This window comes from Centruroides vittatus, unplaced genomic scaffold (assembly GCF_030686945.1).
Source record: "Centruroides vittatus isolate TY-2023 unplaced genomic scaffold, ASM3068694v2 contig_3146, whole genome shotgun sequence".
Classification (NCBI taxonomy): Eukaryota; Metazoa; Arthropoda; class Arachnida; order Scorpiones; family Buthidae; genus Centruroides; species Centruroides vittatus.
Genome location: NW_027122026.1, coordinates 13295 through 82339, shown reverse-complemented (window position 1 = coordinate 82339; position 69045 = coordinate 13295). Strand labels below are relative to the sequence as shown.

The following is a 69045-nucleotide window of genomic DNA, read 5'->3' as shown; positions in this document are numbered from 1 at the left end:
GCTTGTAAACCTCCCGTTAGGAGATCGAGAATAGAACCATTTCAAAAGCTCGTTTACGATTGGCGACGTGTTCAAATTTTTACGACCGCATTCGAATGTAACTGTTCTTGAGAAAGGTTATTAAAAATAACCGAAAACGTTCGAATATTAGCAATAAACGGCTGTGTTTAAAAAGTATACTAGAGTCTATAGTGCAAATCTACGCAGTCTTTGAAGAGTATACAATTATTTAATAAACAGTGATCGTGAAAAACGGAATTTAATCTGTGGTACTTTAAGTCAGCAATGTGTGATGTACAGTACATGAATTTTATGTCGTTGGTGAAGCCTCTTTTGATCTCATTGTCGAGAAAAGTGTGTTCTGAATCTCATTAATCAAAGTGGTATAATAGTAAAACTTAAGGTCGGTTGTATTTTTATGAATATGTAAACGGAATTTCATCATTTGAAACAATGGACAGGAGAAGTTCAAAATTTTTTAAGTGTGGCTAACCCAATATAATATATTGGGTTAGCCACACTTCCTGTCCTCCCTCTAGTCACGGGACTAACATATACAATCAAGTTTTGGATAAATTTAATTATCTGGCGGATTAAATACAAGAGAAAACGTTAATTTTTATGAATCAATTATATTACGTCACATATTTATACTAAAATTGTTTAATTTTCTTTTTTGTAGGATCGCTGGACATCGATATCGTCGTCGACTACTTAAATAAGTCGTCGCCTATCGTAACAGGAATCGAAGGAAGGATCAATTTCGTCGACCCTTACGCTCCTTGCAACGGAGCCGCACTGTCCACCATAAATAATAATTCCTTATGCATTTATGCTTTCTTGACTTTTTCGATTTTACTGTTTCCCGGTGTACACAAAAATCTTCCTGTGATTGCCACTATTTAGTATCTCTAGAATCATAAAGCAATATAATAAAAATTATTTTTCTCTAAATTATAAATAAATTTTCAAGATATACAAAGATAATTAATTGTATCCACACTGGAAGAAATCGCTAGTACATTTATATAGATAATGCCAATCTGAAATTTGCTGCATGACATGATTTTACATGATCTAAAGCATAACATAGATACCGTAGTATATAATTATCATGCTATAAATAACCTAGTACATAATTACAATATTAAATTTATGATGTACTTATATAAAAGTACAGGATAATCAAAAAATCACTGCATTTATATTATAAACCATACAACGTAATTGGGTAGGACATTTTGATAGCCTTGTATCATAGTTATGCAATTAGACATAATTAAATTTCTATCATGGCTGATGTGAACATTACATTAACATCTTTGATGTAATCTGAAAAAATTATGTTTGCATTTTTAGTATTTTTATTACAAGTTTATTAAAGAAAAATTCTTAACGCCAGAATGTCAGGCGTCATATTCTTAGTTTATACAACTTATTGTATATAGAAACTTAAATATTTTATATTCATTTCGATTCTACACGAAACTATGCTTCTTTAGTAATAAAGGTTTAAGTTAATTGAACATTCCATTTCATTACGGCAAAATTATTTTATCATTACATTCAAAAGGAATTAACAAATTTCATGTAAAAGGGGAGAAATTATAGAGTTTGCAATGGACAGAATGTATTGAAAACCAAAGGAATATTAAATTACAAACTGTTTAGTTGTTACTAGATTTTGATTTTCTGTACTTTTTGATACGAAAAAGCATGTCTTAGATTGATTTTCGTTACTTCGTGTACTTTGAAAACATTGTAATTTTTGTGCTAACGCGAATTTATTGTGGTTATATTTGTTTTATAATGTATCATTGAATTAAATAAAAAAAGCAACAACTTATTCTATTTTGTCTTTTTAAAATCGGCAATTTATAAAAAAAACCGGGCATATAGATTTTACAACTATACAGTAAGTATAGTTATATACAGTATTATATAGTTAGCATATACAGTAAGTAGCTTAACCCGTAGGTTCCAGAAGAAATAAGTACGAAACGCCTATACAACCAGGTACTGTATTATCTTTTTAATAAAAGTGAAGAAAGTTAAATAAAAACTTGGCACAACAATTTGTTTTGCGTTTTTTGTTCTTTCCACATTCATTATACTCTATACGTACAGTACATTGTACATCACATGTTTCATGCATCCATGTTTGCTCGTCGCATATCGAATCGGGTTTACTTGTCTCGATTTTGTAACTTAATTATATGATAAACAAGTGGGATTTTTTATTTTGGGCACTTAAATTTAGTAAGCATCTAGAATTAGTAAATTTTATTAAGTTTATAATAAAATATTACAGAAAGACTACGCTTTTTCTCTTAAATCCGACAGGTATCACAAGGGGCGAAAATCAAGGATAATCCCTAGATATTTAAAAGTTTTTCGATTTAATGGTCCTTCTATTCACTTTTATATGGGATACACGTAAGTATAAATTTGATTGGCCCGATTTGTTGAATCTATCCTCTTCGTTTTCCGAAGATTGAATTGTAATTCTTGTGCCTCAACTGAAGATTTCTCTGAGTATTGCATTTCTTTGTGCCGTTGAACGACCCTCCGAAATTTTGATTTAAAAAAAGGTTAAAGGTAATATTCCACAGAAGTGGTCCACAGACCGACCCTTGGTAATTTGATTGGAAGCATGGTGCTGGCCGCAGTGTAAAAGTGGCCTTCTTATTTCTTAAGTAATTCTGTAACAAGTTGAAAATGTTGGAGAGACTGTTGATTTTTCTCAATTGATCTATGATGAGCGAACACCAGGCACTGTCAAAGGCCTTTGATATGTCAAGACTGACCCCGAGCACATACTTGTAGTTTTCTAGTATATGCGTAACTGTACTAACGGCCAGGAAAATGGCATTCTTGGCCGAACGCTGTGGCCTGAAGCCAACTGGATATCATTAAAGAGTTTGTTGTGTTCCACAACCAGGAAAATCTGGTATTGATCGATCAACCTTTCCAATATTTTCCCCAAGAGGGTAGGAGGGAGATTGATCTCGTACAGTGGCGTAGCGTGGGTGTCAGCCGCCCGGGGCGGAGGAAAATTTCGCCGTCCCCGTATTTAGGTATTTTTACAAGATATTATTATTTATTGTGAAAAAATGCCGCCCCCTAAAAGTGCCGCCCCTGCCGGCCCCACTATGCTACGCCACTGATCTCGTATCATATTGAGACTCAGGTTTGGGCATTGGAACAATCTTCGCTACCTTCCAGGCCTCAGGAAAGAGTCCGTGATGCAGCCATGCATTGTACATGTCACTACGTTTTTGTGAGATCATGTACCAGATCTGCATGGCAATTTCATTTGTAATGCCATCTGGGCTTGGGGCCTTATTCCTCACTAATAATGATTTTCCTTGCAACAATAATAATATGCCTCCTTTCCCTGGGCCTGGGGCCCCTGGGAAAGGAGGCATATTATTAGTGTTGCAAGGGGCATTAGCACCAGTACTGACTTGCCTTTGCCAGTCAGTGTCAAGATCTTGTATGTCATCGGGGCAGAAGAAGGTTAATTGATTATTCAAGGTCCGCAAGAAGTCGGTGGGAGCATTGTCATCTTTGGTATTAGAAGTTAAAAGTTTTGTTTAAAGAAGTTTATTGGTGCACATTTTAGTAATAAAACCCGAAGGGTTATTCGAAAGTTTTGAGCAGAATCTTCACCAGCTGAGTAATTTTGACGATTTTATCTCTTGTTTGTATATTTTTTTATTGGTAAGATAGGCATTTTTGTGAAGATTTCGTGTATGGTCATCCTCACAACGTTGATAAGTCTTTCTTGGACGATTATTTGTTTTACGTAAACTGCAGGACACAGGAGTCTACCACGGGACACTTCTTTTACTACTTGGTTTCTTGGGTATGAATTCGTTGCATCATTAATAATATTAATATTGTGGTCAATTTCAAACTTTTCCATTGTTGAGTCCTCAATGAAGCAATCCATCAGATAAGTCACAAGGAACTCGTTCATGCCTATCAATCATCCGGCTACTTCATTGTGGACTTGGTAAAACACATAACGGGCTTGCTAAAAGAGATCCCCTGAGTGCCTACAAGGCGAAAAAAGTTTAACAAAAGGTCACGAGTGATTGTCAAATATATTCGCGTTTGTCCGGTATGGCCTTGGAGTTGTAATTTGGGCAGACTTATTTAATGTGTAAAAAGTGCAAAGTTTATAAATTAACCTTTAATTTCAACGTTTCAATTAAAATTTTAAACGGTTAATTCGCTAATTCATCGTTCACATCCGCAGCCCTAAAATAAACAAATGCAGATTTTCTTAAAAGAGAAAATATTCTTGAATAGGATATTACGCAAACCATTGATTTCTGGTTTGTATTGTAGACACGTGTCAAAACAGCATCGGTGACCTTCAATAGTAAAATAGGAAATCTACAACATCGATCTCTTAAAAGCGGCTGATTTTATTTTAAATTTATCCAAGGTTCCACAAATTTGCAGTTGACTCAATTGTCTTGTACAAAGCGAAAGAGAAGATAAATAATACTTAGAATACTCACTTAGATCAGAATATTTAAATCTTAAAAAGAAAATAACCGGATTTTAAGGCATTGGCGTAATACGTTCACTAATCGAAAGATAAAAGTGCATCGGTGATGCAATTTCAGTGACGAGACTGCAATACAACACAGATAAAGTGTTTGCGTAATATCATATTTAAAAGTGTTTTCTATTTTAAGAAAACCTGCATTTGGTTTCTTTAGAAAAAGATGTATTAGAGGCGAAAAACTGAATTTGAATCCAAATCTAAAATTTTCAGTAATTGCATTCCGCCGTTCGATAGCTAAAACTAAACCATGTATCCAGGTTACTCGAAGCAAAGTTTGTGCGTTGTGTGTTTTTTACAACCAGTGCTCGTCACATTACAGATATTTGGAATTAAGATTACATTCTGCAATTGTACGAAGCCAGCCAAAAAATGGAAATATCTGTCGAAGCTATATTTTCTGTACCAAACTGCTATAGAGATATTTATGTGGACTAACTTAGTATTTGCAACTCAAGAGATAACAGACAATTTGGTGTGTGTCGGATTGGTTCAAATGTTCCCTAAGAATCAAATACTTATAAAATTTATTTTAGTAACGTTTGGTATTTTTACAGTATTTCAATTCAGTTTGTTTAAAAGAAAAAGATTTTATTTTCCTAGAAATAACAGTGGATACGAAGGAGAGGAAGAAATGACACATGTCATTCATATATTTTTTATTTGTGGCCTCACAGTTTTATTTTTTTCAATAATTTCAGTAGTTACTGTAATTGACTTGTTTTTGTATCCTACTTTGAAAAAAATAACTCATTCAGAGTTTGAGATGGCTTTTTGTAACCTGAACGTCACATTAATGTGCATTTATGTAATTGGACAATTAGACTGTTTTATACTTGTTATAGGAGCATTGGCCATGATTATCTCGAAAAGATTCATGTATTTATCTGATGTGGTCGATAAATTGGGAAAAGAAGAAAATCTTTTAAATACTAAAATCGAAACCTTGATCGAAACTCATTGGGATTTATGGACTTATGTACAAGAAATGAATCTAGTATGTGAAGCATACTTTCCAGCCGCATATTGTTTCGGAGTGTATGAAACGAGTTTTGTCTTCTGCGCAGTGTTTTTCTTTGATCTTGATGATGTAATGCGTCTTGCGTTTTCTATTTTTTTGATAATTTTCGTGGTCTTATTTACGATTTTGAGTTTCCAACTTTCACGGTTTTCATCTTTGGTAAGTTAAACTTAAACCTGCAATTTCTTATTAGCTAGATTTAGAAACATTCTTCAAAATAAAATTGAAACTTTCATGAATTAAAATGGGATCTCCATAACCCATTTATGAACAACAAAGTAATAATTTATCCTAATTTCTTTAGAGAATAAACGACTGAAAAGACGAAATGATTTCCGAAATAAATCATTTTTCTATTCGTCTTTAAGATATAGTTTGTGGAATAATCTTTACATGAAGAGTTTTTACATTTTAAGCCAACTGTAAAGGTTATTTTAACAAACAAATATTTTTTAGTTATATTTAAGTATATATTTTTGTCATTTGTATTGACTTCTTTTGTTTATTTGCATTATAGTCGTTAGTTACGGGCGTTATTTTCGGGGAGAATATCAATGGTATTGTGAAATTTCCTAACAAAAAGAAAGTTAAGAAGTGCTTAATTTTTTAGAATTAAGAATAATTATTAACAGTATGTTTTATACGTACGTTTGTTCAATACACCATTATATTTAACATTTTGTCACAAGTGAATACAGTCAAACCTGTTTTTATGAGGGGGATAGGGACCGCATTAAAAAAAAACGCATAAAAAATCTCACGAAACTTCACGAATGGCTCTAAATAATAGTTTTCGCAACACAATTAAAAAAATATTTTTTTTATGCGGTCAACAGGGACCGCATAAAAAAAGTCTCACATAGAAAATAACTCAAAACCGTACGAAATAGAATTTATTGACAACAGATGTCAGCACTTGACTGCATCGTCTGGTCTATCGTCTGTTTTACATATTTTTGTCCAGGTGGTGTTTTGTTGACTTAAAAAGTAAATTATCTCATTTTTCGCATATTCATGCAATAATATTACTATAATAAGTGCATTTATGCTATAATAAGTTTATTTAGCTATAATAAGTCAACGTGAGACATGACGAATCGCACGAGACTAGTCGCCAACTATACCGCACAAATTAAAAATTCGCATTAAAAAAATCGCACAAATAAAAATCGCACATAAAAAAAGCGCATAAAAACAGGTTTGACTGTACTTGGATTTACAAATTTCTTTGAAATATCAGACGAATTATTATCTAAATCTACTTTTTCTCAGATAACGATTTGCAATTTGTTTAATATTTTTATTATTATCTTTAATGAATTTTCTCGCTCATTTCTTAAAACGTAACACCACATTTCCGAGTAAGTCTCTTGGCATAGTCCAACGAGCTAGAATATTCCACATAAAGTGGATTAGTCAAGAGTCTATAAACTAGGTCATGACACTAATGTTCTTTATCATGGCTACTAGATAAACTGGTTAGAAAGCCGAGCAGAATCTTCTGCCTAGAGTTTCTTTTGCTCACTAGGAACGCTGCTGTTAGGATTCAGTGAAAAGTGGGTGGGGTGTATACAAAACGTTTATACAACTGATGATGTAACTCGACTTTTAAATATAAATTAAGACTTTTCCGAATATAATTATATTCAGAGAAAGAAACTTTTGGGGCTTTTTCTAAATTGTAATGTTTGTATCCCAATAAATAACAAAAAGTTACGTTTAAAACGACATGAAATTGCACAATTAATTTTTGTTTTTTACATAAAACATTATTTAAACGCCTCAAAATTATTTATCTAACGAAAATAAATTGCCATCACGACTTCTGTGTTTATCTACCGGGACACAGTGGTGTCATCCTGACTTGACATCGAAGATGTGCCGACTCTCAGGTCACATAATTCGGATCCAATAATCGTAGTGAAAAAAAGTGTTTCCTGTTCTAATCTGGAACGAAACGTAAAAAAAGTGGATAAATTAATTTAATAACTTATATTTTGTTATGAAATTGCAGGTTCTACTTACGAACATTTCAAATAGAGTTTCGTTTTTGTCAAAAACAAATCTCTCATATAAGTTACGTTTTAAATTTGCATTACACCTATCACTGCAACAAAATAAACAAGTTGGAGTACATCTATGCAATCAGCAAAAAATAAAACTTACCTTTATCACTGAAGCCGTCTTGCTTTGCCATTTATATTATTAAAATTTTTAAAAGCAAAATATGAAAACTAACCTGCAGGTAGAGTAGAGCGATAATCCTTAATTTTTCAGATCATACAATACAAAAGCCATTAGGTCTTCAATAGAGAGCGTGTTAATCACGTTCCACCTTTCAAATGCAAAAGTTGTAGTTAAACTTCCGAGTAAATAACACTAATAACTGGTCACGGCTGAACCCAACATTAACTCTGGGTACAGTTAGACCCCAAAATAGACTTGTCCCTAGCAATTTTATACACACATGTTATTTAATAATGTTGGTTTGGAAACTGCTAGGATGGGAACACACTACTGAAGTACTGAAAAGATATTTCCATAGATTCCTAATTCTGATAAGCTCCAAATAGATTTTTATATAACTTACTTTTCAGGTGGCCTAACGTCATAACCTTATGCCACCTGAAAATACACTGTACACCTCTAACAACTGAGGTTTAATTTCGCAGTTGTTTAATTCATAATGAATCTCAACAACTGCTTCCGACCTCCGAAATCCCTAACGAGCCAGTTGCAAAAATATGAAAATCTATCAACTTTGTAACTGTTTTTACGTTCACTCTTCTCTAAAGACTGATTTGGAAATATGCGACTAAACATATGCTGCCAGGCAGAGCATACCGATGCTTGCAGTAGGTAGGCCTGTGACCAGAGTGAATCTCTGAACAGGAAGCCATAAGCCGAGAGAATGGATGCCTGATTTGGGTAAATGTTAAGGAACTAACGTACAAAAATTCAATCACGCAGTAAACAATGGATTTTAATACATCACTTTTCAGTTTGATAACACTTTTGCGTTGATTTAATTGATGTTAAAGTATTACAGACTTTAGTACTGACCATGGTTACGATAAACTCGTGATTTAACTTTATAGTAAAATTCACTTTTAATTTCAGTACTTTGTATCTCACAAATCTGGTTTTTAATGTGAATAAATTCGTACAGACTTTTCTTGTCTGTTTCTTTTACGAAGTGAAAACTAATTTATCTGCAATATCTGGTAGAACTTGGTCTAAGATTTTGCCATTAAATTCTCACTTTTGTCAAAAGTTTGTATTCACCAAAAAAATCGTAATTATATTAGCGCCCTCAAAATTTTCTTCGGAAGCTGTTTGTATCTAATCTATCTTGCAGTGCTGTCCAAACCCCACTGGTAAACGTTGCTAATATTCTTCAAATTACATTTATCGCCTAGAAAAACTTTTTAATACATCTGTTAGAGTGATAAAAAGACGTTAGGTCCACTAAAGCTCGAAGTTTGATATCAGTTTTAGCTTTTGTAATAGTGGTAGCAGCATCCGATGGATAACGGAATTTCTTTGCTTTCTTAATGCCGTGGTAGGATGAAAAATAATAACACTTTTTTCTATAGCAATATGTCATAACATTATATATTACGATTTAGTTAACTTCGTGGAGGTAATTAAAGCCAGAGTTTCTTCGGTAGAATATATATTGCGTTATACTCAGGGTCGATTATATGCTTTTTTTCTATCTCGTCGTTGGTTTTGCAGATTGCATAATACTTTTTATTATGTTATCTGCTTTCCTTTTTTCAGATAACCTTTTGTCCTCCTAGTTCTTTATTATTTAGTTTAGCCTACAAACAAATAAATATCTCAAAATCCAAACATTACAAAAGGCAACACAGTATCTTTTTAAAAATCTTTCAACTGCTGTTTTCAAACATATTTCCACGACATTCTCTTGTTTCTGTGCCATATATCTTGATAGCGCAAAAACAAGAAAGTACTCGTAATTGTCATGGAAATATGTTGGAAAACAGCAATTGCTGGACTTAGTTGCATGAATGTACTTATGAGAATCGGGAAAGTACAAGAGACAACTATGAATTTTATCAAAGTTTATATATATTTAATTCAATTTTAGTAACATAATACCTGACTTTAATAAAAATATAAAAATTTAAGAGTAATTGCTCTTAATCTTTGTTAAGAGATTTAATAAATTAATTAGTTTGATGTAGTTTGATGGGATACGCGACACATTGGTGATCGGCTAAGATAAGATGCTTTTCGGGAAAATAAAATCTGATGTTGAATGAGAATCCGGTATCCTTATCTTCATAGGTGACAATGATCTTCCAAAGTTTTTAGAATTTTCGACTCAGACTATCTTGACACGTCGAGAATTGCAACAAATTCCGGGTTTTGTTTTTGTATGTAAAGCTATTAGTGTATATGTGTGTAGGGGGGAGGAAGAACTTTGTTCACGTATTTTAAAGCTTAATAACTCCCGTATTTTTTTCGAAAATTTCTGAAATGTTGCAGGGAGGCTTGTGTATTAGGGGAATTCATGCCACTAAATCTTGATGGATAAAGATCGAGCAGTGAAAGATATAGTGGTGTATCGTATCTCGAGTAGGATCGGACATAATTTTATTTGTTATAAATATTTACAATTTTTATAAAATTAATCCTTACCTTCAAAATTAAGCTTTTGCCATTTTATAATAATTAAGTATATAAAAAGTTTTTAAATAAAATATCATAACAAATGGTGCCACACGCAGTATTACACGTTATTGCCGGGAAAGTTAATCAACTATTTGCTGGATTTCTTTCTCTTATTTCCAGATTTTGGGATTTTCTATCTTTCTCAATTCGAAGGTCATCTTCTATTTCTTGTGGTCCTTTATTACTTGTGCAATAATTATAAAATAAATCGCTGTCATCGTAATCTCCAGAAAATCTGCCAATAATATCATCATCTTTTGCTCCCTCATTGAATTTATGAAGTCATTCCAAAATACGTTTATCATCCGACATTATGTTTTTGTTTCGAGTGTAAGAATTGTTGGTTAATGTTACCCTAGGTTCCGAGATGGCGACGGGGGAAATTTTTCCCTACGTTGGAGACTGCGACGGGGAAAAAATTTTTCCCTCGATTCAAGATGGCCTCGTTTCCGGCCGCCATCTTGAATTTCTCTGCAGACTCCGCGGACGTTAACCGAAATAACCAAAAAAAAAAAAAAAAAATTTTTTTACCCACTTTTCGATGGTGGTTGCCTACTTCTTCCTACCTTGTTTTTTCCTTTCCGATCCATTCTTTTTTCGGTTTTGCCAGCTCGGATACTTTCCTTTTCTTTTGGTGCGGCTCTTTTCTTCCCTGTTCTTTTCGATTCGGCTGCTCTTTTATTGGTCGATTGGCGTTTCCCTCTGTTCGATTTATTACTACTTGGCCATATAAACGACAGAATGCAACCCCAAGAAATGTGGCCAAATTTACTTTTAAATGTTCCTTCAAAGGCAGAAGTCTTCGTTCCGCACTTACTACATCGCAAGAAACAGCTTTCTCTATTACTCCGATGATATAATTTGCATTTAGAATCGCACGGAATGCAAACGGACTCGGTCGGCTGTATGCCTAATTTTACAGCAAATTTCGGAAAGTTCAATGCGTTATCGATACGGGGAGGCAAACCTAGCTCCAAAAAGTCGTCTTCCATTAACTTGTAGAAATCACGGGTGGTGCAACTCGACCGAAATTCGTCGTTGAAACTCAAATCGGCAAAACTACTCATTATCGAATAATTGGCAATAAACTAAACGCGAGGAGGTGGCGAGGAAAAAAAAATGAAATATCGTAACCAGAAAAATAAACAGCAATTATTCCAATACGCAATTCGTCGCAACACTGCAGTAAACGATTCCAACTGGAAACTAGTCGATTTGCATAAAATTGCATTGAAATGAACAGAAATCACGTCACAGATCGAGCATTTGCAAATTCGTTCGTAACACCACTACGAATTTCCCGCCGATATTACTCTCGCACGACGTCACGAAAAGGCTCCCTCTACCGTCGCAAATTTACACACGACCGTCGCCGTTTCGAGGTTACAGGATACTCGGCAACGCCGAACTCAGGGTTGAAACCGAACGGGGAAAAATTCTCAACGGCGTCGACGTCACGACTCTAGGGAAAAAATTTTTCCCCGCCGCAGTCGCCAAGATAGGGAAAAATTCCCACCGCCGCCATCTCGGAACCTAAGGTAACATAAACCGAATTGTTATATATAACTAATTAACTGGTAACTAAAGTCAAACAGCTAGAAACGTTGAGCATGTATAAAATGTACTTACTAGCTTATATTGTCAATAAAACACCGAGAATTGCTAACAGGTGTTTTTTACAAATATATATTAGAGACTATGTGAAGGACACAGTGTGTACATATCTGGCAACAGCAAGGTTTTCTGGAAAGCAAAGTTTTTAAGTACAATGGAACCTCGGTATAAGTCTGCTTTAGAATACGTCCTGTTTGGACGAAACAAATTTTGCTCGGTATACGATTTTTTGTTCGGTATACTACTTAATTCAATTATATTCGCCATCTATGAACAAAGTAGCACTATCGGTGTACTAGACCAGACTAGATGTTCGCGGTGCTACGGTTTATAACTTTGTTAAATTTCTTATAATTTTAATTTGTGAGTAAAATTTTATTATTTTTATCAATCATGAATTGCAAAAAGGCAAATGAAAAGCAACAGAAAATTTAAAAAATGATTAAAATCACAATGGAACTGAAAAAAGAGATTGTTGAGAAATATGAAGGTGGCATGGGTGTTCGAGATTTAGCTGTTGCATACCGTATTCCGAGAACGACGATATCGACAGTCGTGAAAAATAAAGACATTATTAAATCTGCTAACGTTGCGTAAGGGGTTTAATCAATTTCTAAACAGATTATTAGTATTAGTATTTAAGGAGAGTTTGATTTGATTTGATTTTGATTTAATGATTTAAATAATGTAATACAATATACTGTTATAACTTTAAAAATCTATAATAAAATTTATTTTTTTACTAATGTGATCAAACAGTGTTTAAATTATTTTACAACCGCATAAATATATCATATCAAGAGGGGTTTTTTTACATGAGAACGGATTAATCATTTTTACATTACTTCTTATGAGAAAGGTTGGTTTGATATACGTCCTGTTTGGTATAAGTACAAACATCAGGAACGGATTAAGGTCGTATACCGAGGTTTCACTGTACTACATAAAAATCGGATCGGGTGAGTAAATTTTACTCATGGTTAAAGCTAGTGTTAAAGTTGTGAGTACATTGAACTTATATGTACAGTATTTTTAATATAATATAAAATTGCAATCGATTCATAAACTTAAATACTGAATACAAGAGTTTATATATAAATGAAACAATCGTCATTAATATTATTAATTTCAATTTTTCTAGCTTTACGGAAAATTCATCGAAATCCATAAATTGTGTTCTGCTGATTTACCGTTAGAAACCAAATTGAAGGTAATGCAAATAAATTCGAATTCTTTCGACTGGCTTATTAATTTAATATATTAAAAATCCGTTTTATTTCTTTTAAAAGATGCTGAATTTCATGAAAAGATACGGTAAAACTCCATTTGGAGTAAGCATCGGCGGATTCTTTTATGTTAAAAAGAACTTCTTCATTCGAGTAAGTTCATTCAATACATTCTCTAACTCTTTATTAAACTTCATGTTTCGAATATAATTTATAACTAATTACATCTATGCAAATATATTTATAAGTTATTCTTAAAAATGATTAAATACAGAAATCTTAACACAATAATTTTTAAATATTTTTTTAAGGGTCTGAGTGCGATATATTCAGCGCTGTCTGTCTTGACTGAACTTTTAATCGCAAAGAAGCCGTCTTCTTGTAAAATTAAGATTGCAGACTTAATACAATAACGTAATTTTGTCTCGCAGGCTGACTGACACACTGACGTGAAAGCTTGAATGTAAGCATACTTAATACAGGAAAACGAAATACTGCATTCAGTGTCGTCCAGTGTATACTTACGAAACATCTGAAATATCAGAAAGCCAACGTCTAACGAAACGTTAAAATTTAACTCTCGACTCTTTCGCAGCTTAATACATTTTGTCGGCATTTAATTTAAGCGTTACCTGCTTAATTTTTTAAATTATATAATATAAGTTTTCTATTACTTTGTTCTGATTAAATTTAGATTCGTCTGCCAGAAATAACGCGGTCTCAAAATAAAGACGAAGGGATTACGAGTAATTCGGAAGATCACTTGATTTTTTATAATATTAAAGCTGTAAAATAAATTGATGTCCAAAAAAGTATTTAATTTCTTGTTTAAACTACAAATTTTTTCTAATCATAAGTATTAGAAGAACTACGCATTTCCTATACACATCATGGAAAATATACACGAAACATCTCTTTTGTATCATTTTGAGTTCAGAATATTTCAGCTTCTTTAACTTTTCTTTGACATTATCAGTTTCTTGTGTAAAAATATCAACAAAGAAAGCATTTGCTCTTTCTCCATGAAACACTATAAGCTTGTATACATCTCTGTGGATTGGGTAATTTATCAGCGGTTTATTTATGTCTTAGTATGGACCTACTGCAAATCTTTGTAAAAATGACACATTTCTTTTGTTCGTCCATTATGTTTATTTTGTCGCATAAATTATTTACTGCATTTTTAAAATCTGAATTTAGATTATGAGAGTCGTTTGCAAAAAATTCCAACGAAGAATTTAAAAATTTAAAGCCTGGATTGTTTGGAAACATTGATATTTGTACTTCGATTGTTTGTTCTATTGATGAGAACTGATAGTCTTCAGTATCAGAGCGTGTCATTTTCATTTTTAATTACATAAAGATGTGACGGTTAATATCACTTGACAAAGAATCTCAAATTACGAAGTAAAGTTATTTACTATACTTTGAATGTATAATAATCATAAACTTACTATTTAGGAATGAATATATTCTACTGGCTGCTTGATAAGTACAAGAAAATTTTAACGTAAATTGAATGTTAGGTCGAGGTTCATCTCTGAAAACGAACCAATTGTTTTGAAATTTATCGCCGAACCCCGTGTAAAAACGTAAATTTTTTGGTTCGTAGATTATACAGTTTATTACGTAAAGAGGGATTTTCTGTTTAAACAAATCAGAATATTAACAGATGTAGATTTATTTAGATGATAAAGTAATTAATTAATGTGTTCTACTTTAATTGAATATCTTAGTGAAGCTCTTCCCCAAACTCCGTTTCTTTGGGTTGGTTGGCCGTATGTATCACATTCAATATAGTTGATCCAGGTTCGATGGAAAGCACACCACCACACTCAAGATAGTCCGTAATGTACAGTTTATTTACAAAAATATATACACTATATCAGTTAGAAAACACATTAAACACAAAGCGTAATATAATTTGACTTACGGGAACGATCAGGTTCTTGAGAGGCCTTGGTCAGCCTACGGAGTGGCTCTACTGTCTCAACACTCACCGGTCCCTGAGATGTTTACCAGAGATATACTGTACGCTCTCTTTCTCTTTCCTTACGCTCAGCGGGTTTTCCAGGTGCTTGAGACTTCCGTGTTCCAGTTTCGAGCCTTTCTCTCCTCCCTCCCCCGTTGGCTTCGCATTTTAAAGTGTTTTGGACGGAAATTCTGATCAATCACAAACCTTTCTTGCGCAAACAGCTTTTACCCAGGTCCGCTTTTATCGAATGAGAGTGAAGCTTACATTTACGTCCGCCGATATTCCGACCCACTTCATTACGTCCAGTTCACCGTCGGGCAAGTGGTCTATCAGCGGACCACACCTGAATCCGATTAGCGATGTCGGCGTTTCTTTTGTTCTCTCTTTGTTTGCAACCTTGTTTACAATAGTTTACAATCTTAATACAGTATAACTTTGCATTATTATATTCAAGTTAATACAAAGACTCTGCAATTCGTTTTAATTTTCAACTAGCTTTTCTACAAATAAACATACGCAAAATCTCTTCAGTTAAGAAAATTTTGTTAAAAAGTTGTTAGCGTAATGTTAGAATGTTACTTCAATATCCATGTGCAAACGTTGAGATTTTGACACTAGGAAATTCAATACTCAATTATAGAAGTTTTTTTTAAACATTTTCAAAATGTGCAACATTATTACAACTATATACAACGAAATTAAACAAATAATATTAATGTATTAGCATGTAGAACAACAAATATGCTGTGGAATTAATTACATGGAAGGCAAAGATGAATTACTGGTACTCATCGTACAGACTTACACGACATAGATTAGAAAAATGTTTTCGCCAGTATAGTACATTCAAGGTTGTTACACAGATTACACTTAAAGAAAACGTTCTGGCAGTTATTATGTAACTGGAAATCACGATGCAACACTAGAAAACAACACTATATTTCAGAATGTACAGTAAAACAATTTAAATAAACGTAACACTTAGAATTTTCAGAAGGTAGTTCTTTAAAGCCATTGGTCTTGTCTTTAATTAAACCTATTATTCAATAAATTAAAAATAAAACGAAGCGATGTAATACATATTAAACCGCATGTACTACACTTAGACGATCTGCATCTTCTCAAGCACAGCTACATTGCCTAACAATAGTTACTCCACTGATATTGAAGTGACATTTACTCAAGACAAATGCGAAACACCTCGCATAGAAAAAAGAATTTTCAAGAACGAGACTGCACTCAAAGAAAGACGGCATTGATCCATAGAAGGCTTCAAAATTTAGTTATTTAGGATTCAAATGCAAAAACCTCACGCGCAGACACAAACAAAATTAAATACGTTTCCTAAGTTTCAGTATTAAATTTTCTAATGTGGATTCCGTAAGTTATAAATTATTTTTGTCAATCGATTTTAGAATTTTGGACGTTCGCAGCAGTTATATAAGCATTGCATTTACTCAACAAAATAATGTTAGAATAATTACCCTTGAGATCGTTGTTACTCTGTTATTCATCACCTTTTCGATGATATCTCTCCATTGTCTACATACTTGGCTGCATATATCTAATTTTCTATCGTCTAGGTATTGAAATATATAAAACATTATTATTTCTAGTAATTCTATGATTAAAATGGAGCTATGTTGCGATGTTCGACCTATTTCTGTTGTTTTTTTCAAGCGTCATCTGCATTTTTGGTCATTTTCTGTGAAAAAAAAGTAATTTATTAACTCTTGGTATTATTTATCTCAACTTTAGTGAATCTTGTCAACTTTACAGTGGTCTCAGTGAAGGACTCATAAACCACTTTTGAGTGTAGACCTCGTTTCTATAGTGATACAAATTAAGAATAGATTACAAATAAAATAAAAGCTCATAAAATAGTTAATAGTACATATTTTATTAAACATAAATCAGAAGAAATTTGTCTTTTAACTTTCAAATAGACCGCTATTAATCGACTGGCCCTTTGTGAATCTTTAATTAACTGCTTTGGTTTTTTTTCTGAATGCTTAATAGTTAAATCGAAGATAAAAAATCCAGCAACGAGTTTGTTAACTTTCTCGGCAATGTTTGATAGCGCCATTTGCTACGATATTTTATTTTGAAACTTTTTATATTTTTAATTACAGTAGAGCATCGATTATCCGACTGAATTGGGGACTGGGGTTGGTCGGATAACAGAAAAAACGGATAACCTTCCGGTTATCCGTTTTTTCTGTTTTCCGAGTATTTTCTGTTACCCGAGTATGGAAAAATACATTAGTATAGTATATTAGTATATCCCACGTAATTAGTATATTAGTATATCGCTATTAACCTGCTTCGCGTTGAATTTTCATCGATGTTAAGCCTAACAAAATTTTTTAAAAATAATAATCGTCGCTATTGTATCGTTAAAACTTATTTCTTTATTTTGCACAAAATAAATACAGTACTGTACTGTATATTGAAAAATATAAAACAAAATAAAAAATATAGCCTATATTCGGGTTACATATTTTACATAAAGTAGGCCTATACATTAGAAAAAGAAGTCCAAAATTTTCTTTTGCTTCACAGCTGACACTCGTTTTTTTTGCCGCTAAATCTCGCACACGTTTTAAAAACAGCAATTGGATAGCGTCGTTTAATAAAATTAAGCCTCGTTTAAATACTGGCCTCCCTCTAATGATTGAGTCAGTGTTGCCAGCTAAAACACGCAAAAATTTAACAAAAATAATGTTAAAGTAGCCAAGACGTAGCCAAATATTGTAGCGCCACATCACTAGCGGACATTTGAATTTGCCGACTAGAACGCGGTCGGTTAACCGATGTGACGGTTGATCGGGGGTCGGATAATCGATGCTCTACTGTATTATAAAATAGCCAGAAACTTGATTTTGAGGCTAGGTTTTATAAAAAATTGTAAATGCTAACGAGTAAAATCAGCATTAAGCCCGACCCTACTGGAAATAAACACGACCCTCTTTACTTCCCCATATACTCGACCTTTAACCACCAAAATTTAATAGCATCAGTCCGCTTAATATACAAACCTCCTTCGAAGACAGTGAAAAAAATCGAAGCCCTCCACACACTATGAGCAGTCAATACTTACCTAACATTTCATGTATGCAGAAAAAAACACCATTTTTTTATTTCTCAATGTTTCAGGATCTGGTAAGTTCAAAAATGTAACAATCTGGGGGATCATTTTTTGACCGATCATCACACTTTTCCTCTTATATATAACAGCCCGAATAATAAATATAATCAAATAAACAGACTTACAGCCAACCGTTCTGTCCATGACTATTGCAACTATTAATATCGTAAAATAATACCGTAAAACCGCTGTATAATTTTACATTATTTTGTACAAAGTTCTAAATGTACAATAACTAGATAACTACATAATTTTTGTAACAGAATCATGTATATTATAGTAAACAAGCCCTATAATGGACTAATCTAGCAAAAGGAGTATCAGTTAATGCGAAAAGTTCGTTAAATGGAACGTGTTTTATGAACATACCTGTCATTCGAGCGTAAGGACTAACAGTAGCGATCACTGATGGGTTAACCCATCACTGGTGATACTGTGGTTTACCGCAAATACCAATCACCTTGGTGCGTACTTGCGGTTTTATGTTCGAATACGCAACGTAGACACAATATTCTGTTTCTTGAATACCGAAGGGGCTGTCCATAAATTACGTAAGGGCGATTTCGGCCATTTTAGACCCCCACCTACCCCTGTGTAAGATACCGTAATATTTTCTTTGATCCCCTCCCCTTCCCTATCTTACGTAATACGTATTTACGCATGATTTTATAGAAAGATTTTAACAAAAAAAATTTTTTTATGAAACCCTAAAAACCTTAGGTCCAAAATATATAATTATTAATTAGTTAATTGATATGTACTATTATTTATAAAAGACTTTATGTGAACAAATTTAAAAATATAAAAATTTAATGAATTCGAATGAACAATTTATTTTAAGAATTTTTTTTAATTATTAGCAATCTTATTATTATTATTATTATTATTATCATTAATCAACGTCATAATATTCATTTTTATATTAATTTATAATTTTCACAAAAGGACGCAAAAAACTTTGACTGATCGACTAGCTAGTGCACGTGTAAACAGAAACGTCAAACAAAATAAAACAATAGAAAATACAGAAACCACATTCCGTTGCCATATTTACATCTTGGCTAAGGTCAAGAAAATAAACTACATGCTAATAAAATGTGCTAGGTGCACCTGGGGACTAAATCATAAAGCTTGTAAAATTCTATATAATGGGGCAATACAACTAATGCTACTTTACGCAACCTCTAGATGGGGTCATGTAACTAGCAAAAATTCAGTAAAGTAAATTACTCTTTCTCCAAAGACAGTTTTCCATCAGAATTTCAAAGTGCTGCAGAACTGTTTCTTCTAATGCCCCTCTTATACTAGCAGAGCTCTTTCCTTTGCCACTATGTATTGCAGAAAAGGTTCTAAACTACTACATCAGAACTAGGAACATCAAGGCTCAACAACGGTCTCTGCTCTTATGTACGGCTGTTCAAATGCTACCACATTGCAATTACCCTACTATCTCTGATCATCACCCTGTAAACAAGGTTATTTGGGGTCATCTGCTTCTTCCATGGATAACCATGCAGACATCTACACAAATGGGTCCTAAAGTCCCCTTCACGTCGGCTCAAGTATCTGTATCCAAACTGACATATTTTGTCTAAAATATGTTAGAATGTACAGATACCCCCACACACCTCCATCTATCAAGCTGACGAAGATGCTGTCTACCAAGCTGTTCAGTGGGCCACTTCATTACCAAACAAAACTCTGTCTATCAACATTTACAGTGATTCTCAGTCTGTCCTAAGAGCTCTATTAAATCCCAATTGCAATAGCAATAAAATCTCATATGTCCAGCATCAAGTTAAAAGTCATGTAAATAAGATAACTTTTATATTTGTTTCTGGACATACTAGGAAATGAAAAAGCCGACTTTGATGCTAAGTCACCTGGACACAGACTTGGACTACACTCGCATCTCTCTCTCACGCAGTAGCCTTAAAAATTATGTTCATGACAACACTATGCAAAAGCGGAATCAACAATGGTTGAGCAGTAAAACTGGTAGACTAACAAGACTTTATTTTCCTAGTATTGAATGCAGGTTCTCATCACCACTTAGAGATTTAACGTTTGCTACTGCTCAACTATTTACTGAGCATGTATAACCGGGTAGAAACTGCCTCTTGCTTTTGCTCTACAGAAAACCTAGACACCGTCGACCATATGATCTCTCATTGTCCAATTTACGATCAAAATAGATTTATTCCGAAATTAGAAATCTTTACGCGTAGTTTTAGGTGGCCATGTCCACTCGATAAGCCACTGTTTGATTCTTTTTATAATTATGTTCAAAGAATATGAAAGAAAATACTATTTATAATTTTTAATTTCTAATTTTACATTTTGTTTTTCACTAAAAGCCGAATACTAATTTTATGTTTACTTTGTATCATGTATTTTGGTTTATGTATTCTTAGTGTTATACACCCATATTAGTGGTGCACTTATTTTAATAAAAAACAAGAGAGAGAAACCACCACACGGCCTTTCTCCCATGATAGAAAATGTGTAAAGCGTAAATCTGCTAGTGTTATTATTCTATCACGTCACACGAGACAACGAGTGTTCTTAATAGAAACCGCCAAATTGAAGACAAATTCAAAACTCCATCACTCAACGAGATCAAAAAATAAAAATAAGAATATTACGTAAGACGAGATCTATTACCCCTACCCTGAGTAAGAAATCGTAAGAAATCCTTGACCCCCACCCACCCCAAAATTCCTTACGTAATTTATAGACTGCCTCTAAATACGCCAAACATATGCTAAATTCTTGGGCTATGTAAAGGCTATAATTAAATAATAGAAATTAATTAATGACTAGAGATAGGCAGTTATGCTGCCATCTCGTATTAAATTTAATAATTATAAATAAATAATTTTTAATTTAGACATTTCTAAAACTTAATTTGGAATTAGACATTAAATTGAATACGAGATGGCGGCATAACTGCCTACCTCTACTCAAATTAATTAATTTCCATTATTTAATTATAGCCTTTACATAGCACAAGAATTTGGGGTATCGTTTGGAATGTTTATTATATAACGGGCTATGGTTGTTGATGTTTATACGTACTATGTGTGAACACATGTTAGGAAAAATATTTGATTATGAGCGACACTATGATGTTAGCGAAACGAGTTCTAAACACAGACTGATGAAGCATCCGCACAATCCTGGAATTTCTCTTTCCTCGTCACTCGTTATGTGAAACGTTGCTCGTTAAGCGAACAATTTTTACAATATGTTTTGCTCGTTATGCAAATTACTCGTTAATCGAGGTTCTATTGTATTACTGTTTGAATACGACATTGAAATCAAGATTAGCTATACTTGTATTGATGAAATTTGATTTATTTTTGTTTTTTATACTTATAATTAATATTTCGAATTTAAATTTTAAAATAAACATTTTAAATTTAAATGTACCGTTCCATGTAAAAATTCAATTCAGAGCAGAGACGGCAGTCTAGGTAGACGTCATAGAGTGGTTTACGAATTACACAGTGTCTGTTAGGCCAGGAACACACATGCGTAAAATTCAGCGTAAAATCCAGCTAAAACAGAAAACGTAAAAAATTTTCTGAAATTTAGCTGAAACAGAGCTGAAAATAGAGTAGAGCATGTCTTTACTTTTTACGCCGTAAAATTTTCATGCCAAAATTCCTCCAATAAAGAGAAGTCTTTTCTATGACGTCAAAGTAGACACGTGCTTTTTATTCTAACAATGGCGGCAATGAGGGTTAACCCTACAATTGTGACGGTCTCGAAAAATCGAAAAATAAATAAAATAGAGAAGTTTATTGAATCCGTTCGACCACATCAGTGTCATGTATAAAGACACTGTATTTAAACAACGTTTATGGATGGCTATAGGTGCAAAATTTCAAATAACAGGTAGGTCTAGTAGAATCGATATATAGGCCTAGTATTTAAATCACACGTTCTTTATTTGAATTCGGAATATAAGTCTATTAATTTAAATTTTCTATATTATAGCAGAGGAAATAGAGAAAAAATGGAAGGTACAAAGGGATAGATAGCCTGTATGAGAGGAAAAAATTAATAAAATTAGCACTGTTAGTGGCAGTGACGTTTCCTACTCGGCCAGAAATTTTACGTATGTGTGTTCTGGCATAAAAGCGTAAAACAGAAACTGAACTGAAAGCTGATTTCTGATTCAGTTTTCTGCCAAACAATTTTACGCATGTGTGTTCCTGGCCTTAGGCAGAATGGGTATTACCAGCTTAAAAACTAATGCCAGAAAGAGTACTGCAGCACTTATTTAAACGCTTGAATTACTAACGATAGCGATGTCTCTGAATATGATATACAGTCGAACCTCACTACAACGATATTTTGGAGACCAGGAAAATAGTCGTGTTTGGCCAAGAACACACATGCGTGAAATTGTGTGGCAGAAAACTGAATCAGAAATCAGCTTTCAGTTCAGTTTGTTTTACGCTTTTATGCCAGAACACACATACGTAAAAATTCTGGCTGAATAGGAAACATCACCGCCACCAACAGTGCGAATTTTATTTTTTCCGTATATATTTGATGATTATATTTTAGTTCCAAATATCTCTAATGATACGAGGATCGGCCGTAGAAAACACACAACGCACAAACTGCGCTTCAGGTAACCCATATACATAGTTTGGTTTCAACTAGCGAATGGCGAAATGCAAATAGTGAAAATTTTAGATTTGGATTCAAATTCAGTTTTTCGCCTCTAATACAACATCTTCTTCTAAAGAAACCAAATGCAAATTTTAATAAAATAGAAAACACTTTTAAATACGATATTACTCAAACACTTGATTTGTGTTGTATTGCAGTCACGCCGCATAAATTGTATCAGCGATGTAATTTCATCTTTCGATTAGTAAATGTATTACACCAATGACTAAAAATTATGCTATTTTCTTTTTAAGATTTAAATAGTCTGATGTAACTAAGTATTCTAATTATTCTATTATTAATCTTCTATTTCGCTTGTTACAAGAAAATTGAGTCAACCGGAAACTTGTAGAAGCTTGGATAAAATTTAAATAAAATCTGATGCTTTTAAGACATTAATGTTGTACTCAGTTCGGCCCAATGAAGTGTGCACCTGTCTATTATCGAAAAGCGCCGCCGTAAATATCACTTGCATTTTCACGTCACGCCACCTGTTATAAAAGAGTTATGAGATGGACCGTTCCGATCTTTGACGAATTCGGGATGAGGCAGTTGGTCAAGAGGGGCATTTAAGACGTCGATATTGTACTGTACATTTTCTCTTATACTATTGAAGGCCACCAATGCGGGTTTTGACACGTGACTGCAATACAATGAGAAATCAATTGTTTGTGTAATATCCTATTCAAATATCTTTTCTCTTTTATGAAAATCTGCATTTGTTTATCTTACGGCTGCGGCTTTTATTTTAATCTATACTAACGATGAATTAGTGAATTAACAGTTTAAAATTTTAATTCAAATAAAGTTTGTATTTTCTTCGATTAAATCACGATTTGTTTACATCTTATAACTTTGCTAATGACAAATGCAAAAAATAATAATAATAAATTTGTAAAACGGCTAAAGTAAAGTTTAAATTAAAAAGGAATTTATTCACTTTGCATTTTTTACGCGTTAAATTACTCTGCCTAAACTACATTCCCGTGGCCGTACCTTACGCGAACATATTTGATAATCATTCATAACCTTTTAAACTTTTTTCGCCTTGTAGGCACTCAAAAGTCCTCGTTTAGGAAGCCCGTCATGTGTTCAACCAAGACCACAATGAAGTAGCCGGGTGACGCCGTACGGGGTCCGATGTATCCGATGAATCACCACCCGAAAAATTCTTTCGGCTTTTTCGACCAGTTCAGATTCAATAATGGGCCCCTGTAACAACAGGTTGACAACTTGACCGCTCGGCCATCCAGCCATCGTTACTCGTAACTGTAGAAATGGGTCATGTTTTCGGGCGTATTAAATACACAAAATACTTCTGGCCTACTTGACAATACTTGTGATCAGTTTGGTTCGCCAATAAGAAACTGTGAACACCGTTTGTTAATACGCTCGAAAAGATGGCCTACTTCTATCAGTTACGAGTGATGACGGCTGGATAGCCAAGCGGTCAAGTTGGCAATCTACCGTTCTGGGGACTCTGGACTCGAATCTGAACTGCACGAAAATGCCACATGAATTTTTCGGCTGGTGGTCGGTCCGAATAAATATGTTTGACTTCATTAAACATCACCCGGTCACTTCATTGTGGACTTGGCCGAAGCCATAAGAGGCTTTCTAAAAGAGGTCCTCAGAGTGCACACAGAGTGGAAAAAGTTCTAAAAAACGTTATGAGTGATTATCAAATATGATTGCGTGTGCCTGGTATGGCAACGGAAATGTAGTTTTGACAAACTAATTTAATGTGCAAATTATATAAATTACCCTTTAATTTAAACTTTTCTTTAGCCCTTTTACAAATTTAAGATTATTACTTGTTGTATTCATCATTGGTAATATTATAAGACCTAAATAAATCGTGATTTCATTGAACAAAATATAAACTTTATTTTAATTAAAATATTAAACGGTTAATTCACTAATTCATTATTAATATAGCCCAAAATAAAAGCAGCAGCCGTAAAGTAAACAAATGCAGATTTCCATAAAAGAGAAAAGATATTTGAATTCGATATTACGCAAACAATTGATTTCAGTTTGTATCGCAGTCACGTGTCAAAACCGCATCGGTGGCCTTCAGTAGCATAAGAGGAAATGTACAATATCGATATTTTAAAAGCATCTGATTTTATTTTACCTTTATCCAAGGTTCCACAAATTTGCAGTTGACTCAGTTATCTTGTACCAAGCGAAAGAGAAGATAAACGATAATTAGAATAATCACTTAGATCAAAATATTTAAATTTTAAAAAGAAATTAACAGGATTTTAAGGCATTGGCTTAATACGTTTACTACGCAATTTTAGTCGGGTGACTGCAATACAACACAAATCAAGTGTTTGCGTAATATCGTATTTAAAAGTGTTTTCTATTTTAAGAAAACCTGCATTTAGTTTATGTAAAGAAATATGTTTCATTAGAGACGCAGAACTGGAAATCTAAAATTTTTAGTATTTACATTCCTCTTTTCGATAGCTAAAAGTAAAACATGTATCCAAGTAAGCAGAAGCACAGTTTGTGCATTGTTTGCTTTCTACGACCAGTTCTCTGGTCGTTAGAAATATTTGGGATTAAAATGATGTATTGCGATTGTCACGAGCCTACCAAAAAATGGAAATATCTTTCGAAATTATATTCTTTGTACCAAACTGCTATAGAGATATTTATGTGGACTAATGTAGTACTTATTACTCAAGAGATAACGGACAATTTGGTGTGTGTCGGATGGATTCGAATGTTCCCTAACAATCAAATACTTATAAAATTTATTTTAGTAACAATTGGTATTTTTACACTAGTTCAATTCAGTTTGTTTAAAAGGAAAAGACTTTACTTACCTAGAAATAACAGTGGATATGAAAGAGAAGAAAAAGAAATGACACATATCATTCAGATATTTTTTATCTGTGGCCTCACAGTATTATTTTTTTCAATAATTCCAGTCATTACTGTAGTTGATTTGTTTCTTTATCCGACTTTGAAGAAAACAACTGACTCAGAGTTTGAGCTGGCATTCTGTAACCTGAACGTCACATTAATGTGCATTTATGTAATTGGACAATTAGATTGCTGTATACTTGTTATAGGTGCAGGTGCACTCATGCTCTCGAAAAGATTCGTGTATTTATCTGATGTAGTCGATAAATTGAGAAAAGAAGAAAATCTTCTAGTAACTAAAGTCGAAACCTTGATCGAAACTCATTGGGATTTATGGTCCTATGTACAAGAAGTAAACCAAGTTTGTGAAGTATATCTTCCAGCCGTATATTGTTTCGGAGTGTATGAGACAAGTTTCATCTTCTGCGCAGTGTTTTTCTTTGATCTTAATTATATAATGCGTCTTGTATTTTCTATTTTTTTGATAATTTTCGTAGTTTCATTTATAATGACAACTTTTCAACTTTCACGGTTCTCATCTTTGGTAAGTTAAACTTAAACCTATTATTTCTTATTAACTATATTTACAAACATTCTTTAAAACATAAAATTGAAACTTTCCTGATTTAAAACGGGATGTTCATAAACTGTTTACCAACAATAAAGTAATATTTTATTTAAAAGCGTTAATATGATAAACGACTCAAAAGATAAAATGTTCTGCAACGTATTTAAATACTTTCTTTGTTTCACTATTTTAAATACACCGATAATCTTCACATGAAAACTTTTTACATTTTTAGCCAAATCGTAAAGGTCATATTAACAAATTTATATATTTTTCGTTCTTAAATATATATTTTTGTCACTTCTAGTAATGTTCTTTTCGCGTTATTTGGATGTTAGTCGTTTGTTATGAGCGTTATTTTCGAAGAGGTTATCAATAATATTGTGATATTTCCTAAAAACAAAGAAAGGAAAATTAATTAAGAAGCGCTTAGTTTTCTGAAAAAAGAATAATGTTTAACTATATGTTTTATACGTACGCTTGTTTAATAGACAATGATAACATTTTCTGACCAATGAATACTGAGTTTTAATAATATCAGAAAAACTACTGTATAAATCTGTTTTCTTTCAGATAATGATCTGAAATTTGTTTGATATTTCTATTGTTATTTTTTATGAATTTTAAATGCATGTTTTCAGTTTACAAATTACATATTATAACAAATGTATTCTCTTTAATCAGTAACATAATGTTGTTATACAATCTCAGAATACCAAAACTTTACCATAAACAGTCTGTAGACTTGTATTCATCTGAGAATCATGCATTAATGTTGTAATTTAAACAAGCTTAATTAAAGTTTTTAATGTTGCGTATTGCAAACATTATAGAATAAGTGTTTAATATTAACGCAGTTTATATAATGGATTTTTGTTCTTATCTAACAATATAAAATATAATATAAAATCTCTATTAGTAATCAAAACTGTATTTTTTACTTTCACTAAAACTGTTACTTCAGAAAATGCAACATGTTTACTTCAAAAACAGTTTTTGCAGCAAATAGGATCATTTGTACCAACATATGAATTTACAAAAGCAATAACAATTATAAAATATATACTGAATTTCAACTAAATTATTCATATTGAATATATTCAAGCAATTTTGTATGGCTGTTGTTCCTGATAGAAGAAAACATCAAGTAAGAGGAAAATAATCTTCAGTAGTCTACTGAGCAAAAAATCATTATTTATTAAAACATTTTTAAATTTCATTAAACTTCTCATACAGCGGAAATGTACACAGATGATTAATATATAATAATTATTATAAATATTTAATTAAAATAATTAATGATATCAATTTTTCTAGCTGTACGGAAAATTCATCGAAATCAATAAATTGTGTTCTGCTGATTTACCGTTAGAAACCAAAATGAAGGTAATGCAAATAAATTCAAATTTTTTCGATTGGCCTATAAAAGTGTTACATTAAAAAGCCGTTTTATTTCTTTTAAAAGATGTTGAATTTCATGAAAAGATATGGTAAAACTCCATTTGGAATAACCATCGGTGGATTCTTTTACGTTAAAAAGAATTTTTTCATTCGAGTAAGTTCTTTTAGTATATTCTCTAACTCTTTATCTAGACATGTACATACATCGTTACTACATTTATGCGAACCTACTTATAAGTTGTTTTTAAAAATCATTAAATACAGAAATATCTTTATACAGTATATTCAAAATAATTTTTAATTGTTATTTTACAGTGTACGAGTGCCATATATTCAGCGCTGTCTGTCCTGACTGAACTTTTAATTGCAAAGAAGCCATCTTCTTGTAAAATTAACATTGCAGACTTAATGCAATAACGTAATTTTGTCTCACAGACTGACTGACACACCGACGTAAAAGCTTGAATGTAAGCAGACTTAATACAGAAAAATGAAATATTGCATTCGAAAAAGCACGTCCAGTGTAGACTTATGAGAACATCTGAAATATCAGAAAGCCAACGTCTAACGAAACGTCAAAATTTAACTCACGACTCTTTCGCAGCTTAATACATTGTTTCGACATGTAATTTAAGCGTTACCTGCGTAATTTTTTTTTAATTTTATAATTTTAGTTATTTATTGCTTTGTTCTGATTAAATTTTGATTCGTCTGCCAGAAATAACGCAGTTTCAGAATAAAGACGATGGAATTACGAGTAATCCGGAAGTTCAATCAATTTTTTTTAATATTAAAGCTGTAAAAGAAATTGATGTTCAGGAAAGTATTTAGTGTTTTTGTTTAAACTACAAATTTTTTTCTAATCATAAGTATTAGAAGAATTATGCATTTCCTATACACATCATAAAAAATATACACGAAATATCTCTTCTGTACTATTTTGAGTCCAGAATATTTCAGCTTCTTTAACTTTTCTTTGACATTATCGGTTTCGTTTGTAAAAATATCAACAAAGAAAGCATTTGCTCTTTCTCTATGAAATACTGTAAGCTTGTATACATCTCTGTGGATTGAGTAATTTATTAGCGTGTAGGGCAGAGGGCCACACCGCGGTTTTGCGCGCGCTGACCGACCTTGGCTCTCGGACGCTGTCAAGGAGAGACGTTTTTCTTTTTGTTCCGTTCCGACCTAACCTGCTGTAAATATCTCTTAATAGTTAATGATACTACTGTATATATCTAGCAAATGTGACGAATAAAGTAAGATACTTCGCGAGGATCAGTGTCTCTACTAATCCTCACAGACGAGCAAAGGACGCGCCGTCGAGATCGAAGCGATCATCATCCAAGGTAGGACCAAACTCGAACCAATTCTACCGAAACGCGCCGACGAATTTTAGTCACATCGCTAAAAGCGGTTTATTTATGTCATAGTATGGACATGCTGCAAATCTTTGTAAAAATGACACATTTGTTTTGTTCGTCCGTTATGTTCATTTTGTCGCATAAAATATTTACTGCGTTTCACAAATCTGAGTCTAGATTATGAGAGTCGTTTGTAAAAAATTCCAACGAACAATTAAAAAAACTAAAACTTGGAATGTTTGGAAACATAGATATTTGTACTTCGATTGTTTGTTCTATTGATGAGAACTGATAGTGTTCAGTATCAGGGTGTGTGTTATTTTCATCTGTCATAAAGTTGTAATTAAAAATATAAAAGTAATTTAATAAGATCTTATAAGAGCCAAAAAGGTTATGCACTCGTTGCTGAATTTTTTTATATAGCGATTATAGCGATCTTCTTTTTCCATTTTTGTCGAAAAAATGGCCGTACATACTTTATTCTACATAAATAAACGTATTATACCTTTAAAATTTATTATGCGTGTTAAAGAAGTTTTAGAACCAAGGTAAGTATTGACTGCTTATACAGAACAATAGCGCATGCTATAAGCAGTCAATACTTATTTTTAGGTAACGGGAATTCGCATACAGTCGCTGCGCTTCAATCAGGGAGGTAGTTATTGTCTAAGAAAAGCTAGGAAAGATTAGGACAAAAATCTGGGAATATTTAAAATTTTACATAGAAACTTGACCCTAGCATTTACGAGTGTCAATGCGCTTAAGTCAAATTATTATTATTTTACTTTCGCCTTAACAACGAAGGTGAACAGTAACTAGGAAGTACCGGTACAAGTTCATTTTATTCATTCTGAAATAAATTTTTTTTCTGATTTATCTGTTTAATGAATGAATTTTTCTTGATTTATCTTTCTAATGAATTATTCCTTATGCAATTCTATTCAGTACTTTCGTACCAAGAGCACCTGTCTCTCGGTGGCTTTATTACTACTATGTTGTCTCTTATAAGTAAATAATATTATTCTAAAAAACTTTAAGTTAAAAACCAAGTAGAAAACTACTCTTTAAAATCCGACTTCGAGTGAGTTAAAAAACAAATAAACAGAAACGAAAAGATGCTATACTTTTTTCATAATTTTATTGGTTCTATATCACCAATAAAATTATGAAAAAAGTATAGCATCTTTTCGTTTCTGTTTATTTGTTTTTTAACTCACTCGAAGTCGGATTTTAAAGAGTAGTTTTCTACTTGGTTTTTAACTTAAAGTTTTTTAGAATTGAAAATTTTACCGATCCCATTGGCTTTTTAAATTATTTAAATAATATTATTATTTTTATTGTTTTTTATTTATACCGGCAGATGCTTCCTGATTTAATTTAATTAAAGTTGTTTTATTCTGTTATTTTCTTCTAATTTTGCAATTTTTATGTTGATTGTAATAAATAACAAGTGTTTTGTATTTGTGAGAGATTGTTTTTTTCTCCCTGCATCATGGAGTGTATTTAGTATGATTAAATAAAAATGTCGTACTTTATATTATTTGTGTATACAAAAAGATCCAGCTAGCGAAATTGGCGCTGTTCGCTGTAGCTGCATAATTTCGAACTAATGCTTAGTGAGGGATTTTCATTAGTGTTTGGAAAGTCATGAAAAGTAGAAAATTTGACAAAACTCCTCAAAAAGTCAGGGAATTTGCCTGCTTGGCTACTTTGTTGATTTTTTTGCTCACAATAAGGTGGACCAAGTGTATCCATCTGCAGGCTGCAAAAAGTAATGTTGTATAATGCTTCTTACGAAATGCACAATATTTTCAGGACCAAAACTTTCCCCAAAAGTAAACATTATTATAGTTTGGAAAATTCAATTTAAATCACACATTTAAGTAAGTAGACCTATCATACAATTTGCCGTGCAACGCTAGACTAATAAGTTAACAAATATTTTAGATTAAAATTAAAAGAATGCTTTAAGTACATGTTTTCATCATCATATGATAGCATATACAATTATAAACTTGATGCAATATGTTGATTAATAAAAATAAAATTGAATTCAGTGCTATGATTATTTTTTATTTTTAGCCCAGGCAGTAATTAATGGACATTTGGCATTTTCTCTGTTGTTTATTTTGTATTTTTGTGACACTTGAAAAAGGCCAAATGTCTTTTGAAATTAAAGAATAATAAATAATGGCTTTTTATTTCTTCAAAGCCACATACAGTTATGGTTGTAGATTAATAACAGAATAAACTATTTTTTATTTAATAAAACATTTTAATTATTCAAGAATTATAAAAATTTATGTAACTGTTAATTCGAAAAAATAACTAATTAAGAAGTCGAAAATCCAATAGCATATCTGCATAGTAAGTCATATACTGTTTTATTTTGTCAATGTACTGTACTGTGAAGGTCGGAATTTACAAAGTTGGTCAGGGGACATCATGGAATTTAAAACAAAAATTCGAGTAGGAACCCTATATGTATGTAGCACTTTCTTTCCGTCTTGTCTCCTACTCTTGTAACTTCGCTTGTGCTTAGTCCAATAAAGACACTTAATTGCTTACTAAACTTACATTTTATTGTGACACTAGACATTACAATTAACGACATAAACGTGGAACAAATTTAATGAATTTGAATCGTCTCATCTTAGTGGAGGAGAAAAAAGTCCCGTTTGGACTCGTCTTCCATCTTTTCCCGGCCTTTTCTTTCAACCGTCGTACTCTCAAGTCTCGTCTCGTCTCGTATTGTCGGAAGATTGCGCCCCCTGGGGTTCCGCTCTCCACATGTATGAAACTCAAAAAGTCAAATTTAATATTTTATAAAAAAGTTTAAATATACATACTTGATAGACTATTTTAAAACAAGGAAGGTGTCTCATGTAAGAGCCAAAAACTATATTTGAAATATTCTAACTGTCAGAAATATTTATGTGGTGAACATAGGAAAATAATGTGTTCAACTGTCAGTAGATGTGTTTACTATTTATTAGACCAGTTATCTGATGTTTTCCGCACTTATTAAAAACAAAAATTAACGAAAACTAAATAAAGAAACCTACTAATACCGCTGTATATTTTTTACATTATTTTGTAAAAAGTTCTAAATCTACAATAAGTAAATAACTACGTTATTTTTGTAATAAAATCGTGTATACAGTATTACAGAAACAATCCTTATAACGGACTAATCTGGTGAAAGGAGTATCAATTATTGCTGAAAGTTAGTTAAATGGAATGTGTTTTAAATACATATTTCTCATTCGATCGTAAGAACTAACTGTAGCGATCACCGATTTGATAATCAGAAAACTTGAATTACACTTTAATAGACATTAAGAAATTCGTCTATTTTTACGATGGTCTTATCTATGGCGGTAATGTAAAGGTGATCTCAAATTTTTCATAGAGAGACAGAAGCGAAATTGGCACGGTAGCTTGTTTATAAGGGCATGGATGCTATTACATTTTGGTGATGAAAGGTCGATGTGGTGAGGCGATGAAGGAAGATCATATTTTACATCTGGTGTGGGATCGGACTTAATAAAGATGTTACACTTTATTAGCATTCACAATTACATTTAAAACTAAGCAATTTTTTATTCGATAATAATTTAAAATTTAGAATGATTTTATAACAAACTCTGATAAAAGATGGTGCCATATAATTTATTAAGTAATTAAAAATATTAAAAGTTCTTTTCTAAATCAGATCCTATAATAGCCGGAAAAGTTATGCAACTCATTGCTGGAATTTTTTATAGCCATCTTCTTTTTCTATTTCTCTCGAAGAATTGACTATACATAACTATATTTGAAATATTTTTTATCCTATATAACTAAACGTATTATATTGTGAAAAATTATGTACAGTAAGACCCCGCTTAACGCTGCCCCGCTTAACGCTGCCCCGCTTAACGCTGTTTCGGTATTACGCGGTAGTATTGGAATTACCCGAGATCGCACGCAGTGTTGGGATCAAGGCGTAACATCAAATTTTAAAGATTATTATCTGCAGCGGACATTCCGACATCTGATTGATAAAACAGATGGAGCAGATAAACAATCCATTAAAGATTTTTGGAAAAACTATAATATCATGGATGCTGTAGAAAACGTCAATCTTTCCTGAAATGAGGTGACCGAGAAATGTTTTGAAAGGAGTATGGAAGAATGTATGCCCGGAGCTAAGCAAGGATGTTGACACAAGAGAATCCATTGTTCATATCGACGAAATTTTCAAGCTAGCTAATGAAACAGGGTTGGATAATATAAATGTTCAGGATATTGAAAAATTATTTTAAGTTACAACTGGAGAAAGTTTTTCCAACGACGATCTTAAAGAATTAGTAGAACAACAGGTGCATGAAGATGTCAAACGACGTTAGACGTTCCTTCACAAAGAAACAAAAGATGTCAAATGAGGAAGAACCTTTTACATTACAAACATAACTTCTTTACTCGAACTTTTTTTTTATTTTCACGAATGTTTTATGAATAAATTTCGATATTAGCAATAAATAAGTCTTTAATTAATTAATGTAATAAAAAAGTTTTTAACAATAAATGTTACAAAATAAAACAAAAAAAAAAAAAAAAAAACTGAAATTTTCTTATTCTCCGTTCTGTTTCACGTATCGTATCCCCCTTATTTACATGTTAAGATGACCCCATTTAAAGTTGTTTCGTCTAGCGCTCTGTCATCTAGGAACGCATCCCTCGCGTTAGGCGGGGTCTTACTGTATGTATGTTAACTCCTTAGGTTTCATTTGCCGGTAAAAAGTAACTTTTTATACATATTTTACACTTCATTATTATTATTTTGGAGGTTGTATGACGTATCAAGTTACTTAAAAATAAAAAAATAATTATATCATTCGATTTTAAAATTTATTTTATATCTTAAAAATAATTATATCCCGGGATTCGGGGAAACAGTTCACTTTTTTCCCGGAATCCCGGGACAAGCAAAAGACAGGGAAATGAAAAACCAGTGCAAAGTATGTATAAAAAATTACTTCAAAATTATAAATAACTGTATGTGGCTTTGAAGAAATAAAAAGCCATTATTTATTATTCTTTAATTTCAAAAGACATTTGGCCTTTTTCAAGTGCCACAAAAATACAAAATAAACAACAGAGAAAATGCCAAATGTCCATTAATTACTGCCTGGGCTAAAAATAAAAAATAATCATAGCACTGAATTCAATTTTATTTTTATTAATCAACATATTGCATCAAGTTTATAATTGTATATGCTATCATATGATGATGAAAACATGTACTTAAAGCATTCTTTTAATTTTAATCTAAAATATTTGTTAACTTATTAGTCTAGCGTTGCACGGCAAATTGTATGATAGGTCTACTTACTTAAATGTGTGATTTAAATTGAATTTTCCAAACTATAATAATGTTTACTTTTGGGGAAAGTTTTGGTCCTGAAAATATTGTGCATTTCGTAAGAAGCATTATACAACATTACTTTTTGCAGCCTGCAGATGGATACACTTGGTCCACCTTATTGTGAGCAAAAAAATCAACAAAGTAGCCAAGCAGGCAAATTCCCTGACTTTTTGAGGAGTTTTGTTTAATTTCCTACTTTTCATGACTTTCCAAACACTGAAGAAAATCTCTCATTTTCCAGGCGCATAGGAACCCTGTATATAACAATATTACAAATGTAATTTGTTAAAATAAAACGTTAATGTTACCTATGGTTCCAAAATGGCGGCTCTTCTCTGATACAAGGAAACAGAAGAAAGAAAATAGTCGGGACGCACGTTCTAACCTAATCTAACCTATTCTAATAATTTGGTTAGTAATAATTATGGTAATTTATTAGAATAGTTTAGGTAAGGTTAGAACGTGCGTCCCACTGTTTCCTTTCTTCTGTTTTCTTGAATCAGAGACGAGCCGCCATTTTGGAACCATAAGTAACATTACCCATATAGAATGTACTCATACAAGAAAACAAAAAATACAAGATTGTATAACTAATTTAGATCTACGTTTTTTTAAATATGTATAGTTTCATATAAAGTGATGCACTTAAAATATATTTTACTTCTCCATCAAGAAATATGCTATTCTGTTTCGTTTTTCTATGGCAGCTGCACGAATTTGTGTTTTCAGGAAAATCATCATCATCATTACATTTATCAAGTAAAACGTCTTCTGAAATACTTTTTCCTTTTTCGTAATGCATAAATTATGCAAAATGCATGCAGTCATAACCAGTTTAGACATGGCTGTGATATTTTCCATGTCTAAAATATTTAAGTCTGCAAAAACGTCCTTTCAAAAGTTTCATCGTTTGTTTTACAACTACGCTGACAGAACTGTCTTTTATTATAAGCTTTTTGTTTTATTGTCAGACTACCATAATCCGTTAATGGTACCAGTAAAAAAGTATTTGAAGGATATGCAGAATCACCTGATAAATAATAATTGGTTCCTAAATATTCTGTTTGTTCCTGCAGTAATGAATTGCATATTGGACATGGTTTTCACACCCGAGAGTCATTGGAACTACCAGACAATCCAATAAAAGCATCAATTATCTGCATTTCTGCATCACAAATTATCTGTAATAAAGTGGAATGTCTTCCTTTTTTGTTAAAATAACTTTGGCTATCTTTTATAGATGCCTTTATAAATATGTGTTCCATCAACACATCCAATTACATTTGGCAATGGAATCTTCCGTAATTGCTCGAACTTGTGTACAGTGTTGTCCAAATTGTTTGATGACCACTTAATAAAATTACTCAACATGGAACATTTTCTTACAGAAATTCATAAAACCTCTATAAGCATGATTTTTGTTTAAACCAAATCTATCAGAAATGTTTCTGAAAGACTCTTGATTGGGAAGTGTCCGTACACTTAACAAAATTTCCTTTTTTGTTTTTTTTTTTTTTGTGGAAATACAAGGACGACTCCTTCTTGTATTTATTACTTTAACGTTATATATAACTTCCTACAAATAAATTACTTCCTACAAAAATAAACACATAGAGTCTATGTGTTTATTTTTGTATGTCTAATAAAACTTATCGTCTATGTCATAGACGATAAGTTTTATTTAATGAACAAGAAAAAATAACAGGCAGAAACATGTAATTAATATTATAGTGCATACAGTAGATTAACTTAATTTACGAATGTTAACTAATCAATGTACAGTATCATTGTACTATGTTGACAAAAAATATATATATTATTAACTAATTTCCGAAACTTCAATGTAATTATAATTCGATTAACTTAACCGGTACAAGCTTTTTTTCCCAACTCCGTACCCCCGGCTAGTTCCTTACACATGTGAACATATAAAATTGAAAATTCATAAAAGTTAATAATAGAAATATCAAACAAATTTCAGTTCATTATCTGAAAGAAAACAGATTTAGCGATTTGTCTGATATTTGTAAAACTCAGTATTCATTTGTCAGAAAATGTTATAATTGTCTATTAAACAAGCGTACGTATAAAACATATAGTTATACATTATTTTTCTTTTCAGAAAACTAAACACTTCTTAATTAATTTTCTTTTCTTTGTTTTTCAAAAATGTCACAATATTATTGATATCCTCTTCGAAAATAACGCTCGTATCAAACGACTAACATCCAAATAACGCGAAAATAACATTACTAGAAATGACAATAATATATATCTAAGAACTAAAAATATAACTAAAAAATATATAAATTTGTTAATATGACCTTCACGATCTTGCTAAAAATGTAAAAAGTTTTCATGTGAAGATTGTTTCACTATTTTAAATACACCGACAAAAACAGTATTTAAATACAATGCAAAACATTTCATATTTTGAGAAGTTTATCATCTTAACGCTTTTAAAATAAATTATTACTTTATTGTTCGTAATAAGTTTATGAACATCCCATTATAAATCAGGAAAGTTTCAATTTTATGTTTTAAAGAATGCTTATAAATATAGTTAATAAGAAATAATAGGTTTAAGTCAGTGGCGTGCCGTGACATTTGATGATAGGGAAGCTGTGTTTCTGTAAGAAGCCGACTTCCAGGGGCAATCAGTTAATTGCGCGTCAGTGATGGCCTAGGGTCCATTCGTACGTGCGTGGTGGCGGAAGAGACGTGCCTGACAAAAACCGACAAAAAAGAAACATAAAATAAACATATACTATGTACAAAATAGTTTGCTTTAGGACAAGCAGCCGTTCGGACATCCTGGGCGTCGATGTGGTTCTTCGATTGTCGATCGAAGGTGGCCCCGGGACAGTGGCATTGATAAGTCTGTAGGGCACGGGGAGACTTCATCTGTTGGCGTCGGGAACACTGTCTAAGTCCGAAGTGACACGGGTTACAGGTTGGCACAATAAACGAGAAATTGTATTTTTTTTTTTTTTTTTTTTTTTTTTTTTTGCGCATTTACATACGGCGTTTTGGTTATTCAGAACGTTAACCGAGTGCCAGGTGTCCTCGATTATCGGGGATTATATCAATCTCCGGTCTTTGTTTCGTCCATTTGATTGGTCATTCTCCCTCAATCACGCTTTCCGAGTGGTTGGTCCCTCGTTACTAAGCGTAACGAGACTCTTACCTGGAGCGCGAGAAAAGTCAAAATCGAAGACGAATTCGATCTTCCACCGATCATAGGACAACGTCCTACCGTGATTTATGGTTTTTGCTTGGCAGTTTGATATAAACAATTGGTGTCCGGCTACTAACGACTTTTACCTATGTTTTTTTAAACTAATACATTTTTCTCTAAATTAACCGTTTTTTCGCGTCTTTCGAGACGGTTCGGGCCTGTCCGGAACCTCACATTTCTATAAAAGTTTTAAACAAATACTGGAAATGACAAAAATAAACAATTTATGTATTTTAGTTCTAAAATATAAATAATACATACATAATACAAATTGATACGATACAAACAATAATAGAAAAACTTGTTTTTTAAATTTTTTATAAACTAACTCTCTATTCGGCGATTTTTTCCGAAAAGTCGTTAATTACTTTATCATAAAAGTCGCTGGTCGTCGACTCCATCAGCGTATTTAAAAGCTTTTTCTATCGAAAGTAATGCTAGCGACGACAATTTTTCCTCCGACCGAGTGTTCCTGGCCAATGTATGAATTCGCTTCGTGGTCGAAAAAATGCGCTCAACAGACGCACTGGTAGATGGTACCATAAAAATTAATGATATTAAATCATATAATTCTTTTAGTACGTCTTTGTCGGATCGACATTAATTATAATATGTTTTATGTTTAAGAATTACTTGTCAATATAGTCCGGACACGAATGTAAATATTGCGATTCACTGCGTAATTTAGATAAATCAAAAAATTTCCCATAAAATTTACTTAATTTATAGAATTAAAACACGCTTGGAAAAATTCTTTTCATAATATTAAAATTATTAACATCTAAAAGTGATAAAAATTCTAAAGATTTTGTCTGAAAATCTGTCAATATAATTACAGTATAATTAAAAGAAAATTATTATTAAATATAACTTGGCGAAAAAAAACGTACATAAAAATAACATTGAATACTCTTTACTTTTTAAATCTTAAACAATTCACTTAGTCAGATAGCTCCCTGCCAGTGGCTAAGGGATAGAATCGTTGGAAGCGTTACACGTGTGTAGCTTCCACCAATTAAACCGGCTGAGGTTGGTGCTCTGTAAAGCGCATGCGCCAATGCCCTCCGGCTGCTTTACACCATTCAGTTATTCTCGTCGTGGAAGTGGTCTCGTAAGCGCTTCCATTCCGCCACTGATATTCGAATATACAATAGCAATCTTATCGTTTTTTTCACATGTAGTATAGAAATTTGTAATAAGATACATAATGCAGTTATAATAAAATATTAATTTTAATTAATTCAAAGTACGTTAAAATATGAAAATTTATATTTTAGAAACTACAAGGGAAGGTCATTGGAAGGTGGAAGCGGCGCTTCCACCGCTTCCAATGACGGCACGCCACTGGTTTAAGTTTAACTTACCAAAGATGAGAACCATGAAAGTTGAAAAGTTGTCATTATAAATGAAACTACGAAAATTATCAAAAATATAGAAAATACAAGACGCATTACATCATTAAGATCAAAGAAAAACACCGCGCATAAGATAAAACTTGTCTCATATATTCCGAAACAATATACGGCTAGAAGATACACTTCACAAACTAGGTTCACTTCTTGTAGATAGGTCCATAAATCCCAATGAGTTTCGATCAAGGTTTCGACTTTAGTCTCTAGAAAAATTTCATCTTTTCTCAATTTATCGACTACATTAGATAAATAAATGAATCTTTTTGAGAGCATGGCTGCACTTGCACCTATAACAAGTGTACAGCAATCTAATTGTCCAATTACATAAATGCACATTAATGTGATATTCAGGTTACAGAATGCCAGCTCAAACTCTGAGTCAGTTATTTCCTTCAAAGTGGGATAAAGAAACAAATCAATTACAGTAATGACTGAAATTATTGAAAAAAAATAATACTGTGAGGCCACAGATAAAAAATATCTGAATAATATGTGTCATTTCTTCTTCTTCTCTTTCATATCTACTGTTATTTCTAGGTAAATAAAGTCTCTTCCTTTTAAACAAACTGAATTAAACTAGTGTAAAAATACCAATTGTTACTAAAATAAATTTTATAAGTATTTGATTGTTAGGGAACATTCGAATCCATCCGACACACACCAAATTGTCCGTTATTTCTTGGGTAGCAAGTACGAAGTTCGTCCACATAAATATCTCTATAGCAGTTTGGTACAAATGATATAATTTCGACAGATATTTCCATTTTTTGGTAGGCTTGCTACAATCGCAATACATCATTTTAATTTCAAATATTTCTAACGACCAGAGAACTGGTCGTAGAAAGCAAACGAAGCACAAACTGTTTTTTTGGGTACTTGGATACATGTTTTATTTTTAGCTATCGAAAAGAGGAATGTAAATACTAAAAATTTTAGATCTTTAGTTCTGCGTTTCTAATGCAACATACAGTTAAACCTGTTTTTATGCAGGGGATAGGGACCACATTAAAAAAAACGCATAAAAAAAATCTTACGAAACTTCACGAATGGCTGTAAATAATAGTTTTCGCAACACAATTAAAAAATATTTTTTTTATGCGGTCAACAGGGACCGCATAAAAAAAGTCTCACATAGAAAATAACTCTAAACCGTACGAAATAGAATTTATTGACAACAGATGTCAGCACTTGACTGCATCGTCTGGTCTATCGTCTGTTTTACATATTTTTGTCCAGGTGGTGTTTTGTTGACTTAAAAAGTAAATTATTTCATTTTTCGCATATTCATGCAATAATATTACTATAATAAGTGCATTTATGCTATAATAAGTTTATTTAGCCATAATAAGTCAACGTAAGACATGACGAATCGCACGAGACTAGTCGCCAACTATACCGCACAAATTAAAAATTCGCATTAAAAAAATCGCACAAATAAAAATCGCACATAAAAAGAGCGCATAAAAACAGGTTTGACTGTATTTCTTTACATAAACTAAATGCAGGTTTTTTTTAAAGAGAAAACTTTCAGAATACGATATTACGCAAACACTTGATTTGTGTTGTATTGCAGTCACCCAACTAAAATTGCATAGTAAACGTATTAAGCCAATGCCTTAAAATCCTGTTAATTTCTTTCTAAAATTTAAATATTATGATCTAAGTGAGTATTCTAATTATCGTTTATTTTTTATTTCGCTTGGCACAAGAGAATTGAGTCAACTGCAAATTTGTGGAACCTTGGATAAAGGTAAAATAAAATCTGATGCTTTTAAGATATCGATATTGTACATTTCCTATTATACTATTGAAGGCCACAGATGCGGTTTTGACACGTGACTGCAATATAACAAAAATCAATTGTTTACGTAATATCCTGTTCAAATATCTTTTCTCTTTTACGGAAATCTGCATTTGTTTATTTTAGAGCTGCTGATTTTATTTTAAGCCATATTAATAATGAATTTGTAAATGAACCGTTTAAAGTTTTAATTGAAATAAACTTTGTATTTTGTTCGATTAAATTCGGATTTGTTTCGATCTTAAAATATTGCTAACGATGAATACAACAAATAATAATAATAAATTAAAAAAAAGTATAAAGGAAAGTTTAATTTATTAACTTTTTACACGTTAAAATAGTCTGCCTAGCTACATCCCTGTCGCCGTACCGGGCTTACGCGAACATATTTGATAATTATTCATAACTTTTTGTTAAACTTTTATCGCCTTGTACGCACTCAAAGGCCTCTTTTAACTTAAAAACCCGTCATGTGTTTAACCAAGTCCACAATGAAATAGCCGGATGACGCTGTACGGGGTCCGACATATCCCGATGAACCACCACCCGAAAAATTCCTTCGGCTTTTTCAACCAGTTCAGTTTCAATCCCGGGCCCATGTAACAACAGGTTGCAAAGTTAACCGCTCGGCCATCGTTACTCGTAACTGTAGAAGTGTACCATGTTTTCGAGCGTATTAAATGCACGAAATACTTCTGGCCTACTTGACAATACTTGTGATCAGTTTGTCTCGCCAATCGCAAACTGTAAAGACCGTTCGTTAATATGCACGGAAAGATGGCCAACTTCAATTAGGCCATCTTTTCGTGCATAATAACGAACGGTGAAAAAACGTTATGAGTGACTGTTAAATATGTGCCTGGTATGGCCACGGAAGTGTAGTTTTGACAGACTAATTTAATGTGCAAAAAGCGCAAATTTTATAAATTACCCTTTAATTTAAACTTCTATTTAGCTCTTTTACAGACTAATCATTAGTACTTGTCGTATTCATCATTAACAATATTATAAAACCTAAATAAATCCTAATTTAATCGAAAAAAATACAAACTTTATTTTAATTAAATTTTAAAATTTATTTAAACTTATTTAATTAAAATTATTGTACATTTCCTATTTTACTATTGAAGGTTACAGATGCGGTTTTGACACGTGACTGCGATACAAACAGAAATCAATTGTTTGTGTAATGTTTAATTCAAATATCTTCTTCTTCATAGAAATCTGCATTTCTTTATTTTAGGGCTGCTGCATTCATTTCAGGCTATATTAATAATGAATTAGTGAATTAACCGTTTAAACGGTTAATTCGCTAATTCATTATTGAATGTAAACTCTCTATTAGTAGCCTAATCAAAACTGAATTTTTTTACTTTCACTGAAACTGTTAATTCAGAAAATTTAGCATATTCACTTCAAAAACAGTATTTGCAGGAAGTAGCATTATTTGTATCAACATATGAATTTACAAAAGCAATAATAATTATAAAATATAGACTGAATTAAATTGAATTATTCATATTGAATATATTTAAGCAATTTTTTATGGCTGTTGTTCTTGATAGAAAAAAACATCAACTAAGAAAAAAATAATTTTTAGTAGTCTACTGAGCAAGAAATCATTATTTATTAAAACAATTTTTTATTTTATCAAACTTTTTATACAGCAGAAATATAAAGATGATTAATATATAATAATTATTATAAATATTTAATTTATATTATTAATAATATAAATTTTTCTAGCTTTACGGAAAATTCATCGAAATCAATAAATTGTGTTCTGCTGATTTACCGTTAGAAACCAAAATGAAGGTAATGCAAATAAATTCAAATTTTTTCGATTGGCCTCTTAATTTAATATATTAAAAAGCCGTTTTATTTTTTTAAAAAAGATGCTGAATTTCATGAAAAGATATGGTAAAACTCCATTTGGAATAGACGTCGGCGGATTCTTTTACGTTAAAAAGAATTTTTTCATCCGAGTAAGTTCTTTCAGTTTATTCTCTAACTCTTTATCTAGACATGTACACACATCGTTACTACATTTATGCGAATCTATTTATAAGTTGTTTTTAAAAATCATTAAATACAGAAATTTCTTTATACAGTATATAGACAATAATTTTTAATTTTTATTTTACAGATTCTGAGTGCCACATATTCAGCGCTGTCTGTCCTGAGTAAACTTTTAATTGCAAAGAAGCCATCTTGTAAAATTAAAATTGAAGACTTAATACAATAACGTAATTTCGTCTCACAGGCTGACTCAGACACTGAACTGAAAGCTTGAATGTAAGCAGACTTAATACAGAAAAATGAAATATTGCATTCGAAAAAGGACGTTTAGTGTAGAGTTATGAAAACATCTGAAATATCAAAAGCTAATTTTATTATTTTTACTTATTTATTGCTTTGTTCTGATAAAATCAAGATTTTTCTGTCAGAAATATAAAACGCGGTCTCAGAATGAAGAGAAGGAATTTCTAGTGACCCGCAGAACAATTGATTTTTTCGAGTATTAAAACTGAAATTGAAACTGACGTTGATGATTGTATTCAATTCTTTTTTTTTGTTTAAATTAGAAATATCTTTAAGTGATAAGTTTTAGAAGAACGACTAGCGAATATATAGTTATGCGTTGGGAAAATGGATAGTTTTATTGTAAAGTTAAATTCTCAGCTCTCGGTACTCAAGCAACGTCTATAAACACGATACCGTTATGCAACGCGGTAGTCGTCATGTTGGGGCTTTTTTGGTGTGTACGGCGTTTCTAGATCGAAGCTGATTGTTTGTTTTTTCGATCTCAGTTTGTTGGATTTCTTGATATATATATATATTGAGAATTGTTTGATGTTCAGCACTGAATTGTAAAAATTGATAGCCAAAGGTATATGTAATTAAAGGCTATAAGTAAATCGGTTTCAAAATAAAAAGCTATGTCAATGGTTCGTGTAATAAAGTGCGAGAATAAATTTATTTAATCTTTAAGTGCAAAATTAGAGATTAAATTTTGAGATATTTCTTAAAATAAAAATATATTTAATATCTATATTCACATGCAATTTGACATTACACAAACTGCAAACAGGAGCTGAGATTAAACATTTTTATAAATTAAATTTGCATGAAGAGAAAAGAAAACCATTCTGACAAAGTTGACATAATATGTAAACCTTTAAAAGTATTTGCAAGAGATAATTACTTTTTTATTTAGGAATTTTTTATGCCTATAAACTTAATTATGTTTTATAGAGAATTAAATAAATATATTTATAAAAATTTATTAAACAGCAGACAAAAATGAAATACCTACTTTAACTATATTTATTTTTTATTTTATAATAAAATGATTATTTAGCAACAATTATTCATTAGAATATGCAATTTGACTGTTACATTACTCTCAATTATTATGAAATATTAATTTTAATGACTGAAAGTTTTATTTTTAATTAGTATTTTTCATTTTAAATGTTAAAGTGTTTTTTCAGTTCACAAAAAACATATAACAACAGATTTATTCTGTTTAATGAGTAACATAATGTTGTTATACAATCTCAGAATACTAAAACTTCACCACAAACAGCCTATAGACTTGTATTAATGCGAGAACCATGCTTTAATATTGTAGTTTAAACAAGCTTAATTAAAACCATTTTAATGATGCATATGTTTAATATAGTGCAAGTGTTTAATATTAACGGAGTTTGTATAATGGATTTTTGTTCTTATCTAACAATATCAAATATAATATAAAACATTTATTAGTAATTTATTAATAATCTTTAGTAATACTTCCACTAAAACTGTTACTTCAGAAAATGCAACATGTTCACCAGGGCCGGATTTACATAAGGGCATTTGGGGCCGGAGCCCAGGGCCCACACAAAATAGGGGCCCCCACAAAAGTGTTGTTTAAACATAATTTTTTTTTATTATTACGACAGCCGACTGTGGCCTAATCATGAGGGCCACAGGCAGAGAAAACCAAACCCGTAAAAATACCTATGAAACATCGGAAAATTTCGGGAAAAAATTTTATATAGGTATTTTTCAATTAAATTTTAATAATTAGTTTTACACAATAAAATATATGTATGTTTACAATAACCTAATTTTTAAATGAAATTTACAACTTCCTAGTTGAAGTGTAGTTGAAAGTACAGTATTTTGTGTAAATTTTCTAAATCATCAAATTTGTTTACTTTTAAAGGGGCCCCCACCGTATTTGTGCCTACGGGCCTCTGCTTGTCAAATCCGGCCCTGTGTAAAAGTATGTTACATCTTACCAGATTTGCAGGAGCCATACCCGTCAAAAACCACTTATTCGACATTCTCTTGTTTCTTTTTCTCGCATAAAAAACCGAAAACAAGATTCTTGAAAACGGTAAATCTACCTACTAACCAAATGGATAAACCAACTTTTCCTCGCCGCAAAGAGACTCTAGCGCCAGCAATGGACAACCTAACCCATTAACTCTACTTTAGAACATATCTCAGAGACCAGTATATCTATCGATTCTGGTAGTAATAACATCTTAATTTGCTCTATCTGGGGCGCTGTTTGTCTGTGGCTGCTGCTAATGAAAAAATTAACAGTTGTAACTTTGAATTTCATTTATTTCTGAAATTTATGACAAATACATTTTTTTACAAAAGAAAATCTTTTTCTTTAGTTTTTCAAGAGTCGTCTACTACAAATGTAACAACGCGGTCTGAGAATAAAGACGAGGGAGTTTCGAGTGACCCGGCAGAACAATTGATTCCTTCATATATTAAACTTGGAAAATAAATTTGCTTAAACTACAAATTTCTTTTGATAATAAGTTAAAAACCCTCTTAGGACGACTGAATATTGTAAAGTTGGATTTTCGACTCTCGGTACTTGAAGATAATAAAAATAGATGGTTACATTAGTTCAAAAAATAATAATTCCTCTGAAGATAAAAAACGTTGCTTAAAGTTATTTGAGAGAGTGTTAAACTTCGAAGATAAAGAAAAAACATAATAATATCGTGATGTCTGGTCTTCCGCATAATGGAAATGATGAAGATTGTCTAGTTTTCGTACAAAATTTATTTAAAGATATTAATGATTAAAAGTTACTGAAGTAAATATTTCTTAATATTTTAAGAAGGTTTATAAAGATGGAATACTTCCACACAAAATGACTGGTTGTATGCCACCATATGAATCCTAAGTATGAAACATTATGAAAATACTAATAATTTAAAAAAGTACAAATATTTTTATAAATGATGATTACTCTGTAGCTATACATTAATTACAAAAAAATGTGATTGTATGCTAATGAACTGCTCCAAAAATTGCCGCCTAAGACGAGCCAAGTTTATGCCGCTTTTTTTTGCAGTTGCTGATGATGTAAGGTCAATGAATACCTAATAATACTTTTAATAGAATGTGGCAGTAGAAATGAAATAAAGTTTTTTGTAAAATTTTATGCGAGATTATTTATTACAGACAGAAAACGAAAAGTTTCCTCACATAAAGACAAATACGTAATAAATGCAATTTTAAAAAGCGAAATATTATTTAATCGACTTCAAATATCGTCGAAATTTCTTGTTCAGCGGATAATACAGCTAGTTATGTGAACTTTTCCTGCGCCATTGTTGAATGTAAATAATTTTACTCTATTTTAATTTTGAGAAAAATCGTTCTTTACTAGCAACAGACACGGGAAGGATTAAAAGAATTCTCAATAATATAAAAATATTTGAAAAATTATTAATAAATTTATTTTCGTCAATGTAATTTAAAATTTTTAGCGGTGACATTTTTTAAAATGTTTCTAACAATTAAAAGTTGATTGATTACATTGAATGGCTCTATAAATCACAATTTTTATCGACCGTCAATTCCTTTCTAAAGTCTTGACAATATTTTAAAAAAATAACAGCAAGATCTTTATCGACTAACTGGCTAACAGTTGAATATCATATAAAATCTCAATTTATTGAGATTTTCTAATTGAAAAAATTTTTATTTTTTGGAATTTATACAAATATTCACTAAATATTTGAAAAGCTTACTTCAAAGTTTTTGGAGGTGTAAAGAATTGTTATATCTTCTTCATCGTAATAAAATTGTTTGATTTTTGCTCAATTCCGATCCGAGGCTTGAGCTCGAAACCTGAAAATATTTCCATGGCAATAGCTATTTCTTTGGCACAACAGAGCATTTGTTTCAATTCATTGAGACGACATTCGTTAAAAATGAACTAATGCTTTTTAAAATTCTGAAGCATTCTCATAAGACTGTATTTCAGCTTTTTAGTAATTTTGAAGCTATGTTAATTTTACATAACACTTTCTACCAAACAACAATTCTGCCTAAAAATTTCAATTTAGATACTTTAAATGCTAGCGATTTGCGTTTGGTTTTAGTATATCTATCTCTCTGTTCAGCCAAATAATTCGTTCAATTTCGTTCAATTCGTTCATTCGTTCAATTTCAATTTCTTACGAATTTTTTTTTTTGTCTAGTTGTCTAATTATTTTTCTTGGTCTATTATCTAATTCATTATTAACTGTTCTAAACTATAGTAAATGGAGAACAATTTTTTGTATCTATCAATAAAATAGATCACTGAGTTCAAAGGATTGTTACACTCGTTCTAATACTATACAGTTTTTATAACATATTTTCTATCTTAATTTCACAAGTTGGTTTTTTTGCTGTTAAAAGTTCCACCAAGACAGACATCAATGAATATATGGCATTCAGCAACTGTCAAACAATATTTTAAAATTATTATATAGCCACACCTAAAGAGATTTCTATATTTAATGCAATTTTTACGAATATAAAATGATTTGTGTACATGCAGTTATAAGTGATATGTGTACAAGTTTAATAATGTCTACGGTAAGAGAATATGTTGAATGAACTTACTCGAATGAAGAAGTCCTTTTTAACATAAAAGAATCCGCCGATGTTTATTCCAAATGGAGTCTTGCCATATCTTTTCATGAAATTCAGTATCTTTTTAAAGAAATTAATTTGTTTTTAATGTTAAATTTACAAACCAATCGAGACAATTTTAGTTTCTTTGTATTACCTTCATTTTAGTTTCTAACGGTAGATCAGCAGAACACAGTTTATGGATTTCGATGAATTTTCCATACAGCTTAAAACGTTAAAATTAATATTATATATAAAAAAACAATTCTATAATTCTTGTATAAACTTCTAAATAATATAGCAATAGATGCAAAAATTTGATTCTATACGCAAATCAAAAGCACAATTACCCAATAAATCAAGTGTTTTACCAATTTATATATCATATCATTTGTTTGTTTTTTAAATTATTTTAACGTGTGTTTGGAGTAAAAACAAATATGCTAACAAGTTTAATGCTTTATTACAAAGGAATAACGAAGTTTAAATATCTTATTCAAATATAATTTAAATCACCATCTCAAGCATTTCTGTTTAATTGATATAGGCCTACGGTATTTTCAGTCTATTTCAATGAGCTTCAGAGCTCCCTTTGCATTTAGTAGCGTATTATGGTACATATGACAAAAAGTATGCCTACAGCCGAAAACTTATAGGAGACATGTTTCCTCATACAGTTAATGAGTGCGTGTGTGTGATGGACAAGAAAAATAAAATATAAAAGTTTTTCCTCGCTTTAAATATACATGTTATAGTCTAAGTATAAACGCTATTCCGATTTACACTTGTAACGATACGAAGAAAATTAAAGAAAAAAAATAAATTGAAAAGCGTTATAAAATTGTAACTTTTAACTTCGTTCTTGAATCGTATTAATTCTGAAATAATAAGTATACTGCAGCAAAATGCGTATAGGAAAAGTTTATTTAGTCTATAACAGGGATGGTGAACCTATCGCACGCGTGCCCAAAGTGGCACGTCAGAGAAATCATCTGGCACGTAATGTATCATACGATTTCTGTCTTTTTCAATCATCCTTTCTGTTTATCACCTGATCATTTTTTTTTTCAATCAGATTTTTTACATTTATTCGAATTAAAGCGTATTCATTTAATTTCTTTAAATATCATTATTCGAAGTCTATGACATTGGCACGCATTAACATCTTTAAAGCTAAGTATGCTTACAATATGGCACGCGAACTCAAAAAGGTTCGCTATCCCTGGTCTATAACATTGTTGCAACATGAAAAAAACATGAAAAAAATTGATTGTTTTTATTTTCGAATTTATAAGTTTTAAGACTTGTTATTAGGAGAATATCACCACAATAATTCAATTCTGGAGATATCTACGTTAAGAGCAAACACAGTTCAGAGGAGTTCAAGTTAACTGTTGAGAGTGAAATTTTCGCTTTTACTTTCCCGTCTGTTATATATACCCAACATGAGAAAATAATGAAATTGTGTCAAATTTGACCCTCCGAGTTGTTTGCAAAACTCCACATTTTGAAACCTCTGAACTCAAAAAAGTAAAAAAAAAAAAAAAAATGACAAAAATATTCCGTGAATATGTGTGTGTGTTGGCACAGCCTACAATAAGAAACAGCCTAGTCATTTGCTCTGAACACGTGTGTCGATTCCTGAGGCGGTTTGCACATAGTCCTCACTAGGAGCGCTGATGACCGGACTATTCGATCAAGTGATCAATGCTAATTCTGTTGTAAAGACGTGGTTATAATATATTTAAAAAATTAAAATTTTGAAAATATTTTACATCAAGATATTGATAAATTTTTATAAAGTTTGATTTAAAATGGTTCATTGCTCTGTGCCATTTTGTACAACAAATAAATCAAAAAAAGATGGAACAAGTTTTCACGAATATCCAGCGGATGAGAGTTTACGTTTAAAATGGATAAAAGCTGTCAGTAGAAAAGGTAAGATTTATTTAATACTCCATAATTAAATAATGTAGGAAAAACGAATAATTTTATAACATCTATGCTACTTGCCATTGATGCTACACGTTTGCAATTATTTTATTATATGCTGTAAGGGTTCGTGCAAAAACCACGTGTCCCCATATTTCCCAAATCTTACTTCCCCTTCCCATTATGATCTTTTGTGGCTTTTATAAAACCTCCCTAAAAAAGCACATGGAAAATTTCAACCCTCGAAAATTTATATATTACTTCCTTTTATCAAATTTCTCGGATATTTCAAAAACGGTAGAAAGACATTGCTGAAAACTACATGGATGTATTTGAAAAGCATTTAATTTCAGCTTTTTAAAATACAAATAAAATTAAATACATATACTCCCCCTTAATGAGGACAAGTACGGTTTTTGCACAACCCCTAACTTCAATGAGATTAGGCTATATTGCAATTGCATTTTAAATTTTTGTACAATTTATCTATTTATGCATACAAATTATTTATAGATGGTATAACTAATAGATTTACTGTATAAGCTAACTCTTTTTAAAATTTACAGATGAAAACAGTTCCAAACTTTGGAAGCCAAGTGACTGGTCAGTTGTCTGCAGTAAGCACTTTCTAGAATCAGATTATAAACCAGGATTGAAAAAGAGAATATTGATTCGAAATGCCGTCCCAAGCGTTTTTCCCGAATACCCATCCTATAAGCAGATTGTTTGTAAAGAAGCCAGAAGAGAAGTAAAAAAGGTTAGTCCCAAGAAAGGAGTTTGTACTGGTACCAAACGAAAGCATGTTCAATCTGAGCAACGAGTACATGATCAAGTTCCATTAATGAGTCCTGTGGACGGAGCTGTTTTTTTAGACTATGAAAGCAGGTTCTCTAGTTCCACAGCCAGATGTGAACTTTCAGACTGTGACATAAGGCCATCTAGTTCTGCATCTGGTATAGAAGTTTCTGTAGGGACAAGTTATACAATGTTAAAACTGAATTCTGACAAGAGAAGACTGAAAACTTTGGAGCAGAAATGCAGGAGACAAGATTACACTATCAAGCGCCTGTATGAAGAACAACGTAGATTGAAAGCAGAAAATAAATTGTTAGCTGGAAAGCTTGAAAAATATCATATAGAAAGCTTAGAGAATGACAGTGCCCAAGGTATGTTACAATAATTCATGTGATAACATATTAATATTCCTAATATCCTATTATATCAATATAGTACATTATAACACAAAATTGGTTTTATGTAATCTGCTATTGATTGTTTAACTTTTTTGGCAGATTTGTGTTAGTGACTAATAAAATTATATTGTACTTTTAGGTAACTGCAAAGCAGATTTCATACTTGAACAGCTGGTTGTTTACAATAAACAAAAGCCTCGTTGGAGTGACAACACAGTAAAATACTGTGTCTTATGGAGCAAAAAGTCTTCTAGGGCATATACATTTGCTAGGAAAACTCCACTTTTATCATTACCATCAAAATCAACATTGAAAAGATATATAGGCTCTGTTTCTGGGGTTAGTGTGGGTTCCCTAATTAAGCAACGATTAACTCAGGAGGCAAAAAAGTTGTCACAAGTGGAAAAATTAGGTTCACTTATTTTGGATGAAATGACCATTAAACCTAATCAACAGTATAACAAGCAAGCAGACGAAGTAGTGGGAACAGTAAAAATGAATGGCCTGGAAAAACAACTTGGACTTGAACATGTCACAGCAAATAGTCTCCTGTGTTTTGTGTTTTCAGGATTATCAAAAAATTTTCGAATTCCTGTTGCATATTTTTTTATCAATGATTTAAAAGGTCAGGAACTTTATACTTTAACTTTAGATGTGATTCATTCAGTGGAGACAGCAGGTCTAAAAGTACTCAGGATAGTTGCTGATGGCCATAGTAAAAATGTTAAGTTATTTGAATTACTTAGTGCTGTTAACCCTCCAATTCCAAAGATTCCACATCCAATGGATAATAATCGTTCAATATTCCTATCATATGATCCATGTCATATATTAAAAAATTTCTGGTCATTGCTTCTTTCTCCAAGTAGGGTAATGGTGAATCATGGAAAACATATTAGTGGTGTATTTCTCCGAAACTTGTTTCACCTACAGAGAGATCATGTTATTAAACCAGTAAGATGCTTAACTTTTAAACATGTCTATCCAACAAATTTTGATAAGATGAAGGTTAAGCGTGCAGTGGACATATGCAGCCAAAATGTAATTGCTGCACTGAAGTTTTTACAGAAGCACGGACACAGGTTTGGGAACTTGAACTTTGTTGAGGCCGAGGGCACAATTGAGTATTTGGAAATGATGCAAAAATGGTTTGCTATTCACAATATCAGCAATACTCAACACCACATTCATTCCAGAAATGCAACAGTGATGCAGTTTGTTTCTGCTAATGATGAAAGGCTCAATTGGTTGGATGGTGAGTTTTTGGGATATTTACAGTCCTGGAAAGATAGCTGTGACAGTCCCAATGTTCAATTTATCAGTAAGCAAACTTATGAAGCTGCTTGTCTCACAACCAGATCCACTGTTCTGTGTATCAGGTATTTGTTGGAGAATGGTTTTGATTTTATATTAACCAGAAAATTCAATTCAGATGATATAGAGAACCTTTTTAGTGGACTGCGGTCCATGTCTGGATTCAATGACCAGACAAACGCCTGCAGCATAATGCAAGGACTGCATACAATTCTTAAAACAGGACTAATTAGTGCATCCCTTGAAAGCAATGCAGAAAGCTTAGATTGTGAGGAATGGATGTCTCCTAATGAAGACATGTCCATTATTGTAAATCAGGTATTATATTTTGATTAATAAATTACTTTAATAGACCTAATTTAATTTAATTTAATATACCTAATAAAGTAATCATTATAATAATAATTTATTATTTTTAAAGGCATGCATGGATAAGAACTATACTATCAAGGAAGTTACTAAGCATATTGAGCCACAACTGAAACAGCTAGAGATTAGACCTTCCAATATTATAAAGCCAAACATTCAATCTGCTACAATGGCATACATTGCTGGATACTTAGTACGTATCACCGAAGAGAAAATTGAATGTTCCGACTGTTTGGACATACTTGCATCAGTGAAATCCCCTGCACCTATCATGGGCATAATAAATTTAAATGATCTAGGCGGGCTCTTATATCCAAAAGTAGAGTTTATTGGGTTTTTGCAGCAACTGGAGAAGGCTATTCATGCAGGCTTACCATTTTTAATTCAGCAACCAGCTGTGATGCATAATTTATGTAAGATTATTCTTCCTTGGATGGAGAAAAATCCATTGTTTATGTGTGGTAAAGATGGACACCAAAATATACTGTGTAATGTAATTCTAAGAAAATTCATCAGACCCTACATTTCCAACTACATAAGAACTGTGAACGACACTTATATTCGGGAGAATCATAGACCCAAAACGTCAAATAATAAAGCTTTATCAAGAAAAATAATAAAAGTGGCACCTCTATAAACATGGGGTGGCCACAACTGGTACAGGCCTGGTGAAAACTCGTGATTTTTGTATATTTTAAAAAATTTAAATTTTGTTTATAAAATGTTAAAATTAATAAAAATTATTGTAATAAAGTAAAAGAGAACATGTTTTTTGCATTATTTTTACTGTTTCATTGCTTTAAAAAATTGTAAGGATATAAAAATATTTTTTAAAGTTGAAAATTGTTTTAATATGACCAGAATAGGTACAGTACATCTAGCCCATTAATTATTATCGCATTTAACCGTCTAGATAATTATTGATAACATGTCTATTGTTTTAGATTGTTCTGCAGAAATCCGCGCAAAATCTTAATTAAAAAAAATCAATAATTTGCTATATCCTGTTTAAATTACTGTTTTATTTTACGAACATATGACAGCATGTAGCTAGGATAACTTAATCAGTGTGTGTTGTTATGGTCCGTTGTGTGGCTCTATCTAGCGGGAGAAAATATTTTCGTTTGGACACAACTCTTCAATGGGATTTCCCCCATTTGACTAGGCTGTTTCTTATTATAGGCTGTTGTGTTGGTGTCAATTTCATTTATAAGAGAAGTTGTCGTTTTCAGCTCAAAACGTAAACGTCGAACGTTCGAGCGCCGCCATCTGGCAATTCTAGAAGGTTGATAATAGCGTTCGCTACGCAAATACGGCGCATAATTTTAACCCCAAACACAAATTGATCGCAAGTAGAAGATCGGCTTAAACTTCTTCATATGGAGAAAGAGCAAATGCTTTCTCTATTTATATTTTTCGACATGCAACTGATAATGTCAAAGAAAATTTTAAAAGCTGAAATATTCTGAACTCAAAATGGGTCAGAAGAGATGTTTCGTGTAAATTTTCCAAGATGTGTGTAGGATGTGCATAAATACAACAAGTCAAGCTTTTAGAGACGTATTTCCTCTAGTGAACTACGTTGTTTATAACTTTTAACTTTCTTATGTATCAACCATTCCAAGCGAAGACGAGTATTTTGATACAAAAGATAAGACGTGGACGCCCTGCAGATTTGCATTAATGGTTTTCGTATGGTAGAAATAAATTTATTGCATTAAACGGCTCTTACAATTGGACGATGAACCGAGTGTTTGATTCTACTCTATTGCGTGTATTAGTACAGTATTCGACAAGGATATTAGTCATTTCGCTGGGGTATAAGACGGTCATTTCAGCCAGTAGAAAACGTTAAAACAAAGCTGTACGAAAAAATATTTCGTAAAATAAGGCATGCAATTAATGATTCTATCGTCTCTAGAATCATTTCTGCAATTACCTCCTTCAAATTTGCATTCAAGTTAGTTTATGTGACGTCACAATTCGCAATCTAAACGTACTTCACAAAATTTCTGGTGTTTAAATATTGATGTTTGGTTTTATGAAAGCGAAATAATTCCGTTAATTTATTTACATTAAGAAAAAATTATTCGGTCCTATGTAATGCAAGTAATTCATATTTATAATTTGAAATATAAAGAATAATAAATGAAATTTAATTCTTTGTTTGTATATTTTAATCACTTAAAACCTACAATAATGACTTGTTCCAATTTTCTCATCACATTTTCAATGTGTATGCAAGCAACCATTTTTATCGGCATATGTTCTTGCTATCACTCACAAAATTGAAATTATCTCTGTATAATGTTTTCCTAAAATATTAATACAGTGGAACCTCGCTTAACGAGCATAATCCGTTCCGGAATATTACTCTAAGGCAAAACACTGGATAAGCGAAACAACTTTTCCCATATAAATTAATGTAAAATACGATAATGTGTTCCATGCTGAAAAAAATACTCCAATATTTTATGTATAACGTTTATTGAAAAAAAATTATACAATATACATTGTTAAAGAGCGTGAATAATCATCATCTTTTTTTCTAACGTGGAATGAACCAACCTGGAATGCAACTTCGATTTGCAGAAAAAAAATCACAGTTAATATGTATGATAAACACGCCAAATATATGGCAAATTCTTGGGCTATGTAAAGGCTATAATTAAGTAATAGAAATTAATTAATATGACTAGAGGTAGACAGTTATGCTGCTATCTCGTATTAAATTTAATAATTATAAATAAATAATTTTTAATTTAGACATTTTTAAAAGTTAATTTGGAATTAGTCATTAAATTGAATAAGAGATGGCAGTCTAACTGCCTTCTTCTAGTCAAATTAATTAATTTCTATTATTTAACTATAGTCTTTACATAGCTCAAAAATTTCGCGTATCGTTTGGCGTGTTTATTATATAACAGGTACAGTTGTTGATGTTTATATGTAATAAGTGTGAACACAAGTTAGGGAAAATATTTGATCATGAGCGACAGTATGATGTTAGAGAAACGAGTGCTAAACACAGACTGATGGAGCATCCCAATCATCCGGGAATTTCTCTTTCGTTGTCACTCTTTACATGAAACGTTGTTCGTTAAACGAGTCGTTTTTACAATATGTTTGCTCGTTATGCGAATTACTCGTTAAGCGAGATTCTACTGTATTACTGTTTGAATACGACATTGAAATCAACATCAGCTATACATATATTCATGAATTTTGATTTACTTTTGTTTTTTATACTTATAATTATTAATATTTAGAATTTAAATTTTAAAATAAATATTTAAATTTAAATGTACCGTTCCATGTAACAATTCAATTCAAAGCAGAGCCAGTCTAGGTCGACGTCACAGAGTGGTTTACGAATTACACAAGGTCGGATACATTCCAGATAAATTAACAAATCGCAGGCAGAATAGGTATTATCAGCTTAAAAACTAATGCCAGAAAGAATACTGTCGCACTTATTTGCGCGTCTCTTTAACGATAGCAATGTCTCTGAAGATTAATTACAGTCGAACCTCAATACAACGATATTTTTGGGACCACGAAAATAGTCATGTTTTGGGGGGGGAATGTTGTAGTAAGGTTTAGAAACTTAAAAGCCGATATCGTGAAGAAAGGGAAAATTAGTTTAAATATTAATCACTACAATTTATATAATGCTTTCTAATTGGTTCTGAATTATTTATGAAGATGGCAGTTATCTTCCAAGTCTCCAACACATAGATTCGTAAAACATAGGCAACAACGACAACTATCAGTGACGTCGAATACATATAATTGTTCAATTTGGCTTTCTCTTTAAAAGACGTTGGTTCGCGTCTCTTTAACGTGCCGGCCATGTGGAGTTTTCTAGGTTTTCTTCATATTTGTAACAACTGACTTTGAACACCTGCATATCCATTTAAATTCCTCCCGGGAGGCATTCCTTCGGCATAACATTCACGCGTCGATTTACCGTAACCAAATAAACTAATCAAATCCAATTATCACTAGTTTCACTAGAGATTGCATTTCTAAAATCTTACATTACACTAGTACGTCTTAAAGTTGGTAGATTTCACAATCAAAATCACATCCTCTATTATAAAGTAATTTAATATTTTCAGCACCTTTTTTAAACAGATTAGAGAGACACAGACAGTCAGCTTTCTATTCTTCCCAATTTATGTTAGAGAAAGTCGATGGCTCGACCAATCAACGACAGGTTTACCTTTTCAAAAGTTATTGGCGTCGAGTTCGCCACGCTTTATTGGACGTCACGACACGAATCATCGATGACGTTACTATTGAAATTAGATTTTAATGCACGTGCAGAAAAGACATTCCGGTAATTTTGTTCTTCGATACGCGCATTTGAAAGTCAGAAACGGATGAATCTAAAATTATGCATTTTTTACTGAAAACATGTTTCAGTTTTAGAACAACTTTTAGGAACGAATTATGTTCGAAAGCCGAGGTTTCCCTTTTTTAAATTAAATATTTCACTAAAATTAGATTTTCTTTATCGGATCCGTTATATGTAAGACACTGTATTTTCTTATCTTTCACCTTTAACACACTCTTAAATAAATTTAAATCACACCTCCTCATGCTTTCAAATACATTACTATTTTATAAACTGGCGTAACGTTTATTTTTGTTACCTACAAAAACCGAAAGTCGAGAATCCAACTCTAAAAGTGCAGTATCTTCTCTATTTAACGACTGAATATTTGCCACTCGTTCTTCTAATACACATGATTAGAAAAAATTTGTAGTTTAAACAAGAAACTGAATAATTTCGTGGACATCAATTTCTTTTCCAGTTGTAATATTCAGCATATTCATTTATTCTGCCGGGTTACTCGAAATTCTGAGACCGCGTTTTACATTTGTGTCAGATTAATCTAAACTTAATCAGGACAAAATGATATAATAACATAAAATAAAAATTAGAGAAGTAACGCTTAAACTAAATTCAATGACGAAATAATGTACTAATCTCCGAGAGAGTCGTGAGTCAAATTTTTGACGTTTCGTTAGACGTAGATTTTTTGAGATTTCAGATGTTTTCATAGGTCTACACTGTTCTTAGAATGCAATATTCCATTTTTGCATATAAAGTCTGCTTACATTCAAGCTTTCCCGTCAATGACTCAGTCAGCCTGCGAGTCTAAATTACATTATTGTATTAAGTCTGCAATCTTAATTTTACAAGACGACGGCTTCTTTGCGATTAAAAGTTCAGTCAAGACAGACAGCGCTGAATATATCGCACTCAGACCCTAAAAAATATTTAAAAATTATTCTATTAAGATTTCTGTATTTAATCATTTTTAAGAATAACTTATAAATATATTCCCATAGATGTAATTAGTTATAAATTATATTTGATACATGAGGTTTTATAAAGAGTTAGAGAATATATTGAATGTACTTACTCGAATGAAGAAGTTCTTTTTAACATAAAAAAATCCGCCGACGCTTACTCCAAATGGAGTTTTACCATATCTTTTCATGAAATTCAGCATCTTTTAAAAGAAATAAAACGGCTTTTTAATATATTAAATTAATAGGCTAATCGAAAGAATTTAAATTTATTTGCATTACTTTCATTTTGGTTTCTAACGGTAAATCAGCAGAACACAATTTATGGATTTCGATGAATTTTCCGTAAAGCTAGAAAAATTGAAATTAATAGCATTAAAGACGATTGTTTCTATCTTCACTTCCTCAGCGGTTTACTTACAACCAAGTTAAACACCAGATCACTTGCTGAGCTTACTGCAATTTTTAATTTTCAAACGCTTTCAGCCTATTCGTATATACCATCCTCAGGAAATTATAGTTCCACAACGAACATAAAGCTTTCGAATGCGCGTGACATTTAAAGTTTTCGAAAATTTTTAAAATATTACATTAGCATGTGAACTAAATAAAGAACTTTATTTTTGATCTGTAAGACTAAATATCTGCATCCATAATTTCCAGTATAATAAGTCCTGTTAATATATAGAAAGTACTAGTATACAAAATAAATTTTAAATATTACATTAACGGTTAAATATTAAATAAATAAACAATGAATTACTAATACATTATATAACCAAACACATGTAGAAATAATAAAATAAAATACTATATCGAAAATATTTTAAACTAGTTAATGACTAGTTTCAAACGACAAGGGCAATTGGAAAACTACAATAGCTGAAATGAAAAGAGCGAGAGCTGGTCTTAATGAAGTTAAAAGAAATTATTTTAGATGGAAGGCTGTACTCAGAAAAAAGGAAGAACACAATGTACAAAGTAAGGAAAGGTTAAATATAAAATTCACAAAAGAATGGCTAGTCAAGAATCAGCTGGCGTTAACAAAAGCATATAAGACTAAGCAAATGGAAATTATGGGGAAAAAAGATATAATGAAGCAATTAAAGATTATATTAGAAAGAATGAATGTGATATTGTCGATGAAAGGATTGTAACGGTAACAGACAACAAAGTTAAAAAACTTCAGAGAACACCGCTGCCATTCTTAAAAAGGTCACATAATCCCAGCCCCCGGATGCCCAGATTCTTTGCATTCGCAAAAACGCATAAGGAGAACAAGGAGATTCGGCCAGTAGTTGAAAAATGCAATGCACCAACCTTTATACTGGAGAAGCGATTAAAATAGTACATATATGAGGAAATGGAGGATAATATGTACGGTACCTGGCGGATAATTCAAATAAGTTGGTAAAAAAATTACAAGATTTGGCTTTAATGAATGATGACGTAGGGACAGTAATGGATTTTGAAAGCATGTACCCATCCATGAATTTAGCTTCTTGTTTTAATGCCCTTATTGAATTTATGATCCGGCATAATCCAGGGTTATCGACATATATAGAGAATTTAAATAAGCTAGCAAATTTGATGTGCTTCCATTCATTTTTTGGATTCAATGGAGTAACGTACAAACAGAAGAAAGGTGTCCCGATGGGAAGTCCCTTGTCCGGACTCTTATGCGAGTTGGTAGTGCGTCAACTGGAAAAGGATGTCCTAGCAGCATACGGGGAGGACATTATATTCTACAAGAGATATGTGGATGACGTGTTAATAATTTGGAAGGACAAACAAAGGATCGAAGAATTTTTACTTGCAATAAATGACAACGATCATGGATTCGAGCTAAAGCTGGAACAGATAAGCCATACGCATCTACATTTTTTCGACATTGGTATACATCTTAAAATGGTTAGTATACAACGGCTGTGTACTTAAAACCCACGCTTGCGCCACTGTATATACCAGTATGGTCAAATGATCCATTTAGGTATAAGATATCAGCGTTCAAGACGCTTATTAAAAGAGCGATCTTCTATTGCACTTACGTACAGTTAGGGATTGCAATTGCTGGATCCCTCATCCAGCAATCCTGCTGGATCCAGCACATTATTCGGCCTGCTGGATCCGCAAATACTCAATTAACTTTCTAAATAATGGCGCAAAAGTCTACGTTGTCGGCGTTGCCGCTTTACTGCGTGCGCTATCGTTCGGCGGCGAGAGTGACGTTGCCGTTCAGTGCGGCATGTGTTACACCCCGTCTCTACACCGCACTGCCCGCCCTTTTACCTCTGTTCATCTAATTGTCAGTTGACTTTCCGCTCTCGCTAAATAAAGTGTCTTCGCGCTAAATAAAATACGTAACTCCTCTATTAGTCCTGGTGCATAATTCTAATTTACAGTCGGTTGTAACGTCAATGAATCACGTGACGGAACGATTTATGATTATTTAATGACCCTGAAACCAACTAGCGTAGACACAGAACGGGCCTTTTCTGCAGCGGGATATATATGCAATTCATTAAGAAGTAGGTTGGGAGACAACACCATCAATACCGTTTGTTTCTTGAGATCCTACTTCCAGAAAAGTCAAAAAAATAACAGAAGTGGTTGATTTAATTTAATCCTTTAAAATATTTTATTCAAAACAAGACTAATATTTTATAACTTCTACTCTAATTCTATTAAATAAGAGTTTTTAACTTGTATTCTATAAGTGGTTAGTGGGCTAGCCTAGGCAATTTTATTGTGAAAATTAGTGAGAAACTGAGACTACCTAGTTAGTTAAATTGTTAATTAAATTAATGAGTATCAGTATCTTAGATATACGATGATATGAATGTATGTGATTCATGATTGTGATAATAATAACTAAATTACTTACTCACTACTTTACTAACACTAATAATTAAATTACCTATAAATAACTACAGACTGATATGTAGAATTATATAAGAAAACTGGTAAGACTGATAGCCACTTAGCCACTGATTATCCGTCCTTACATTATTATAATATATTAATACAAATTAATTAGTAGAATTACTTTTGCTATTATTTAACTTAAAGATTACATTAGAATTATAATCTAACTAAACATTTAAAGTTAATTATCTCTATCTGAAGTGTTAAACCGAACCAAAGTTAAGTTTACTACCAAAATGTGTAAGAAGTTTTACTGATTTATAGTGACCAGTCTAAATAATAAAAGTTTCTTAAGTATTTAAAAAAATGTTTTATGTCTTTGAAAAACCATAAATTGCTGGATAGAAAGATATATAACATTTTATTGCACCAAAAATACATCTGCGCTGGGTCCGCGCTGGATCCTACTGGAATGATGTTGGTCCAGCAAAAACACTGCTGGATTGAAAACACTGCTGGATTGCAATCCCTACGTACAGTACAAGATCGACTTAACGAGATAAGCAGAATTAAGAAAGTGGCAAAAGGTTTGGGATTAAGAACAACCGCAATCAAAGGGTTGATCGAGAGTTACAGACAACATGGAAACAGACGAGATATTAGGAGGGATCACATAGTTCACATACAATAGGAAAATGGAGGGAGTGATGGAAGAATTATGTAGATATAAAAACATGAAAATGGTATATAAAAGAGCGCGAAACATATACAGACTGCTAAAGAATGATAAAGACGAAGTAAGAATTCAGAATAAAGCCAGGATCTATAAAATTCCTTTTGAGAATCAGCAATTGGGAGTGACAAAAGATTATATTCGGGTCACAACAAGAAGCTTGGCAATACATATAAAAGAACACAAATATGACGTGAATAAAGGCCATAATAACACCGTTTTGGCAATAATGGCACAGACAGAAGAGGCGAAAGTGAAATGGGATGAAGCAAAAATAGTTAAGACAGTCTTCTCTCTGACGATTGCGTTGGGTATGGAAAAAATAAAAATTTACAGAGACATTTCTATTATATGTATACATATATATATGTATAAGAGTAAGGTGAACAATAATTGCTTAAATGCAAAAGACGCCAATGCTCTCCCAACGGCCTGGAAATATGTAATAGAAAAAGAGATGAAAGTTAAAAACCCGTAAAAGAATATGGCAGTTATGCTTTAACTAGTTTAAAATATTTTCGATATAGTATTTTATTTTATTATTTTTACGCGTGTTTGGTTATATAATGTATTAGTAATTTATTGTTTATTTATTTAATATTTAACCGTTAATGTAATATTTTAAATATTTTCGAAAACTTTAAAGAACTAGGAGGACAAAAATGAAATTACGGTTATCTGGAAAAAGAAACGCAGATAACATAGTATAAAGTATTATGGAATCTCCATAACCAGCGATAAGATAGCAAAAAACCATATATAATCGATCATCTGTACAATACAACATATATCCTACAGAAGAAACTCTGGCTTTAATTACCTCCGCGAAGTTACTAAATCGTAATATATGACGTTCCGATGAAGTGCTATAGAAAAAGGTGTTAATATTTATCCATCCAACCACGGAATTAAGAAAGCAAAGCAATTCCGTTATTTATCAGATGCGGCTATTACTATTACAGAAGTTAGAACTGATATCAAACTTCGAGCTTTAGTGTACCTAAAAACAAGTATCTATTTTGGGGTTTAACTGCACCCAGAGTTAATGTTGGGCTGAGTCGTGACCAGTTATTAGGTTATTTACTCGGAAGTTTAACTACAAATTCTTCATTCAAAAGATGGAACGTGATTAACACCCTCTCTATAGAAGACCTAATGGCATTTGTATTTTGTATGGTCTGAAAGACTAAAGATTATGACTTTACTCTGCAGGTTAGTTCTCATATTTTGCTCGTAAAAAAAAACATATTTAACGTAGGTAAGGAAATTTTCTCTTCTGTAAAAAATATGCCGACAGAGAAATTGTCTTTATTTGGAAGATAAAAGACTTTCCAAGGTAAAAATTGTTGCTTTGACAATGAGCGATGCTTTGATTTAAAATTTGAGATTCTTTCTGAAAGTTTACAGGTTACTCTTTTGGAATCACACTTTAAACTTCCTCCGAAAGTGAAAATATAAAGGAATTTAAAAACTTTTTAAAACTAGAAAAAACAGACAGCCAATTGATAATTTTGAATTAAAACAATGCGAAGATTTTAAAATCTACGCTGAAGTGACTACTAAGATTTTTAAGCTTCGAGTCGTGGTGTAACATGAATGACAAAATAAGACGACTTCAGTGATGAAGGTAAGTTTTATTTTCTGCTGATTGCATAGATGTACTCCAACTTGTCTATTTTGTTGCAGCGGTAGGTGTAATGCAAATTTAAAGCGTTACCTATATGAGAGATTTGTTTTTTGATAAAATCGAACTTTATTTGAAATGATTGTAAGAAGAACCTGTAATTTCATAATAAAATAGATTAAAAAATTATATCTATTTTTTACGTTTCGTTTCAGATTGGTACAGGAAACACTTTTTTTATTACGATTACGTCTAAATTGGATCCGAATAATTATGTGACTAGAAAGTCGGCACTAAGGTTTCTCATTTGCCGCTCTTTTGCTTGTCCCGGGATCCCAGGAAATGCTGGAATATAATTTATTATTTTTAAGATATACTGAATGTCTTGAAATCAAACGATATAATTATTTTTTTATTTTTTAAAATAACTTAATACGTTCTGCAACCTCCAAAATCATATTAATAACGTTGTTTAAGATATAAAATATATTAAAAATTTCCTTTGAATTACGTAGAAATTTTCACAAATAGAAAAAATTTATTAAAGTTTGCTGGAAACTGCATACAACAACAACAACAAATAAAATGCTTGGAATTGAGATAAGAATTAAAAAAAAAAAAAAAAAAAACAGATGAAACTTCTAACTTAAAAGGAAATTTTTGTTTTTTAAATAAAACATAATACAAATTATTATTGTAAATATTTATAATAAGATTTTAAGAAGCAAAAACGGTCAATACTTCAATTACTGAATGTGATTTTTATTTTAGTAATGAAAAGTCCTACTTCCGACCTGGCGTTAAGCAGTTATTGAAGCTCTAAGCAAAATTATAGCTCGTTGGGCTATGCAAGGAGACTACTCGAAAATGTGGTGTCACGTTCTAAGAAATGAATGAAAAAAATCATTAAAGTTAAAGAATAAAAATATTAAACAAATTACAAATTATTATCTGAAAACAATCGATTTACATAACGATTCGTCTGATATTTCAAAAAAATTTGTAAATCCCAATGTTATCTCGTGACAAAATTGTGAATATAATTGTCTATTGAGCAAACGTACATAAAAAACACACAGTTAATGATTAGTCTTAATTCTAAAAAATTAAACACTTCATAACTTTCTTTAAATTAGGAAATGTCACAAGACCATTAATATCCTCCCCGAAAATAACGCCCGAAACAAACGACTAAAATGCAAATAAACAAAACAAAATCAATACAAATCACGAAAATATATACTTAAATATAACGAAATAATATATCTATTTGTTAAAATAACCTTTACAGGTGGCTTAAAATGTAAAATTTCTTCATGTAAAGATTATTCCACAAAAACTATATCTTAAAGACGAATAGAAAAATGATTTATTTCGGAAATCATTTCGTCTTTTCAGTCGTTTATTCTCTGAAAAAATTAGAATAAATTATTACTTTGTTGTTTGTAAATGGGTTATGGAGATCCGGATTAATTCATGAAAGTTTCAGTTTTATTTTTTGAAGAAAGTTTCTAAATCTAGCTAATAAGAAATTGTAGGTTTAAGTTTAACTTACCAAAGATGAAAACCGTGATAGTTGGAAACTTAAAATCGTAAATAAGACCACGAAAATTATCAAAAAAATAGAAAACACAAGACGCATTACATCATCAAGATCAAAGAAAAACACTGCGCAGAAGATGAAACTCGTTTCATACACTCCGAAACAATATGCGGCTGGAAAGTATGCTTCACAAACTAGATTCATTTCTTGTATATAAGTCCATAAATCCCAATGAGTTTCGAGCAAGGTTTCGATTTTAGTATTTAAAAAATTTTCTTCTTTTCCCAATTTATCGACTAAATCAGATAAATACTCGAATCTCTTCGAGATAATGACGACACATGTTCCCATAACAAATATAAAACAATCTAGTTGTCCAATTACATAAATGCACATTAATGTGATATTCAAATTACAGAATGCTAGCTCAAACTCTGAATCAATTATTTTTTTCAAAGTAGGATAGAGAAACAAGTCAATTACAGTAACTACTGAAATTATTGAAAAAAATAAAACTGTGAGGCCACAAATAAAAAATATCTGAATAACATATGTCATTTCTTCTTCTTCTTCATATCCACTGTTATTTCTAGGAAAATAAAGTCTCTTCCTTTTAAACAAACTGAATTGAAATACAGTAAAAGTACCAAATGTAAAGAGAATAAATTTTATTAGTATCTGATTCTTAGGGAACATTCTGATCCATCCGACACAAACCAAATGGTCTGTTATGTCTTGAGCAGAAAGTACTAAATTAGTCCACATAAATATCTCTATAGCAGTTTGGTACAAAGGATATAACTTCGACAGATATTTCCATCTTTTGGCAGACTTTTTACAATTGCAGTACACAATTATAGTTCCAAATATCTCTAATGATGCGAGGATTGGTCGTAGAAAACACACAACGCACAAACTGCGCTTCATGTAACCCAGATACATAGTTTGGTTTCAACTAGCGAATGGCGAAATGCAAATAGTGGAAATTTTAGATTTGGGTTCAAATTCAGTTTTTCGCCTCTAATACAACCAAATGCAGATTTTAATAAAATAGAAAACACTTTTAAATAAGATATTACTCAAACACTTGATTTGTGTTGTATTGCAGTCACGCCGCATAAATTTTATCAGCGATGTAATTTCATCTTTCGATTAGTAAATGTATTACACCAATGACTAAAAATTATGCTATTTTTTTTTTTTAAGATTTAAATATTCTGATGTAAGTAAGTATTTTAATTATTGTTCATGTTCTATTTCGCTTGTTACAAGGAAATTGAGTCAACTGAAAACTTGTAGAAGCTTGGATAAATTTCAAATAAAATCGGATGCTTTTAAGACATCGATATTGTACTCGGTTCGGCCCAATGAAGTGTGCACCTGTCTATTATCGATAAGCCCCGCCGTAAATATCACTTGCATTTTCATGTCACGCCACCTGTTATAAAAGTGTTATGAGATGGACCGTTCCGATCCTTGACGAAATCGGGATGAGGCAGTTGGTCAACAGGGGATTTAAGACATCGATATTGTACTGTACATTTTCTCTTTACTATTGAAGGCCACCAATGCGGTTTTGCCTCGTAACTGCAATACAATGAGAAATCAATTGTTTGCGTAATATCCTATTCAAATATCTATTTTCTTTTATGAAAATCTGCATTTGTTTATTTTAGGGCTGCGGCTTTTATTTAAGGCTATTTTAACGATGAATTAGTGAATTAACCGTTTAAAATTTTAATTAAAATAAAGTTTGTATTTTGTTCGATTAAATCACGATTTGTTTACATCTTATAACTTTGCTAATGACGAATGCAAAAAATAATAATAATAAATTTGTAAAACGGTTAAAGTAAAGTTTAAATTAAAGGGGAATTTATTCACTTTGCATTTTTTACACGTTAAATTACTCTGCCTAAACTACACACCCGTGGCCGTACCTTACGCGAACATATTTGATAATCATTCATAACCTTTTAAACTTTTTTCGCCTTGTAGGCACTCAAAAGTCCTCATTTAGGAAGCCCGTCATGTGTTCAACCAAGACCACAATGAAGTAGCCGGGTGACGCCGTACGGGGTCCGATATATCCGATGAATCACCACCCGAAAAATTCTTTCGGCTTTTTCGACCAGTTCAGATTCAATAATGGGCCCCTGTAACAACAGGTTGACAACTTGACCGCTCGGCCATCCAGCCATTGTCACTCGTAACTGTAGAAGTGGGCCATGTTTTCGGGGCGTATTCAATACACGAAATACTTCTGGCCTACTTGACAGTACTTGTGAACAGTTTGGCTCGCCAATCGCAAACTATGAACACAGTTCTGTAATACGCACGAAAGGATGACCTACTTCTATCAGTTACGAGGGATGACGGCTGGATAACCAAGCTATCAAGGTGGCAATATACCGTTCTGGGGACTCTGGACTCGAATCTGAAATGCACGAAAATGCCCCAAGAATTTTTCGGCTGGTGTCGGTCCGAATGAATATGTTTGACTTCATCAAGCATCACTTGGCTACTTTATTGTGGACTTGGCCGAACCTATAAGGGGCTTTCTAAAAGAGGCCCTCAGAGTGCCCACAAGGTGGAAAAAGTTTTAAAAAACGTTATGAGTGATTGTGAAATATATTTGCGTGTGCCTGGTATGGTCACGGAGTTGTAGTTTTCAGAGACTAATTTAATGTGCAAATTTTATAAATTACCCTTTAATTTAAGCTTTTCTTTAGCTCTTTTACAGATTTATTATTAATATTTGTTGTATTCATAATTAATAATATTATAAGCAGTAATGTAACGAATATTCGATTACTACCCGATATTCGACCTATTCGGCCTATTTTTCACTATTCGGCCGAATGCCGAATACCTAAAAACAGGAGTAAGAAATAACAAAAACACAGTAAATTAATAATTTTGGTAACTTTTATTAATGCTGAACATTAAACTATAATTATTAGTAAAGTTAATAAGAAATAGCTTCTAACTCTGGTATTAAATTATTTCGTAATTAAATAATATTATAGCCTTTATCTAGCCCGATATCTTATGGCATTGATGGCGTGTAGGTTAGAATGTATCGTGCATTGATGTTATTGTTTAGTTAATTATGTTATACTAGCAGATAGACCCGGCGCTGCTCGGGCAAAAGTAACGATAGCCAAGATTAAGATTATTACGTTATAGTCACAAAAGAAAAAAAAGTAATTTCATCAACAAACTAATTATTTCTAAAGAAAGGTCGAATTTAAAAGTCGAATGTTCTAATATTGTTCGATTTTCACGACGTGTTCTGATTATATCCTTCGATTTTTATCGAATGTTCTAAAGAAGAAAAGTCGAGTAAAACCGAATTAATCTGTTTAAATTTGAAAATCGAATATGTTCTAACATATTACTCTTTTCCTTTTTTTTTTTTTTTTTTTTTTTCAGAGCCCGTAAATCTTGCACGCCGCTTTCTCTTGTTCTTTATTGTTACTTAACACTTCCATTGTTACTTAACACTTTGGTACTTAAATTTGGTACCCTGTGTACCGAATTTCAACTTTCAACTCCTAACCGTTTTAGCGAAAATAAAGATAATTACGTTATAGTCAACCTTACCCGTTTTCACAGAATGCAAGAATCGGGTCCCCCTGTTTCCAGACTAATTAGAGAATTTTTAGATGGGTCTAGAAATATGTTCGATTTCCCGCAAAAACGAACAAACTGCATCTGCGTCTTGCACGTCGCTTTCTCTTTACACTTCCATTGTTGATATTTACATTGTTGACACTTCCATTGTTACTTAACACTTCCATCAACATTCGAAGTGTTAAGCCTTAATTTTGTCCCTCTCCCCCGTGGGGAAAAATTTGGAAAAATCTCTTCTTAGTGTGCGTTCTCGTGACGTACTTTAACTGGGTACCAAATTCCAACTTTTAACTCCTAACAGTTTTGGCTTTGCGCTGATAATAATAATAATAATAATAATAATAATTATTATTATTATGTTGGGTTAAGTTAGATATACTCGGTTAACACCGGTGGCTGTGTACTATGCCGGACCAAAGTCAAGGCATAGTAACCAAAACAGAAATTAAAAAAGTGTATCAGTGTGTGTGTCTGTATTCAGGAATTTTCTCACAATATGACATGTATTCAATATAGTGGCCTTCTGTAGAGTGATATATGTGTTTCTATTCAATTCTAATGTGCCT

At 31.9% G+C, this 69045-nt stretch overlaps 1 protein-coding gene and 2 long non-coding RNA genes across 4 annotated transcripts in view; 2 read left to right on the top strand and 1 right to left on the bottom strand.

Moving 5' to 3' along the window:
* Positions 1 to 1846, top strand: part of LOC136973336 (snake venom 5'-nucleotidase-like) — a 14876-nt gene extending 13030 nt beyond the window's left edge. The window contains exon 9 of the mRNA XM_067268069.1: positions 683 to 1846. Within this exon, the coding sequence (XP_067124170.1) occupies positions 683 to 906 (224 nt within the window). The 3' untranslated portion in view covers positions 907 to 1846. The remainder of the gene's footprint in view (positions 1 to 682) is intronic.
* Positions 1847 to 13019: 11173 nt separating this feature from the next.
* Positions 13020 to 28329, top strand: LOC136973344 (uncharacterized). 2 transcript variants are annotated; one of them, XR_010880477.1, is made up of 3 exons: positions 13020 to 13125; positions 13205 to 13294; positions 28112 to 28329. It is a non-coding gene; the product is annotated as an uncharacterized lncRNA (long non-coding RNA). The 2 variants fall into 2 exon arrangements; XR_010880476.1 differs by lacking the exon at positions 28112 to 28329 and adding an exon at positions 13453 to 13605.
* Positions 28330 to 47540: 19211 nt separating this feature from the next.
* LOC136973343 (uncharacterized) lies at positions 47541 to 48175 on the bottom strand. The gene is made up of 3 exons (XR_010880475.1): positions 48106 to 48175; positions 47940 to 48029; positions 47541 to 47774 (listed from the first exon to the last, which is right to left on the bottom strand). It is a non-coding gene; the product is annotated as an uncharacterized lncRNA (long non-coding RNA).
* Positions 48176 to 69045: the final 20870 nt, after the last annotated feature.